Source organism: Astatotilapia calliptera, chromosome 3, assembly GCF_900246225.1.
Source record: "Astatotilapia calliptera chromosome 3, fAstCal1.2, whole genome shotgun sequence".
Taxonomy (NCBI): domain Eukaryota; kingdom Metazoa; phylum Chordata; class Actinopteri; order Cichliformes; family Cichlidae; genus Astatotilapia; species Astatotilapia calliptera.
In genome coordinates this window covers 2303114-2374404 of record NC_039304.1, presented here as the reverse complement: position 1 = coordinate 2374404, position 71291 = coordinate 2303114, and the positions used below count along the sequence as shown (strand labels likewise).

General features: G+C 42.9%; 4 protein-coding genes across 5 annotated transcripts in view; 1 reads left to right on the top strand and 3 right to left on the bottom strand.

The window, feature by feature from the left end:
• The window catches only part of LOC113016447 (uncharacterized), a 40129-nt gene extending 34504 nt beyond the window's left edge, over positions 1–5625 (bottom strand). Inside the window, exon 1 of the mRNA XM_026159282.1 lies at positions 5260–5625. Within this exon, the coding sequence (XP_026015067.1) occupies positions 5260–5296 (37 nt within the window). The 5' untranslated portion in view covers positions 5297–5625. The remainder of the gene's footprint in view (positions 1–5259) is intronic.
• A 14611-nt stretch (positions 5626–20236) lies between these two features.
• Positions 20237–21169, top strand: LOC113011643 (C-X-C chemokine receptor type 2-like). Its single transcript, XM_026151235.1, has one exon. It carries the CDS (start codon positions 20237–20239, stop codon positions 21167–21169), a length of 933 nt encoding a protein of 310 aa, XP_026007020.1.
• A 4412-nt stretch (positions 21170–25581) lies between these two features.
• Positions 25582–27356, bottom strand: LOC113011633 (methylglutaconyl-CoA hydratase, mitochondrial-like). 2 transcript variants are annotated; one of them, XM_026151221.1, is made up of 2 exons: positions 27337–27356; positions 25582–26844 (listed from the first exon to the last, which is right to left on the bottom strand). In XM_026151221.1, the coding sequence occupies exon 2, from the start codon at positions 26645–26647 to the stop codon at positions 25955–25957; it is 693 nt and encodes a 230-aa protein (XP_026007006.1). In that variant the 5' UTR covers positions 26648–26844; positions 27337–27356; the 3' UTR covers positions 25582–25954. The 2 variants fall into 2 exon arrangements, with proteins under 2 accessions (XP_026007006.1, XP_026006997.1); XM_026151212.1 differs by lacking the exon at positions 27337–27356 and having other exon boundaries at positions 25582–26556; positions 26606–26663.
• Positions 26748–47565, bottom strand: LOC113011420 (uncharacterized). The gene is made up of 5 exons (XM_026150999.1): positions 47520–47565; positions 30614–30955; positions 30340–30438; positions 27358–27663; positions 26748–26836 (listed from the first exon to the last, which is right to left on the bottom strand). Exons 1-5 carry the CDS (start codon positions 47554–47556, stop codon positions 26748–26750), a joined length of 873 nt encoding a protein of 290 aa, XP_026006784.1. The 5' UTR covers positions 47557–47565.
• Positions 47566–71291: the final 23726 nt, after the last annotated feature.

Below are 71291 nucleotides of genomic sequence, written 5' to 3'. Positions count from 1 at the left end.
ACATATATAGATCATATATATAGATCATATATATAGATCACATATATAGATCATATATATAGATCATATATATAGATCATATATAGATCATATATATAGATCACATATATAGATCATATATATAGATCACATATATAGATCATATATATAGATCACATATATAGATCACATATATAGATCATATATATAGATCACATATATAGATCACATATATAGATCATATATATAGATCATATATATAGATCACATATATAGATCATATATATAGATCATATATATAGATCACATATATAGATCATATATATAGATCACATATATAGATCATATATATAGATCATATATATAGATCATATATATAGATCACATATATAGATCATATATATAGATCATATATATAGATCATATATATAGATCACATATATAGATCATATATAGATCATATATAAGATCACATATATAGATCATATATAGATCAATATATAGATCATATATATAGATCACATATATAGATCATATATATAGATCATATATATAGATCATATATATAGATCACATATATAGATCATATATATAGATCATATATATAGATCACATATATAGATCATATATATAGATCACATATATAGATCATATATATAGATCATATATATAGATCATATATATAGATCACATATATAGATCACATATATAGATCAAATATATAGATCACATATATAGATCATATATATAGATCACATATATAGATCATATATATAGATCATATATATAGATCATATATAGATCAAATATATAGATCACATATATAGATCATATATATAGATCACATATATAGATCATATATATAGATCACATATATAGATCACATATATAGATCATATATATAGATCATATATATAGATCACCTATATAGATCATATATATAGATCACATATATAGATCACATATATAGATCACATATATAGATCATATATAGATCACATATATAGATCATATATATAGATCACATATATAGATCATATATATAGATCACATATATAGATCACATATATAGATCACATATATAGATCATATATATAGATCATATATAGATCATATATATAGATCACATATATAGATCATATATATAGATCATATATAGATCACATAGATAGATCATATATATAGATCACATATATAGATCACATATATAGATCATATATATAGATCACATATATAGATCACATATATAGATCACATATATAGATCACATATATAGATCATATATATAGATCATATATAGATCATATATATAGATCACATATATAGATCATATATATAGATCACATATATAGATCATATATATAGATCATATATATAGATCATATATATAGATCATATATATAGATCACATATATAGATCATATATATAGATCATATATATAGATCACATATATAGATCATATATATAGATCACATATATAGATCACATATATAGATCACATATATAGATCATATATATAGATCACATATATAGATCATATATATAGATCACATATATAGATCACATATATAGATCACATATATAGATCATATATATAGATCATATATATAGATCACATATATAGATCACATATATAGATCACATATATAGATCATATATATAGATCACATATATAGATCATATATATAGATCACATATATAGATCACATATATAGATCACATATATAGATCATATATATAGATCACATATATAGATCATATATATAGATCATATATATAGATCACATATATAGATCACATATAATAGATCATATATATAGATCACATATATAGATCATATATATAGATCACATATATAGATCATATATATAGATCATATATATAGATCATATATATAGATCACATATATAGATCACATATATAGATCATATATATAGATCACATATATAGATCATATATATAGATCACATATATAGATCATATATATAGATCATATATATAGATCATATATATAGATCACATATATAGATCATATATATAGATCATATATATAGATCATATATATAGATCACATATATAGATCATATATATAGATCATATATATAGATCACATATATAGATCACATATATAGATCATATATATAGATCACATATATAGATCACATATATAGATCATATATATAGATCACATATATAGATCATATATATAGATCATATATATAGATCACATATATAGATCACATATATAGATCATATATATAGATCATATATATAGATCACATATATAGATCACATATATAGATCATATATATAGATCACATATATAGATCATATATATAGATCACATATATAGATCATATATATAGATCATATATATAGATCATATATATAGATCACATATATAGATCATATATATAGATCACATATATAGATCATATATATAGATCATATATATAGTGATCTGTGTGTAAATAATTGTTGAGAATACATTTTTAAAACTCAAATGAAGCTGGGACTCAAACAGCAGAACATTTTTATACCACATTTGTCTTTTTTAGTTCCTTGGATATAATGGTAACTTTAAAAATTACATTTATTAATATTATTATTATCATCATCATCATCATCATCATCATCATAACAACTGAAAAAGCTTCTCGGATGAGAGGTGAAACGTCTTAAAGTAAACTTAAAGAAGTCCAGAGTTTTTCTTTCCAAGCTCCTTAGACTACGATGACTGAGAACCTTCACAGACATTCCTGATTATTATTATTTGCTTTCGTTTATGTATTTATGCCTTTAAATGTTTTTATTCAATTGTTCACCTGGTTTACTAAGTTGTATTTGACATTTCTGTTCAGCTGGAGCTTACAGACAGATTTACATTTCCAAATATCACCGTGTTTACTTCCGGTTTGTTGTCACCGTTGATCAGGTGCACAGTGCTGTGTTTAGTGCGGAGAAACGGAGCTCAGAGGGCTGAATGAGCTCGGCTCAGACCGGAAACAGCGCAGACACGAGGCTACGTTAGCATGGTTAGCTAGCTCTGCCAAGTGTCCAATCTGTGGCTACAAAGTCCAAAGTCTGTTAGTCTTAGGGTTGCCAACTCCCTGAAAAATAAATAAGGGACACCTCGTGGCCAGGGCCGGGCAACCTAGTTGTCTTCACCCTTCCCAGTGTGGTAGCTCTTTTTTGTGTGTGTGAAATTATTTTTTAACCATTTGACTTGAATTTGATTTAAGCAGATGCATATTCTTTGTGATATGAACTCATGTGAAACAAATGATCATTTAGCCATTTATTTTTAGCTCAAAATGACAACATTAACACATAAAACAGGTCTCTTTCTTAAACAGAAGCCTGTCATGCTTAACTTTTGAGAATATAAGTAAATCTTTCTTTAAAAGAACTCTGTCCTGCTTAACTTAAAATTATATAAATTAATAGAAAGCAATAGAACGAAAAATATTCTTGTAACAGCGCACATATAGTGCATTTAGTACAATTGGCTTCAGTTGAGGTATTATTTCAGCTTTTCTAATGCTAATCAGCTGCTCCTGTTTGTAAACCCGCTTGTTCCCATGATTACGCATCTTAACTCATCATCATTATTAATCTATGTATTACTTTTATGTATTAGTCATGTATTTGTTGTAATCATCTATCCTTGCAGTTGTTTATTACACAAAATAAATGATATTATCACACTTCTGGCCACATAGCGCTGATATTCACTGCACATGCCCATATTAACCTTAACCAGAGGGTTTAAACAACAAACCAGTGTTTACATACCATATCTGCTTCTGCCGTGGCCTGGTGGACAAAAAAATGGTTAAGGGTTCCCCGAGCTTTCATGCCCCTCATGTTCTTCATGTGCCCACCACTAGAAGCATGCCTATGGAAAAAGTGCGCCGGCACACAGTGCAGTGCGCTTTATAGGTGTTATGGTGACCTTTTCCAGCCAGGTGTTTCCCTTTTCCCAGTCCTTCCTGTACTTTTGCAGCCTTTTTTTCTTTCTCTGAGGGGAACAAACATTGCTGCTCTAATGCTGGGCTCACACTGTGCGATTTTTGGCATATTTTGAGACGATTTTTGAGTCGTGCGACCGATTTGGTGATCGGCCCGATTTTGGCCTTCATCGTGCGTCGTGTAGTATACGTGGGGTAACGAGAAGCGATTAACACCTCGAGCAGCTCCCGATCATCAATCGCTCGTGAGCCGCTCACACTGCTCATGCGCAAACACGTAAACGTCGGTGAAAAAGATGGAGCAGCACGGCTGTGCAGCGTGTGATCTGGACACAAGCGATGGAGGCACAACTTGTGGAACTTTGGAAAGCTCATCCGAGCCTTTTCCATGTGGCATCACAAAATTATCACGACCACAACAACCGTGAAAATAGTTGGATCTACATCGCTGCTCATTCACAGCCTGATCAATGTTTTTCATTAGCAATTTAGCAAAGTTGATGGTGGTGGTGTGTGTCTGTGTGAGTGAAAGACCGAGAGAGCGAGCGACAGATTTTCTGTTATAACCTTCATTTTATGGAGGCACAGTGTGAGCACTCAGGTCGCATCAGAGCATCGGGCGGTATAGTGTGAGACCTGCATCGTGACCTACCAACTTCTAACCCCTGCGAGTCAATCGTGCAGTTTGAGCAGGAGCTGAATAACGCGACTGAAAAAATCGCACAGTGTCTGCCCAGCTTTAGGTGTACTGTCGTCCGAGACTTGCACCGCAGTGTCGGCGTTTGTTTCCCTGTTGGCCATGCTTCTTGTTGTGGTCATCTGTTGTCTTCCGGTATTTTCTCCGCAAGCGACCTTTCCTCGACCAATGAGATGAGCGGTAATCTGAATTGTCATACTCGAATTGTCATAAGTGTGCTGTCAGCTCAATGGTCACAAAGCAGGAGAGGGGCTGGGAATTATGTTTTCAAACAAAGCGTTAATTCCATTAACATTTATAGACTACTTTTGATTCTCACTGTATTACAGGACAAAGTGCGTCCCTTATTAGCTCAATACGGGACGTGTTCTTTTGTTTCTAAATACGGGACGATTCCGTTTTTTAAGGGACGGTTGGCAACCCTAGTTAGTCTGGTCTGTTTCTAACCTTCTCTCATACTTTTACTATTAAAGCCTCGTCATTAAATCTGTATTTCCAACACTGTGTGAATTTCCATGACGTCAGAGGCGCGAGCTGCACCTGAGTGTAGCACTTCCGCTCACAGAGGACTGTCTGCGGAGCTGCTGCAGGTTAAACAGAGACTTTCTTACCGTTCATGAGGAGCAGGAACACCACCAGCGTCTTCATCCTCCTTTAAAAACAACTCAAACCGACACAAAGTCCCGTTAAATCCTCTGCTGACCCAACGAACCCACAGCTGGACACACCTGCAGCTCCAAACACGCCCACGCACAAAGGTTACTTTCTGTTTAACAGGAAGTCTCCGTGTGTCGCAGATATCAGATAATAAAATGTGAAGTAGATTTGAAATAAAACGTATAAATGCGCCACATGAACACAAACAGCTGGATCACTGTGGTCTGACAGGCCTGTTAAAGAAAGTCTGAGGCTCAGTGATGTTTGTGGGAATAGTTCATGGAGCTGTGATCACCTTCATGCAGGAAGTGAACTTTGTTATGGTGAAATTATAAAAGCGTTTCTATTTAAAATATGTTTTATAAAAATAAAACATTATTAAATTATGATTTAAAGCTTCAGCCTTTAAAGTGGTGAGAGAGTTAAACTGAACACATCCTGTTAAAATCTGATTCATGAGGCAGTAATAAGATCTGCAACAGATTAATAACATAATCTGAGTTATGGAAGAGCCTCAATAAATTAAGAGTAATATCATCAATTTTTTTCATTAAACTTAAGTCATAACTTTTATTAATTTGGGATCTGACATAACCTGATATAGATGCTCATGTACTGATGAGAAAAGAAGGAAAATGTGACTTTTTAATTGTCTATGTTGAATCCATCAAAATTTACTCTGATAAACATTTAAGTAGTAACAATGGGAGATGTTGACATCAGTGGGAATCTGTTTTGTGAGTTTTGTTTATTTTACTTTTATTTTTTAATCAGTAAAAAAAACATAATAAAAACTATGAAATTGTAGTCATGCTTTTATGAATGTGATGTGATTACTGGTAGATCCTGTGTTTGTGTATTACAGCCTGAGCAGCCATTGAACCAGCAGCACACGCTTCATTCCAGCTTAAATGCGAAGTCAGATTTCCAGCTGGGAAAACCAGAGAAGCTCCACCTGGACTTCAAGATGGTGACAGCGTAGTAAAACCTTAAAGAAGGACCTTTGTTGGTTCTTGGAAGATGTTTCTGCTCTCATGTGATACCTGGAGAGTCTCAGGTGTGTGACTCCTGGAGGGGCCGTCACTTTGGAGGTGGTGCTGAGGGTTATTGACAGACTACTGGTCATGTGACTCATCACATAACCAACATGTGAAACATGGCGTGGGTCATTACCATCACAGGTGTGACTTGCCTCAGCCTATCATGTGACCTGCTGAGGTCACCTGATTGTGAGTGGGTGTTGAGGCGTCTGGGAAAGATCTCAGACTGCATTGTAGGTGGCAGACAGTTGGTGTCATAAGCCCCGCCTCTGTTCAAAGATGGCCGTTCACAGTGAACATAGATGCTTCTTTCACTCCTCCTTCAAACCATCTGTCTTCTCTGTCCAAAATGTGAACATTGGCATGCTTGAAAGAGTGACCTTTGACCTTTAGATGCAGATGGACAGCCGAGTCTTGTCCTGTGGAGGTGGCTCTTCTATGCTGTGCGTTTATGAAGTGGCTGTTTGGTCTCTCCAATGTATACTGTGAAAAAATTCCACAGAAAAACGGAAAATGTCCTGGTAATTTTCTGCTGGTACATTTTTGTTATATTTAAGTTGACGGACTTTTCTGTAAATGATAAAGCAGAACATTCTCACCTTCACAGGATATTTTCTGTATCATTAACTTATATTTTCCGTTAATAGAAAAATTGAAAGTTCTGTTTATATTACTATTTCTAAGCACTTCTTTTCACTGTCATTAAATATAGTTCTCTATATCTTTAAACTTACATTTCTATGCAATTACAACCTAATACACCATTTGATACATTTAATACACCATTAATAATACACCACTAGCACTTTATATAGCCTCTGTAGAAACTATCTACACCCTCACTTATCTTAACTGCACTACTGTATAGCTCTGTGTAAATAATCATTCTGTACATTCAATAATCTTTAATCCTACAACTGTTTACAACTTGCATAGTTCCCATTTCTGTATAGCTGTATATCTCAGATTCTGTAAAGTTATTTATTTCATATTCTGTATAGTTTTTCATATTTATATCCTGTTCATATCCTGTACATAGCTTGTACTCACTACAGCCTGTACATACTTATAGTTAGAATATTCACAACATACTTCATACCGTGTACATTATAACATAATAGACCCATTTCTGTAATATACTTACATATCTATACTATTGCTAATATATATTGTAATATATCTATATCACTAAAGCACTTCTGGATGGATGCAAACTGCATTTCGTTGCCCTGTACCTGTGCATGTGCAATGACAATAAAGTTGAATTCTATTCTATTCTATTCTAAAACTTTTTAAATTAATCTGTGCTTAGTACACAACAACATTGGTACAATTAATGTTAAATATTCTTTTATTGGTAAATGGCCTGCATTTGATAGCGCTTTAGTTAGTCCCTATGGACCCCAAAGCACTTTACACTACATTCAGTCATCCACCCATTCACACATAGGTGATGGCAGCTACGTTGTAGCCACAGCTGCCCTGGGGCGCACTGACAGAGGCGAGGCTGCTGGACACTGGCGCCACTCTCTGACCACCACCAGTAGGCAAACATGGGGTCATTATCTTGCCCAAGCATATTTGGCAGGTAGACTGGAGGAGCCTGGGATCGAACCGCCGACCTTCCGGTGAGTAGGTGACCCGCTCTACCAAACACCTGACAAACAAAAAATGTAATATTTAATGATATTGTCACGGCTGCTGTTGTGAGGAAGGACCCAAAAAGCAGGCCCTTGCTGTGATGCACGGGAGCTTTATTGTGGACAGTGGAAATAACAAAAGCGAGGATAGAACTAAGCATAAACATAAACTGGGGAAACTAATAACAAACCAAACACGAAATCATAACTCACGGAATAACGCACAGGGAAAAACATATGCAGGTGACACAGGGGATGATGAGCGGAGAATGGAGAGCTGGAATGAAGGGCAGAAAGACGCAGAGAGATGTGGAGAACACTGATTTGCACTGAGTTACACAGACGACGCAACGAGGAACACAGGCAGACACACACTATAAATACACACAAGGTAATGAGGGAATGACACACAGGAGGGGAGCACGGTTGAACCTAATTCACAAGACGAGACACGGACCTACAAAGTAAAACAGGAAACACACAGACTGTTTTACAACACAAGCTCGGGGACACGAACAGAACACAGAGAGGAAGAACAAAGGTAGGAATAATAACACACCGAACACAAGATGATACCAAACATGAAACACAAAACGCTGGGTCAAAATGAGCCAGGACCATGACAGATATGTTCACATTTAATAATATCCAGATCACCTCTAAGTTAGAATCACAGCCTTGTGGTTGTTTTGCCTCAGCCAAACAGCTAAGGTGTGGTTTACATCCATGTCTGTCCACTTATGATACAGTATAGAGATTGAAAATGTGACGTCATTCTGGAGTAAAACTGCAAAGGATTGTGGGTACGCGTGGCAAGCGGTACTAGTGCACCCAGGCTTTCACATGAAAACAGTCACACAGCGATAAAAAGAAACACAAAAAATGGCAAGAAGCTGTTGTATTATTAACTGCAACAGCCGGTTGCATGTCAGCCACGGGAAGCCGACGGGTAATGAGATCGGTTGTTATCGGATTACGTCGTGGAAGAGAAATTGTTCAAGCCGTGTTTCCGAAGTAACAAAGAGGCGATGGATGGCCTGGATTGCAGCCATTCAAAGAACAAATACAACGTTTCAGAACACTGCAGCTCACAGGTTAGTCTGCTCCAAGCATTTACACACAGGTCAGTCTTCTGTTGTAGTTAATACGTCATTTATCATAACATAATTGTTGATGTAGTTTACAAATAAGTCTTATATTTATTTGAATTGAATTCGTTGCTATGCTGCTTTGTTCGCTGTGGCTTTGCAGGCTAATGTTTGTTGTGTTTTGTAGGAAAAGCAGCCTACAAAATGCTGGAATGCGATCCAGACTGGGCCCCTCTATCAACCTGGTCGTACCGAGTTTAAAGCTGCTTCCACAGCCGGATTTGATCGGTTAAGAGAGAGCGAGATATCAAAACAGCCTCGAAACGTCCCGCATATAAGTGCCCAAGGGTTGTATTGAAGCAAGCAAGTGATGAATAACTGTTTTCCAGTATGTTGTTTTGCAGTGTTGTTGGTTGGGTTTTTTTTGCATTGTTGATTTGTTTTTCACCGAAGCAGCTAATAAAGAACAATGGAAAACAACTTTGCCTCTTTGTTGTAAGACTATAATAGAATGAAACAATAATGCCAGTTATAAATAAAGACAATAAATTGAATGGATTACAAAATACTCATTTTATTTCTATTAGATCTGAAAATGTTGTGTAGTACTACAACCTGAAATGATAAATAGATTGCGTTGTTCTGTACAGGAGATAAAAGAAAAAGAATTTAACAACAGCTGTGAATAGTTCAAATCACCAAAGTAAACTGGAGCTGGGCTTGTTGCAGGGATCTGAAGTTACTAAACATCTTGTGAGTGTATGAACTCACACTTAGGACCATATAATAATAAATATGTGCGTGATGAAAGTCGGGCAGCACGCTAACGTCCTTACTCCACTCTGTATGCTCATATGGGTCTCACCCTTTCACTCCTTTGATTTTTTCCTCGTCCTTTTTTTTTGCCTTTTCGTCACGTCTTTGTACGGAGCTGCCGTGTTCTCCGTCGTTTTGTACATAACTGTTTTTGGGGCAAATAAAATGCAAGTAGGGTTTAAAATCTCAGAATTAATGATTACCGGTGCTGGAAATACTAGCGCTTGATGCAGTGTTTTGATTTTGTTGCCACAGGTACCCACAAAGCAATGCGTGAAAGTCACGTGGTCTGTCAATCTCTATACACATGTAGTCAGTTATAGCCAAACACCTTTGATTACTGAATTTACATTTACTTTATCAATGAAGTGAATGCAATTCACATTTGTGTGAACATTTGTCTGACCAGCTCTGTTGACTGTTTAAGTGGTGCTACATGAATAAAGCTGAACAGACCTAAAGAAGGAGTTCCTGAAATGTGGGTTTATTAGAACAGGACGGATGGACGAGCACAGCCCTCTCAGCACAGGGCTGACAGGACTTTTCCACATATGATAAATAAAACACAAATGGATTAATACTGTTCCAAACTTATAGATAAAAGTGCGTTTACTGGACTTGTTTTGTAGCTCTTGCTTTTCAAAGACAGTGAGGAGCAAAGTACAATTAGAAGAGTTTGTTCTGATGAAGAGTTAAATGTAAACAGCAGCGTAGTGAATAAAGATCTGTGTCCACGAATCCTCAGCAGTGACAACACTTAAACATCATAGTTCAAAATCCTCAGTGCACACCTTTTCCTCCGCTGTGTTCAAATGCTCTCAGCTGTTAAAGTAGAGGAAAAAGTTTGACATATTTCACGACCACTAAATATTAGAGAAGCCCCTGAAAACCAGCTCACGGTTACTTCCCAAGCAAAAACCCACAGAGCCTAAATCACAACAAATAAGACAATAATAAGACAAATGACTACAAAGTGACACCAGAGGCTGGAGAAGAGCAAGCATAAAGTGACACGTTGTGTGTGCACACACAATCCTTGTTCACTTGTTCTCAGTTGTTCAGTTGCTACAGGAACTGCAGCAGTCGGGTTACCGTGTCGCTGTGTTGCTCCTCCATCTCAGCCATTGAGACTAGTCGCAATTTATTCTGAGGAAAAACAGAGGAACAAAAAGATGTTTTAAAAAGTTTGTTTTTTGTTGCTGTTGTTTATGTTTAAGGTAGAAAAATGAATAAATATACAAAGAATCAGGGCTGTGCGATACGACGATATTAAAACATCTGTTGTTTCATATTATACGCTATTGTTTGTTTCGTGGTGTTACAAAATAAACTGTTTACAGCAATATTTTTTCATGGTTGTGATGGTCACTGTAGTGGTGAATTAATTTCTAAAGTTCTCTCTTTCTCTTGAATTGAATTGAATTGAATTGAATTGAATGAATGCTTTATTGGCCATATGCAGGTTGCCCCCCCCCCCCCCCCCCCCCCCCCCCCGACTTACACACACAACAACAAAGACATCACAAGGGAATACAGTCGGAGATCGGCAGCGTTGGGAGAATAACACTGAAAAAATTGCACAACAATGGGAAAAGTACAAGAGGAAAAAAAGAGACCTCTTCTCACGCTGGGCACCTATGGGAGGACAGCATGAGAACAGGAAACAAAAAAACTCCTCTGCACAGAGAGCACATTAATGTCCACATCACAACATTAGAGCACATGACAAGCCACAGGGGATGGATAGGGTGGTGGGGGGTAATTCGAAGGAACAAAGCAGTCGTCCTGCACCATGCTACCATTTCAGCGCGGCACGCAGACCCGCTGCCTTCCCCCGCAGGAACAAGCATCGAAGGCGTTTGGAAGGGAGGGGGATGAGTGAGTGCTTATCAGTGTAAGTGTGTGTGTGTGCGTGTCCAGAGTTCAGCGGAGACAGTGTCCTTCGCCCTATCAGGCAAAGTAAACAGTCTGCCAGCCGATCCAGGTGTCCTTCATGGGATGGGAAGAATAGTCATCACACAGTCGTTATCAGGGAGTTGTTTTGGTGGGCTCCAGCCTTGGGCCTGAGCAGCTGGCGCCGTGGTGTCCGAATGTAGAATATTGTTGATTTCTCCTTTGTGAGCAGCTCGAATTTTAGCACTCGGACACTGGTCTCTCCACCTCCCGTTGAAGAGCTGCGAGCCTCCTCATGATGGTATCAAACTTCTGTTCCATGGTGTTGTCAGTCTTTTGATTCTGAGACCTCACAACTGCAGTGATCCGTTCCGCGATGTTTTCCAACTGTCGCTCAAGGGTCTCATTTTGAGCAGGCCTCTCTCTGATGTATCCCCCCATACGCTCAACGGTGTTGTTTTGAGCCTTCACAGCAGCTGTAAGCATCTCCAAGGTGTTGACCATATTACGTTCGTTGTGAGAGGTCGCGCCTCGTCCCGGCGCTTCGAATTCAGCGGGCAGCCTTGTGGGGGTTTGAACAGCCGGTTCCGCTCTCTTATTTCTCTGATAAACCAGGGCTAGGCCAACGCCGATCAGCATGAACCCTGTTATCATGGTTCCGAATAGGTAGATATCTTCAGCGTCCTCGATCGACAGTCCCGCCAGGCACACGGTCCTCCAGGTCTGCCACCCGTCCATCGTGTAACCGGCAGGGAAAGTCCCTCCAGGGCACTCAGGCTCTCCCGAGCCCAGACTTCGTTGAGAAAAGGGTGTCAATAGCACTCAGAGACCAGTTGATCTTATATTTAAAATAACCACATTAAGACGGACGAGCGACTGTTTTTACGCGTACTTTCGTTACCAACAATGACGGTAAACCCAGCGTGTGGCTCCACCATCCGTTTGTTTAGTTTCCACATAAACCTTTCACAATACAGCTCAAGATCCTGTTGAGACTTTTCAAAATAAACTGAAATCATATGCATTATTCTTAAAAATCAAATTTCAGAATATGCATCAAAGAAATGACCTCAAATAAAAACATCACCTATAAATAGCGCTTACAGTCACCACGTGGATGAAGGCACAGAGAATACCAGCATGGCCAGTGACGATGAGGCAGAACCAGTTAGCTCCAAACAGAAGGACCAGTCAAAACAAGTCGAGGACCGTATTCCTAAACGAGGGGCTACCTCTGTAGCATGGACATGGTTTGGTTATGAAAAGCCTGACATGTACCAGAAAACTGTACTATACAAATTATGCTGCAAACCTCTGCCCACCACTACTCAAACACTCAAACCTACACAAGAATCAGATGTAAGAGTTTGGAGAGAGTTTATGGCTGAGAAGCAAAAAAGAGCCGTCAGGTGCTCAAAATAAACCTTAGACTCAAACGTTAGAACAGGCTTTTCCTCGCAGCACGCCGTGTAATAAATACTCACAAAGAAAACGGCGTGTCTAAAAGTGTATAGTTTCATGCATCGGTCAAAACACCCGACTCCAGGTACACGACGCCCAGCTGGAAACACTTCACACAAGTCGAGTTGCCTGAGATTCACAGAATTTACAGAAAATGCACTATTTTGTGATATATATCGTTATCAGGAGAGAAATGTCTTATATCAGGATTTTGGTGATTTTGGTGATATCACACAGCCCTACAAAGGATTATAATACACGTAGAGCTGCAGACACATAACAGCATTCTGTTGCAACACCAGCAGTTTATAATTAAAGTTACATACATACCTTGAAAAACTAAATCAATCACAACATTAATCAGCACTTTGTTCCTCTAACAGGAACTCAGGTCCCTCCTCTTCCTCCTGTAGATGCTTCACTTCCTTCCACGTCCACTTCACTGAGGTCTGGGATCACAGATTTATGGTTAAAGTAACAGGAAGTTAATGCACCATGGTCACAGAAGATATAAACACTTCACTCTGAGACTCCAGATCATGTGATCTGATCCTAATGCTGGAGAAAAATGCCCACAAGACTCACACATGTCAGCACATTGTTGGAGGGAACTAGTGATGAAAGTGTGATTGTGTTTGTGCTGCTCACACTTTACTGGAACACACTCAGCTGTGAGCTGTGCTCAGATTTAGTGTCAGTAACAGAAAATATTGGAGAAAATCAGTGAAACAACACGACTGACATGACAGCAGGAAGAAGTGAGGCCTTAAAAACGGAGCTAACAGATCATCACTGGGATGAAGTGTGTGCTGACGTTCCTGATCAGGCACACAGTGTCTCTGAAATCCATCCTTATAATCACATCATAAACTCTGTCCTGTTAGGAAATGTTGCTTAAAGACGAGGAGAAAGAAAAGCTGTGGATGACTAAAGGTCTGCAGACGACACGCAGGAAGAAAAATCCACTTTAGAAGCAGTTTTTACTGCAGAGCAGCAGAGACAGTGAAGGCAGCAGGATCCCTCCTTCATCAATGTTCACAAATATCAGAGAAACGATCTGTCAAACAATGTGATCTGTTTATTGATCAATAGAAATGATTGGACGAACAGCAGTGTGGTTGGAGGAGAAACTACAACTGATGCGGTGATGGAGACGGTTGGAGGAACAAGAGAAGCCGTTGAAAATGATGAGTGTTGTTGTTTTTCTATTGATCTACAGAAAGCTTTGATCCCATCGATCACAGTCAGTTATTGACCACAGTGGAGAAGTGTGGGACCAGCTGTTTGGAAAACAGACGACAATGTGAGCAGATTAACGACACTGTGTCAGGATTTAGAGAGGTCACATGTGCTGGCCCGGGACCTCTGATTGGTCCACAGCTTTTTCTGCTTTATATTCATGATGTTTGTGATGTTGCTGGTTTGTTCACATGTGTTGTTTCTGCAGATGATCCAAATTGATTTTGTGTGCAATATTTATTTCACTCAGGAAATAAATATCTGATCAATATCAGTTCAAAGAGCACAAACCAAACCCTGTGGTTCAGAACAATCAATTACTCACGGTGACACAGAGTGGCAAATCCACAGTGTTAAAAAGCTTCACCAAGCTTGTCACATGTTTACTCCATGTTTCTATCTAATGGAAGGCCCAACACGTCCGTCCCATCCACCAGGTTTCATTTGTATTATAGTTCTTCTGGATTCAGACCAGCACAAGAAGGGCCCTGGACTCACTGGAGCTTTTTTATTTCATTTCCTGTTTTATTTTTTCTGACAAACTGTGAAAATATGTTCATTCAATCTCTGTCTATAATTTCATCATTAAAACTTAACCTGGCAAAAATCTCAGGTTCACATAAATCTGAGCCACAACACTTATGATCCCTGCACAAGCTTATTTCTAACCCTCCAAAAGCAGTGTTCAAATCCCTGCAAGCAGATCTGTGGGATGAAGTACAGCCAGCCAATCACAGGACAGGAAGTGATCAGCTGACACAGTATTTTGAAGGTTGAGCTGTCAGGGTGAGGCTGCTTCATGCAGGTGTGAAACTATGAGGAAGCTGAACGCCTCCTCTTTCCTCAGCAGTGATCTGTGGCAGTCTGCCATCATGGCTGCACACACTAATGCCGTGTCCGAATTCAGGGGAAGGATGCTCCCAAGGACACTACCTACATCACGTCCTGGCAAAAATCTCAGGTTCACATAAATCTGAGCTGCACCCCTTATGATCCCTGCACAAGCTTATTTCTAATCCTTCGAAAGGACACTACCTACGGGTAGATAGTGTCCTTAGTAGTAGTGTCCTTCAACAGACAGGTTGTCAGGAAGTGAGCGGCTGTGGACAGCCTTTTTTTTAATAGAAACTTTATTGAACAAACAGTAAGTATACAACATAACAGGTGGGCTGTGGATAGCTTTCTAGCCTTCGTTCAAGTCTGCCCTTACTTCCTCTACTTTGTTTTTCCAGTGGCTAACGCCATAGCGTGAAAACTTCAAAATGGACCCAGAAATGTCGCTCCGTTTTCTTGTACATTTTTAATTCTTGATGAGCTAGAAAAACCTTATCAACGTTACCCGCATGTTTTGTACCTTAGGCTCATCAGAGACAATCATATCCAGGTAAAATAATTTCCTTTAATCTACACGCATTTAGGAGTTACAGTGGACCCCGTTTCACGAAAAATTCAAGTTACGAAGGCACTGAACGGTAATATTTCTGCCCGTGTTACGGCAACCTGCCCTAGTAATGAAATCCGCTGTCTCTGGTTGGCTGAGCCTACAATGTGCCCACAATGCCTTACTTACGAAAGACCCTCAGGAAGGGATTAATTTCGTAAATCGGGGTTCCACTGTACCTAGCTAATCACATGGATAATTGAATTCCAGATTAACTGGCGTTGCAGATCAACTGGCATTGGTCGAACAGATGTGTGGTAGACTTGCTTTTCAGGAGCCGCTGCGACAAAACAGGAAATAAACACCAAATATTCCATGTATGATATTTGTAAAGGTTTCCTCAAACACACTCCATCAGTCTTGTGGCTCTTGAACAACAAAACGTTTAAAAACGTTGCGAGTTTACCTGGTGATATTCCCATGCAGGAGGCGATCGCGAAAAAGCAAACAATTAACACCACGCCGACGCTGTTCACAGGACAGCAAGAGTAAACGATCGGGAGAATCTTGTCTTCGTTATCGTTCCCCTCGCACGTTTTATTTCTCCGATTTCAGCGTTTTTGCTGCAAAACTAAAGCGTGCAGTTTACTTTGTGTGCACTCAAATGGAGTCGAGTCAACTAGCGCCACCTGTGGCCATAGACTACAGGCAGATTAACTCTTGAAACACATCTGCACCACGTTTGAATTTGTTTCATGCACAATATATTTGGAACTTTCTATTTTTCTGTTTTTGTGTCTTGCAAATAAAACTTTAAAGTAAATGAAATTGTATTATATATTTCTTTCTGGCCTACATCAGTAAGAAATGCCAAATTATATACACAAAGTTATAGAAATCCCCACTCATTCATGATGATTTCAGTATTTCTTCCCATGGCAAAGAAATACGTCTGGAACAAATATATGACACATTCATGTTTCACTAGTGTTGTAACATCACATCCTGTAAGCAGAGTCTGCCTGTGTCTTTTCTCTGGAAATGAGCATTTCCAGCCAATATAAGTAATTCATGGCTGGAGAGAGTTGGTAGTCATATACAGTCTGTATAAGTGTGGTTAAGATAATAAACATTTGTAAGGAGATGATTAGTAATAAACAGAGCCAGTGAGAGTGAGTGGAAGAAAGTGAGTGACTCAAGTGTGTCAGTTGGTTTGTCATCTGTTTTTGAGTGTGGGGGAGAGCTAGAACTTTTAAAGCTAAGTTGGGAATATTTATAATGTAATTTCCAAAACGTGCATATGATCTTCAAGTTGTAGTAGATCTGCTATCACACAGTAGCTGTTCTTAATGTGAGCGTGCTCCAGTGGAGCAGCTACACCAGTACAACAGGTCAGCTGTAAAACTGAAGAACGATGACAGAGACAGAGACAGTCCCCGAACCCTCAGGTGTACTTCACCTCAGCCATCACAGGCATGCAGGCCCACACACTGTGATTGGATGGTTGGGACACATGCAGACTCTGATTGGCTGTTCTCTTTTTGGAGCTGAAAAAGAAGTCTCATAGTAAAAACAAAACAAAACAGGAGTGACAGAAAGAAATGGGGAAAATATTTTGACAACTGTTATTTTTCATTTGTTCCATCACTTATACAAAAATCTTTTCTTACAGAGAGGAGACATTTAAAAAAATCATAAATCTGATATATATCGCACACTCATGCCTTGTTTAGGACGACAAAGCATCGTATCCACATAGTGTTTTTAACACAACAACAATCCAGCTTTATTATCTGTCACATACAGGATCACACAGAGTACAACATGCAGTGAAATGTTCTTGTGTCCGTGCTGTGGACAGGCTGCAGACGTAGCCGAGCCATTCCAGGGCCTTTTGGTTTGTAGCATGAAGGGTCTAGCCAGGACCCTTACTGGATACTGGATGGGAATCGAACTTGCGACTCCCGCTCCAAGGATGTGTAGTCTTACCACTGCACATCTTTTTTGTTTTTTAAACAAACATTCTGTTTGTGTGTTTTCTCAAACAGGAGACATTAAGATGTTTATGGTTTTCAGAAAATCAGCTGCAGCTATCCAGATAAGAACGGACACATGAAGATGAGGTCACTGTGAAAACACACAAACATAAAAGAAAATCATGTGCACACCTTTGATGGAGATTGATCAAAAAGTGAGCAGCCTGTTGTGCAGCATCAGCGTGTTTCCATGAATGAACCACATTCTGTGGATGTTGGCTGTGCTGGACATCAGGAAACCAGAAACAGGAACCTTATAAATGCTATTTGGCCTCCCATGAAGCTTCCAGAGAAACCTCTAAACCTTCACTTTAAAATGCTCCGCTGCATCTGAAACGTCCCCCATCACACAGGCTCCACCCACCTGGCACAAACCGAGAGATAAACCAAACCACAGCATTTTTTCAGGCATTATTTTAACCCTAAAAACCTGTTTGTGATCAACCAGGCATCACAGTTGTTTGGTGTGTGTGTGTGTGTGTGTGTGTGTGTGTGTGTGTGTGTGTGATCAGGACGTCAGCGACAGCCTGAAAAACAAGGCAACAGAAAACAGTGATTAGCACTGACCACGTGTTTGTGCAGCAGTGTGCTTGACAGCAAGGAGCCGTGACCGTCACACAAACTGTGCTATCAGCTGAAGGTTCACAGTGTGAGATGTTCAAATATGTGATAAACAGGATAAAGTGTAACACGATCCAGCTACAGTCTCACAGCCTCCCTCTGCCTCGTGTTTGTGCTAGCACAGCTTCTGTTTAGAGGCTTAGAGGTGAAAGGTCAGAGAGCGAGCTGCTGCTAATGTTAAAGCTCCCAGTTTCAGCATCGCTGCAAACAAGTTATTATAGAAGGATCACCTTCAATCTGCAGCACAAAGATGCTAATCAGCTTCATCTGCGTGTGCCAGCTGAGACTGTGTGAAGCTTGCAGGGAGATGTGTGTGAAACCCACCAGAGTGTGGACCCTCAGTCTGACACAGCAGAGTCACAGCAGGCCTACTGTCAGCAGCAGTGTTTGTGCCGCTGTGACACGTTTGATGCGTAACATTCACTTGTAAATAAACGTGACTTCTCACAATTGCAGTTCACACCTTTGTGACTTTTTCTGCAGCACATACATTGCTAGGGTGTGGTGTTCACACCATAAATAAAGCCTCATCCACAGTGTGATGTGTGGACAGCACGCCTTTGCTCAGAGTCATATTATGAATTTGTTCACATGCAGGGTTTATGTCGTGTGAGCAATGGCCTCATGTTGATTTACTTATAGAAACATAATAAATTATTGTCATAAATAAAAGAAATACTTTACCATTTCCTAGATGGCAGCAGTATGAACCCGAGTGAGTGGGGTTAGCAGCAATACGAATCAAGTCAGATCCTACTGGACCTCCTGTAGTCTACTATGACCTTCATCCACTTTAACCCCACAAATTTGTGACAAAGATGTTGTTATGATCTCTCTCTCCAGCTGTGTGTCCTCCCAGTTAGTTTGGTTTGGAGTTCCTCACAGTTTAGATTTTGTATGTTGTAACTTAGCAATATTTTTGTAACTTAGTTTTGCCGTTTGGTTCCTCAGTCTTACCCGATTCACACATATGGCAGAAACAGGAAATGTGTTTGCAAAGCTGTTGCTATCTGCACGAATTCTACTTGGTATAATACAAAAAGCGACGTCACAGAGAAATCAGGGTTTATTGTGCTTTTGTTCTCTTTGCTGTTTTTCTTGTGTCCTTTTTGGATTTTCAATAGTCTGCTGCACACAGGTGAGTAGGTAAGCAGGGCCTTGTCACCTGTCTTCTTTTTACTCCTCCTGGCATCACCAAATGCCCACCTAAGCCATGATAGTGTTGATGTGTGTTAGAATTTGGGGTCCATCAAAATCAGCATCTTGGTTTTGTGTCTTTTTGAGGGTTAGACAAACAATTAGACTTGGGGCCAGATGTACTAAACTGCTCAATCTATGTCTCACGTATTGTCAAAGCTCATGCAGCTGAATTTGTGTAGGTTCACCAGTAAAACGGGTGTTAGAGCACAGCTCATGCGATCACATTGAAAACAGTGTGTGCTGTTCATGGTCCTAAAATTGTTTGATCAGCATCTATCAGAAACTTCAAAGCAAATGAAAACATCAAAATGAAAAAGGAGCTGCGATGTCTTGTGCCTGACTTCCAGTCAAGTCTTGATCATTTTCAGGATAAGATCCGAAGTTGGTGTTGTCATCCCTTTATTTTTGTGCATACACTTCCTGTTTGTTTGATTTTTGTTTTTTGTATATTTACTTTTGGCTAAACCGTTGCTTTTATTGCTATGGTTAAAATATCATTGTTTTCTGTCCACAGCCATGTCATTTGTCTTTGAAGATGATTTCTTTCGGAACAATTATTCCTATGATTACAACGAATCGAGAGAATCATTCTCTCCAGATCCAGATACCTTAGAATGTGGATATGAACCTTTGGAACCTACAGCAGTTGTGATCCTGTGCGTCATCTTCACAGTCATCTCTGTATTGGCCATATTCGGAAACCTGCTGGTAGGATGGGTGATCAGAACCAGCCAAGAAATTTTGGCTCCATCAGATGTGTACCTGTTCCAACTGACCATAGCAGATGGACTGCTGGCTTTAACGCTTCAGTTCTGTGTTGCAGCACTAACTCGAGGATGGCTCTTAGGAGACTTCCTTTGCCAACTCCTCCAAATCGTCATGGATGCGAACTTCTACACCAGCATCATCTTCCTCACCTGCATTAGCATTGATCGTTACCTTGTGATTGTGCGCGCCAGGGAGACACTCAAGAGTCACCAAAAGATGTGCAGCAGGATCCTCTGCACAGTGGTGTGGGTTCTCGGTTGTGCCCTTGCTCTGCCTACTCTTTCCATTCGCTTTGACATCTCTACCGCATGGAGGCTCACGATTCAGGGGTTCATTCGTGTTTTTGGCTTTTTGGTCCCTGCGATTGTCATGATCTCCTGCTACAGCATCACTGTTTCACGGCTGCTGCTCACTCACGGTTTCCAAAAGCACCGAGCCATGCGGGTGATCGTAACCATCGTGGTTGCGTTTCTGCTCCTCTGGACACCATACCAGATAACCATGGTGATAGACATACTGCTGAGGGCTGATTTGGTACAGCATGACTGTGATACGAGGAGGTCGTTAAACACAGCCTTGGTTGCAACCCACTGCCTGGCTCTGCTGCACAGCTGCATCAACCCATTCCTCTACGTCGCTGCAGAAGAAAAGCTCAGGAAGAAGATGAAGCTGCTTTTTTAGAGAAAAGACAGACGGGCAAGTATGTGACGCTCAAAATTCAGGAGGTCAACATGTCAGTAGATTGATCTGAAGGTCATAGTGATAATAATGCTATTTAAACTATGTTTCTTACTGCCGTTGTTTGTACTGATAACAAATAGCAAATATTGGGAATGATTATATAAAGTCTCTAAATATTTCACACTTGACCTCTGACCTCACTTTTACATTTCACATCAGTCTTTCTTTCAAGTTGACCCCAAAATCTGTTATTTTTACACATACTTTAAAATTTAAAGTATGTGTAAAAAGAAGAAAGACAAGGAAATGGACATACACAAAATACAACGCTATCCCCTTAAAAGTAAATGTTGCCCAGGGAGTGAGCTGCCTTGGCTTAAGTTTGGGCTCCCTGAGTGCTTCTTGCTTATTACTGTCATCATCACTAGTTGTAGTTGTACAAACTATCCAGCAGATGGCAATGAAGACCAAGAAGTTGTATAGACAAATACGTGACATTAAAAAAATTGAGAAAAAACAAGATTTAAGTGTTTATCATGCAGAATTTTCAGAAACAAATAAGTAATTCGCACACGCAGTCAACTTCCAGATAAACTTTGTTACTAGCCATTGGCTATGTTGAACCCGGCAGAGTCCCAAATGATCATTATTTGAACTTAAAGACTTGACACCTGTCCTAAATGTGTTTTCAGGCAGAGGATGAACAGAGGTACTGCATAAAGGGTCACTGTGTGATAAATCATCACACCAAGTCAATTTACTTAAATGCAGAGCTGATAATGAGCACAGCAAAGTGTACTTAAATAATTTTGTGAGTTTAATTCTTCATTGACTTTAGTTTTGTTTGTTTTTCCGATTCAATGCACACTGTTAGAAAATACTTGTAACAGGCTCTGCAGGCATTTGCTGTCAATTTTAAAGCGACGTTGATAAAATGTTGTATTAATAATTTTGATGTGTGTTTTTTCTGTTTTGTTTTTGGTATATTAATTAAAGGTTCATTTAATTAACATGTTATAGAGCAAGTTATTACATGTTAAATCTAAAACCGTACCCAGACGTAGAAAATGGTGTCAGTAGAGAAAGTAGTTCTAGGAAGTAAGTGCATCGCTTTTGTTTATATGCCATGTATGTGCTTAGAGTAGAGAAGTGAAGCAGACATGAAATGTGGGCGTTAAATCATCGTTGTGTCTTTGATTTTCTTTGTTCTTTTCTTTTTGAGTAATCCAGATCAGTCTTTAGATCTGTTATATTTTGCCATTTTGATTTTGCAACTGTTTATTTGTGTATAACCTCTGTCTTTGTGTGTAATAAAATGAAGTAGGTCTATTGAAAGAACTGGTATCGTTTCTGTTTCTGTGAATTCTGATATTTCTGCATTGACTGGTCTGTACATGAGCTCCAAGTCAACAGTACATCCATGCTGTTGTGACCAAATGGCCCCAAAGTCACGTCTGTATTTGTGGTTTTATGGTCTTTATGGTAATCTTAAAGGTAGTCTGAAAAAATGCATCTAAGAAAGCTTTTAAATTATTTAGACACCTTTGCTCTGAGTCATTTTACGAGTACAGCATGAATGCAAACAATATATTCAATAAAAGTGTGGGTTTAATGTACATGTACAAGCCACATGTTCAAGATCCACAAAGTTTATTTTCCAGAGCAATGTCATGGAATCCTTTTTATTCAGGAAAGTGATCGTGATTTTTTATTTTACTCCCCCCCCAGCAAATCACCGGGCTTCGGTGTGCCTATTTGCTGCTGCTGGGTCTTATGTAGTTACAATGAATTAAATGAATAATAAATAAAATTTTATGTTCTTTATAGAATTTAATGTAATGTCTCTGGCTGGAGTAGCCAGCACTCATAGAGATCATTAAACACCCGTTTTTAATTAGCCTGAAGGAGAACTCAAGGCTTAACACTGATAATAACTGATAGCTGCCCTGATATCGGTTATCGCTATATGAGGTTTTAGGTTTTGTCGAGCCAACTACCTCAAAGGAAGCTGGGCTGTGTTGAACTTCCTTCACAGTAGAAATATAACATAGAAAATAATGCAGCTTCCAAATTTTGGGGGACGTCCATAAAAATTCACATCTAATGTAAACACAGAAATAGTAAAACATGAGCAGCGATTAAGGATCAAAGTTGAAAGGAATTAAACATCATGTTATGTTAATTATGTTGAGATTGGCTGTTATGGATGTAATGCAATGAGGTGTTATTACTGACAGCTTGTTGATGCTGATTCATCTGTCAAAGTATTATTGTATAGTTTGTGTTGTTTATGTTGTTATTAATGTCCATATAGAACATGTATAATGTCTATATGTAAATTGTAATAGTAATTCATATTTTATACTATACAAGGCAAACACATATCCAGTCATTAGTTTTGTTTATTAAACCCAAATACACAAGTGGATCAAGTATAGTGCTGCTGCTGTTAGTTGAAGAAAAACATTTCATTACTTCTGGAAAACTGATTTGTTTCCAAACCGTTCTGTTGCTGACTGACCAGGAAAAGTGGTGCTGAGAAGTGGCAAAAAGCAGGACTGATATATTGTTGTTTGACCCATGGAGAGTATAAAACACAGACATAGTCACAGTAATATCTCCCACTGGATTGGGAATCCACATTTTAAACTCTGAATTGTGGCGTTTTGGTCATCACTGTGTCATGTGGTATTTCTTGAAGCCATAAGTTACCTCATATCGATGAAAGGCTCGAGATGAAAGCAGAAAGCTCTATTCATAAACTGTATCAGTGAAACATACAGAGACACATATATATTTGTTTTAAGTAATCGTCTAAATACTAGAATTTCAGTCCTGAGATGGTCTGTAAAACACAGATATTAGTAACATTAGCTTGATGAATTCAGGGTTTGTTTGGTATCCTGGATGTTCAGGTTTTTTAGTGATGATTTACAGAAGAAAAGTTGCATTTCCAGTAAACTATCAAGGGTCACGTGGGATGGGTGGGTGATCAAAAGTTACATAATATGAAAGGTCTAATTTTTATCAACAGTTTGATGCCACCCCTCATCTTGTAGTGATGATTTTTTCTGGGTAAAAAGAAAACAAAAAATGTGTTAAAACAATCTAATCAGTGGCTGAAATTACTGATGAGACAGAGGGTTCCAGATAGCTATTTTCACCTTTTTTCTAAGAAAAACACTGCAATTCTTAAAGCATCGCTGTAAATACAACTATTTATTGCCCACCAGTACAATAACACACACAGAAAGCTCTCGTGTTCATCAGCTTTTCACAGTCATTTCTGTAAATATTTGAATATTTGTGAATATTTGACAATGTTTGTAGTCTGGCCTCTCTACGCCACTGCAATGGATTTTAAAAAACAATCAAGTTTGTGATTCCAAGTGCATCTTTTATGTAAGGGGTTTAACTTAACTATTGCATTAACTCAGTGGGTTTAATATATATTTGTTTTTATTTGTATCATATTTGCTTTTATTTTTTATTTTTTAGCGGGGGCAGATTATTTAACCTTTATATTTTACAGCTCAGTGTATATCAACCCACTAGTCACTTCATTAGGCATGGCTATTCAGCTGCCACACAGCCACACAGTTTTTCAGCCCTGTGTGGTTGTTGGTCCGGATGGTCATGTCACGCGTTTTTATCCTTGTATTTTAGCTCATTTTAATCTTTCAATCTTGCAAACATGGATGTTTTTGGAAAGATGTTATGAAATATTTTAGGGTTTCAAATGGAAATAAATTTTTGTACCAAACTCTCTGTTCTTAGATAATTTTTGAAGACTAAGACTATGGTGACACCAAAACAGACCAAACTGTTTGAAGAGTACGGCCATCACCACCATCAGAATCACCGTCACTGAAGATATAAATACTGAAGCTCAATAAAAATACTAAAATGCCTTTAGTTGATTCAGTTGCCTTAGCTCATTGTAGAGCAATCTCCAACTTTCCTCTTATTTTGGAAGAGTAGTTGTGGTAGATGAGGTCAGGATCTGGAGTGCATACTGACCACTGCTGAAGGTTACGAATGATCTAATTGCCTCTGATAATGGACTCATCTCTGTGGTTGTCCTATAAGAACTCCGAAGCTTTTATTTTGGTATTTCCGTTGATCCGTACAATAAATTTGCATATTAGCCTAAACATTTAGGTTTAACATTTAACATTTAGCATTTAGATTTAACATTTAGATTTAGATTTAAATATAATATTTAGATTTAACATTTAGATTTAGATTTAAATATAATATTTAGATTTAATATTTAACATTTAGATTTAATATTTAGATTTAATATTTAACATTTGATGAAAAGTTACAAATATTTTACTAAATGTTGTAAAAAATTACTCGAAAAAATATGTTTTTGTAAGGTTTTGAGCTAAATGTGGAAAAATGTTGCCGTTAATTTCAGCATGTTTCACTTTACAAACGGCGCCCCATAAGCAGGACACATTTAACTTAGCTGGGTTAGTTTGCTTTGTTTCTCCAAATCTTAATGTGATTAGTTGTAAATTCTTTACTTTACAATTTAAAGCGCCTTGTGGTGACTGCTGTCATAAATTGTCACTATATAAATAAACGTGAATAGAATTAACAAAGTCAGAAAGTGCTTTAGCCTGAAACACCAGCCACAACGACCCCTAAGGTCCAGCTGTCAACTATGATTTAAGGGCTAATGTGTTGACGAGTTTAGTCTGACCCATAATTTATGTTGGAAGCAGTGGAACAGCAGCAGAGCTGAAGGCAGAACTGATCGATTCTGGAACGATGACTTCATTCCCCTTTGTACTGAGGCTGCCTCTTCTCCTTGAAAGCAGACAAGCCTTCCAAACGGTCTTTGGTTGGTATCACCTGGGAATAACAAGCCTCTTCTATTGCCAGACCTGTAGATAAATCCACCTCTATCCCCTGGTTAATTGCCAACTTTGCCATCCTTATTGCAATTGGGCCCTGGGGGTTAATCTCCCGTGCAAGCTCCAGAGCCCTCAAGTAGGCAGCATCTCCACTGTTATTCTGCTCCACAGAATGACTGACAAGACCCATTTGTTGCGCCTGTGTTCCATCAACCACTCGTGCAGCAAAGATGAGCTCCTTGGCAAGAGAGACGCCAATCACCCTAGGGAGACGTTGTGTACCACCTGCTCCAGGAATAATTGCAAGTTTAGTCTCAACTAGTCCCATTTTGGCAGTATTGGAGGAAATTCTGATGTCACAAGCAAGGGCCATTTCCAAGCCTCCTCCTAAGGCAGCACCATCAATTGCAGCAATTGTTGGTACTGGCAGGTTTCCTAGCTCTGTAATAAGGGCTCGTGCTTTGGATACAAATGGTCCCACTTCGCTCTGGTGCATCTTGGCCCTCTCCTTCAGATCTGCACCTGCACAAAATATACCAGGAACCAAACTACATAAAATTACACTGCGCACTTTTTTATTCTTCTTGATGTCCTCCACAGCTTCAAACATCATTTTCACAAGATTTTTGTTTATGGCATTTTTAGCTTTTGGTCGATTTATTCCAACGACGACAATACCGCTGTCTTCTCCGTCCAGGTATCTAATGTGCAGGTCATCCTTTGAGTCGGAGCTGTAGTATCGCGTAACAGCACCGTGACCATTCAGGCGAGGACAAAGCACAGACTCCGCCCCTTCCTCCACCTGACACACTGAAAGGACAACAAACACAACATGAGCTGTACAAAGTGTGATTGGTGTTCACAGAGCAGCATCATGTGACTCTTGTTCTGCACTAAATGAAGCGATGGAGTGGCGCCTCCTTCAGGCAGAGAAACAGCTCATGGAGAGAAATAATTATTAGAGCAAAATCAAGAGTGGAGCTGCAAATAAGGCCGAGAGGAACGCTGCAGAAAACTGTTCATGTGTGAATTCATCACTTCATAGATTTCTTTGAGCACTAAAATCAGAGCTGCTTCTATTTCTAATATGACAGCTGTACATTAGAGCTAGAACACTTTTCCTCCCAAACCCAAATGTTTTGGCTGGAAATCAAATAAAAACCAAAACAGCCACAAACATCAGACATGCTAACACTGTAACATTATTGGATGGAGCCACTGAGACTGAACTGCCATCATGAGTATGTCAGCTGTATCCACAACACCGACCTCTGACATTTGACCTGTATCTACAGCACTGACCTCTGACTTTCAGCTCCACTTGTTTCTTCATCAGGATGTTTCCCTCCCTGCTGTAGACGGTGCAGGTGTAGGTGGAGTTGTCTCCGTCTGTGGGGTATTTCAGGGTCAGACTGATGTCTCCAGGTTCCAGTAAGTTTCTCTTCATCTTCGTTAGACCGTTGTATTTATCGTCCTGTTCTTCAGGTCGGTCAGAGCCGTTCTCATACACGTGGACCTTCCTGTTGTTTGCATCCTTCCACTCCACTTTAGCATCTTTAGGCAGACAAACTGTGGTTTCGCAGATCAGCTGGACAGACTCCACCCCTGAATCCACCTCCACCCAGGGGACTGAGAGGACAACAAAGCACAACATGAGCTGTAGTAACATTTTTTAATAATCATCTGATGGCCTCCTTACAGTAAACCTACCTCTGTACTGCGCCTCAGTGCTGCATTTGATACACCAGAAAGCATTGACAGTAAAGTAATTATGCTGCTGCTGTGGTTTCTGTCATATCCATCTCATAGATTCATGAGGATTCTTCCTCAGTTACAAACGTTAGTCATGGAGTTCCAAAAGGTTCTGTACTGGGACCAGTTCTATTCAAATTATAAATCTTTCTCTTATAATATAAGAAAACAATGTAAACATTTTCACTGATATGCAGATGAAACCCATCCATCCATCTTCATCCGCTTTATCCGAGGCTGGGTCACGCGGGCAGCAGCCTAAGCAAAGAGGCCCAGACCCCCCTCTCCCCAGCCACCTCCTCCAGCTTATCCGGGGGAACACCAAGGCGTTCCCAGGCCAGCCGAGAGATATAATCTCTCCAGCGTGTCCTGGGTCTGCCCCGGGGCCTCCTCCCGGTGGGACATGCCCGGAACACCTCACCCAGGAGGCGCCCAGGAGACATCCTTGTCAGATGCCCGAACCACCTCAGCTGGCTCCTTTCGATGTGGAGGAGCAGCGGCTCTACTCTGAGCCCCTCCCGGATGGCCGAACTTCTCACCCTATCTCTAAGGGAGAGGCCAGCCACCCTTCGGAGGAAGCTCATTTCCGCCGCCTGTATCCGCGATCTCGTTCTTTCGGTCACTACCCACAGCTTGTGGCCATAGGTGAGGGTAGGGATGTAGATCCACCGGTAAATTGAGAGCTTCGCTTCACTCAGGTCCCTCTTCACCACGACGGACCGGTGCAGCGTCCGCATTACTGCAGCTGCAGCCCCAATCCGTCTGTCGATCTCCGGCTCCCTTCTCCCATCACTCGCGAACAAGACCCCGAGATACTTGAACTCCTCCACTTGGGGCAGGAACTCATCCCCGACCCGGAGTAGGCACTCCACCCTTTTCCGGCTGAGAACCATGGCCTCAGATTTGGAGGTGCTGATCCTCATTCCCGCTGCTTCATACTCGGCTGCGAACCGTTCCAGTGCGAGCTGGAGGCCCTCACCTGATGAAGCCAACAGAACCACATCATCTGCAAAAATCAGAGATGAGATTCTGAGGCCACCAAAGCGAAAGCCCTCCGCCACTTGGCTGCGCCTAGAAATCCTGTCCATAAAAATTATGAACAGAACCGGAGACAAAGGGCAGCCCTGGCGGAGCCCATCACGCACCGGGAACGAGTCCGACTTATTGCCGGCAATGCGAACCGAACCAAGCTCTTACAACGGTTGTATAGGGATCGAATGGCCCGTAACAATGGGCCAGACACCCCATACTCCCGCAGCCTTCAAGAACTCAGGGCAGACCTCATCAACAGCTGGGTAGCAGATGAAACCCAGCTTTATTAATCTATGAGAAAAGATAAGAGTTAAACTACCAGCATGTCTTAAAGTCAACAACCTTGATGACCTCCAGTTTTTTTTTAAATTCATACATAATTGATACATAATAATTCTTCTACTCGACCATTAAAACCTGAGAAACAGGGGGATCAATGACTGATACAAAAGGAGGAACATTTACTGTCAGCACATGTTTCCATGGCTGTATCCCAATTCAGGGTCTGCAGCCTTAAAGGCCACATTTTAAGGCCGATTACGTCACATTGACGTGACGAAGGCTGTCCCAATTCAAAGGCTGCTCGAAATGCGGCCCTCAAATTTATCCTTCATTTCCCTGAACTTCAAGGATGTGGCGGTGTAGACTTCGTGGCCCAACATATCCCAGAATGCATAGCGCGGCGATGGGTGTGGATAATTTTGCCGGGAAAAAAAAAAAACGGCGGATGAGGGGTGCCCGAAGAGTAAACTTTAAGTACTGAATATTATGTCACTTATTTATGTGCAAATGTTTAATAACGAAGAACATTAAAACATTACTGTTGGCCACATGTCGGCAAAGTTATGTGACATTAGTGACGTTTGTACTAACTTGGTTTTAAAGCCTTTGCTTTAAAATATATGCCGTTCAATAGCTGAGCTTAATCTTACAGAGAATGATCAAAGCTCATGTAGAAAGAAACAAACAAATGAACAAAAGATTTTCTCCTTCATTTCTGTCAAACAAAGCTGTATGAAACGTTTCCAGCTGTTAGTATCATGGTTGCTAGGCAACCTGGGCAGCACAACGGAGGCTAGACCGTCCCATTTCACAAGCCTCGCACTTCTGGCCTTAGCGGTCTTTGAGTACGCGGCCCTTGAGGATCGTTGAGGCTGCGTACTTTAAGGCTGCAGACCCTGAATTGGGATACAGCCCATGTCAGCCTGCTGTTTACCACCACAGAAGAAGAACAGCTTGTACACATACAGCCTCTGTGTCAGATCAATGCAGTGAAGCACACACACTGTTTAGTAAAGTCATGTTGTGGAGCTGTTTCACTGATCAATGACTGAGTCTGAAGGAGGTTTTCTGACTTCTGGAACAAACCTGGAAGTTTCTCTTCAGCTCTCTGTATCAGCTGTTTGTAACTCTCAACTCTTTCAGCTTCTGGAACAAGTTTGTGTGAGCCACAGTCAAGGAGCCACCAGAGGACACCTGCTGACCATCGGCATTATGGGTAGTGTAGGAGGAGACACTCACCTGACATGAAATAGTGACAGAAATGAAATAAAAGACCTCCAGAAACCACAAGAAGAATCAGGAGAACCAGGAGAGCTTTGGCCCAAGATGGGAACCGTTCTGTGGAGAAACACAAAGAACAACATGACCTTTGACCTCTGACTGAATGTAATGATATATTTTACTGAATATACCTCAAGCCAAGATACTTGTAGTCAACATGTGTTTTCAGCAGTAAAATAATAAAGTTTTATCTGAATGATAAAACCGAGTGATCCGAGTGTTTGTTGCTGACCTTTGACCTGCACCTGTACATCGCCCAGTTTCATGTAGCCATATCCAAGGTCTGTGATGGAGCAGGTGTAGGTGGCGCTGTCAGACAGTTGGAGGTTGGTCAGGTTCAGGCTGAGCTCTCCAGTTTCCAGAGCGTCAGTCTTCATGGATGTTCGGCCGCTGTAACGCTGGTTTTGATCTTTCAGTTCGTCTCCTTGAAGCTGACGCTGGTGGACGGTTGGAGGACTGAGGTCGGAGCGACTCCACACCACTGTGGGGTCAGTCAGAGCGAAAGTGTTATACTGACAGGGCAGGATGAACGAGTCCCCCTCATACAGCTCCACAGCTGAGGCATGCTGGGAAACTGAGGACACACAGACAGAGACTCCATGAGTCACTTTGAAGTAAAGATACACCAGGTAGATATTTGTGTTTTTCTTTCCTTTACTTTCTGTACAGTCTCTCACTTCTTATTTTTTATTTTTAGATTCTTTACTTTTTTGTGAATCTGCATGCTCCATGCATGTGTAACAGGTGTATTAAAAAGACCATTTGTATTTCACCAAAGATCCATCCTGTGGTGTTATTTTCATTTGTCAGTCTTGTTTATGGACATGCATATGTATATATATTTATTTTCTGTATTTATATTTTGGGAGCTTTTATTTTCTTTGTGTGACCTTTGACGTCCCACAGAGTCACTTCCTGTTCCGGTTACAGAGCGATTAAACACAGTTAAAGTAATTGAAGTCATTCAAATATTGTTTGTTCCTAGGGATGGGTACCGGTGTCCGGTGCCATGATGGCACCAGTTCTGACATAAACGGTAGTAACCAGACCGAAAAGCAGCGCACATTTCGGTGCTTTATTTCGGTGCTTTTTTTTCCTGAGCTGTGATACACTTCTAGCCAATCATTTTACGTTTCCGAGGATAGTAGGCGGGCCCAGGTACGTACGTTCTTTTAGAGCAGAGCTACAGATTAAAAATGTCCAAGGCGAAGCGGTCAAAAGTCTGGCTGTACTTCACAGCAAAATATGCAAACTCAGCAGCCTGCAACAAGTGCTTTAAGCTGATACTGTGATACTGTCAAAGGAGGTAACACCTCAAATCTGATGAAACACCTGGCGACGCATAGCGTTTTTTTTAAAAGCCGAGAAATGCGCCGTATTTGATAGCTTGCTGCGAGACCTCACACTGAGCACATCTACTGCGGGTGGGTTGCCTGTTATCGGACCTGGAGTTAGCAACATCCCCCAAAAACCCGAAGAGGAGAGTCCTGGCCCCTAGCCCTGCCAGTGTAGCAGAAATGATGAGGATGATGATGGCAGCAGCAGCCGTTCTTCTCTGCGTGAGTAGCTTAATGTTGTTCGCGTGTAATTTACGTTGAGTAGGCTAACCACGTTATTACATTAATGCAGTAAGGTGAACTAGCAAACATCATCATAGCTACATGCGGCTGTCTTCTTGTTTGATGGCAGATACTCCCTTCACCCTGGCCAAAAAGGCTAAAATGACCAAAGAAAAAGTGGAAAACAGTTAAACATGAGAGGTTTTTGGATAAAGTTTGTGTTTTTTCCATTGTTTAAGCACTGCTTCCAGCCAAGAGTGATGCCATATATGCCCCATAGCTGCAGAAAAGGCTAACATTGTTATCTTTTTACAAAAAAAACGCTGAACATGAGAGGTTTTTGGACCAATTTTGTGTTCTCCATTCTTTAAGCACCGGTTTGAGCACCGCCACCGTTTCAAAAGTACCGATTCGGATAAAACCTAAACGATACCCATCCCTATTTGTTCCACTTGTGCATTTTGTCTCACACTGTTACTATATGGTCACGATGCAGTGCATTTTAATTTGTTATATATGTTTATATGTATATTTCATTATTTTAGCAGCTTGATTTATAATGAGGTTTGTTGTGATGTCACACCTCAGTCGGCTAGAGGCCCTGCTGGGGAGAGGTGTGCATGCAGACGTCCAGTCATATGAAGTTGCTGCACTGAATTTGTTTTTATTTGAACAGTTTTGAGAGGATAAACCTGCCTCAGCTGGCAAAGCGAGAGTCAACTCGTCTCATCATTCGCATAACAAAACACAGAGAACACAGCAATCACAGTGTCAGGCCAGACCACCTACACCTGTCACTGTGCTGCTGGAACACTCACCCAGTGAGGGACAGTAAAGGATATTTCTATTCTTCTCTTTTTTAAGTTCTTTTTTTTAATTGTAAAGGTTTAATAAATATTCAAGTGTTGATTTTCTCTGTTTCTGCACTTTGGATGTTTTGGAATAACCTTCCTCTCCATATTAGACAGGCTACATCAGTGCAAGTCTTTATTAAAAAGCTATTTTTATTCCCCCGCTTTTAATTCTGTGGGTAACTGATATTATTATTATTATTATTTTTATTATTCATTCATTCATTTCTTTCTTTTTTTTATTTTTTTTTATTGCTATGTCTGATTTTATTACTATGTGCATACAGTGTTGGGGAGTAACTGAATACATGTACCGCCGTTACGTATTTAAAATACAAAATATGAGTAACTGTATTCCGTTACAGTTACCGTTTAAAAATGTGGTATTTAGAATACAGTTACTTTGTTGAAATAAATGGATTACACTGCGGTACTTTCCTGTTTCATATTGTGGCGGGTCAGGACTGTTTGGGTTTTGTTTGACAGCTACGTTCTGTTGTTCCAGGTGGCGGCGTTATGGTTGCCATGGTTACAGGGTGACGCTCTCTCTCTGCGTGTTTCCTGGGTGAGAGAGGCCTTTCTGTTGTTGTTGTGCTAAGCTAACAGGCAGAATGTTACAGGCATAGCTCTAAAGAATGTAGCATCATGGGCAGTGTAGTCCGTGCTGCAGGGAGAATGGACTGCCATACCCGTTATGTGTCTGTGAGCGCGAGGAGGGAGAAAAAGGAAAAGTAGAGCTGTCATCGAGCAGAAACGGGAGCTGGAAGCATGTAAATATAATAATAACTACTGCAGCCAAGAAGAGAGCCTGACGAGCCCAGTTGTAAGTAAGCTATTAAGACTCGACTGTACGCTGTGTTCGTGTTTTCCTCCAAAAACAACAAGTTCCATTGGAGCAGCCTTTCAACACCTCTCTCTGTCTCTCGCAAGCAAAGTTGACCCACACAACAAAGTAAAGCTAGTTTGAGCCCGACACGAACCCGACATATTAGCCAGAGGTCCCTTTACTATGGTTCGGAGCCGCGGACCTTCAGTAACAGTAATAAATCACAGCAATAGGACATTCATGTAGTTGTAAAAGCATGATAATATATTAAGTAATCCAAAGTATTCAGAATACGTTCCAGAATACATTTTGGGGCATGCATTCTGTATTCTGTAATGGAATACATTTTAAAAATAACCTTCCCTACACTGTGTGCATATTAGTATTGTACAGCACTTTGGTCTACCAGGTGTGTTTTTAAAGTGCTATATAAATAAATAAATGATGATGATGATGATGATGATGATGATTTTAGCATTTACGTGTTGAAAAAAGCCAAAAAACAATCAAACATATTGAAACTCATTGTTTTTGTTTTTTAAAGCTTCTTGAAGATGGCCTGTTGTGCCATGTCAACAACCTCATTCAGGTTTGTAACTGAGGTCCGTGTGTGGGAAAACCCTGAATCACTGAGTTCATCATGAGTACTCAGTTATAATATCAGTGCAGGCACGGGTGAGATAACCAGGTCCTGCTGTTATAAGTGTAAGTGTCACAGAAATGGCTTATGTATAAAGAAGTTTAATAGATGGCTCCAGCAGTTAAAATGTTCCTGCTTGTACATTTCTGTGGACAATATTGTAAAGGTGTGTTTATCTTGTCACAAAGAACAAGTTTTGTTACACCGCTATTGTTGGATGATTGTTGGTATTTGTGTTGCCCTCATGTCTCACACTGCTCTGATCAGCCAGTATTTTTTTAGAAACAGCAGCATGTGACATCACGTAATGGCGGAGCTTCAGTTCATCCTTTGTCTTTTTTTTTTTTTTTTTTTTTTTTATAGGACAGGGGGAAAGAATGAAAGAAAGAGGGGGAGAGAAAGAAAGAAAACCAAAGGGGAGAAGAGACGGTGAGAAGGGGGGGAAGAGAGAATAAAAAATAAAAAATAAAACAAACAACAAAAAAAACTCCTGGGTCACCTGTATGGAGAAAAAAAACAAACAAACAGAGGAGACAGCAAACAACAAAGAGCAACATAATAATAGGGAAAAAAAAGCACCATCACAATAAACTAGCTAGTCATAGATATCAATAGTTACTAAATAATAGACGATATTGTTCAGCACGCAAGATAGACAGCGCACAGTGTGCTTTGAGGCAGCAGCCAAGAAAGCTTTAGTCCGCGTCTGTGAATACCCATGTGTACACCTGTGTGCATGCTTGCATTCCAAAGGTTTCTCCATGTAATGATCTGCTAGGGAGTGTGGGGAGCCACAGCCCTGTCCTTTATGGTATCAAGCGGGTATGGAGGAGATCAAAACTCCAGACATCCAGAGGCCCCCAGAACACAAGAGACCAAGGAAGACCAACAGAGGGGCAGCTGCGCCACTGTCCCAGTAAGAGCTGAGGAGAGTCCCAGATGAGGGGTCATTCAGCAGCCGCGGAGCAGAAGCCAGGGGGAGTTGCAGTGATGCGCCCGTGGGCTCCGCCGGCAGCCAGCCGTGCCTGAGTGACCGAGCCCCAGGCCGAGAGGCCGGGGGCACCCCACCTCCGAAATGGCCCGAGCGAGCCCCAATAAGCGGCCGCCAAGGAGTGAGCCGGTGTGTACCCGGACGCCCACCCCCAGATACAAAGAACCACCAACGCACCGACACCTGAGGGAGTCCGCCACCGGCAGGGGAAGTGGTGGTGGGTGGAGATAGGCCTCCAAACCTTGGAAGGCCCGAGATGTCCCCAGAGAGGTGGCGTTTGATACCCAACCTGACATATAGACACAAACATACAGGCACACACAGACACAAACATCCATTCCCACCCTCATGCTCTCATGTGCACTTCACACTCAACCGACGTGGAGACAGACATAAAGAGACGCTGTATACGCGATCACACTCCCCAAGCGTACTCTACCAACCGGGTCTAGGTACCCTTGCCCCTGGAGGGGGGAACTGCACCCAGACCCAGGTGGTGTTACCCTTTTCCCTGCGGTGGGGAGAGGCAGACCGCCCCGACTCCGCAGCAGCAGGAAGGCCCCACACCCCAGACCGCAGCCGGACGGCCAACTCCTCCTAGCCCCCCCCCCGCTCCAGCAGGCCGCAGAGAACGGGGGTGAGAGAAGACTCCAAACCTCCCTCCACCCGCTCATAGTAGTGTTGATGCATGTGTGTTCTAAGGTGCAATTAAAACCCAGGAGGGCATGGAGCTACCTGCCAGAGAGCAGCAGGTAAGCGCATAGTCCCTCCTGTTGGCCCTCAATGTCTACATGTATTTAAAATTGAGAGGTGGGCAACGACGCCAGGGGTGAGGTGTACACCCTGATGGTAACTTGGACTCCGTGTATTGTGCCCACCCCCAAGATCCTATATGTATGTGTAATGAGGGTGTGAGTAATGTGAATGTCTAAGTTGTGGGATAAAATTGAGGCAGAGGCAGCCAGAAGGGGACGGGGGGGGGGGGGGGGGGGTAGCCTCCTCTGCATCCTGGTGACATACCCCTACTCCAAGGCCCTGCATGTGTGGGTGGTTGTGGTGGAACGGGAGGAGGGAGGCAGCTGGAGATGGGGAGGGAAGGAAGGGAGGGGCAGTGACCCCTCCCTGGGGCCAGCTCCCCCGCTGACCCCAGTAGGCACTCCCACACTCCGCGACCAGCCAGGGAAAAGGGGGCCCAGGCCCATCCAGACCGGGGCCCAGCGCAGCAGCGCCCCCCTGCCCCACGGAGCCCGGGACAGTCCACCCAGCCCCACCACAGAGAAAACTGCACCCACCCCACCATCCACTCGTCTTCCAGACTACATGAGACAATAGACGCCCAGGCTGAGATCTTCCTCCACCTCTCCTGTATCTCCCCCTCCTGCAGAGAGTTCCTGAGGGGAGGAAAGCTCCTGCAAGGTGTAACAATCTCCCCCACCGGTTGAAGAGCCCCACAGGCGACTCGACACACCAGCGGCACCCTGCGCCAGGGATGGGCTCCCGTGCACCCACCCGCCCACAACCCCGGCAACACATAAACCAGGACCCAAGGCCCCGAGGCCCAGCCAGGGCCCCGGCCCAGAGATGGAGTGCCCCCAGACCCTCACGCCCATCCCGGACCCACCCAGGGGCAGACAGGCTACCAGGTCAGTAACCCACGTCCATCATCACAGACCCTCCCCTAGCCCCGCTGCACGTAGCCACGAGGAAATAGTCAGAAAAGAGCCCCCAACCGGACATGACCGCTACCCCGGGTTGAGCCCCCCAAGGAAGATGCCTCCGGGGAACCCCCCGACGCCCTAAGCCTGTCCCTGCCCCCACACCAATCACAACATTGAAGGCGGGACCAAACTATGACCCCCCACCCCCACTAGGTGATGGAGCCGATCAAAGGAGCCCAGAGCAACTGATCTGATGTGGTGGCCGAGGCTGTATCAAGACTAATGTAATCTAATAGATTATTTCTATATTGGTTAGAATTAAGATTGTTTTTATTTTTCCAGTTCATGAGGACAGTTTTCTTGGCTATGCATAGGGCAGTGAAAACCATGTGGGCTATATTGTTTTCTGAAGTGACATTATCTAAGCTGCCCAACAAACATAGTTAAGTCCTCTTTGTTTCTTGTGGGTCGGCTCACTTTGATTGTGTTAAGCAGTTAGTTTGGAGTGAAGTTGTTTGAGTTCAGTTCTGATCAGCTGACCTCTCTGAGGCCCCGTGTCACTTACTGTTGGATATTTGTGCATTTCTGGCTCAATAAAAGACACTTTTTCCCAAAATGGCCGCTGTGTTCTCACGTCTGAGCGGCTCGCTCCATCACACTCGCTCACGCCCCAAAACATGAATGTGATATAAGCGTGCCCTGAAAGCTGAATACAGCTCCATACAGCAGTGTGGAGAATATGACAATGAGCTCAGACAGTCAAAGATTCTTTTCTATGGATGGTTTTCAGGAGACGTTTGGTCCCTGCAGGACCAGCACGTTGTAGCACCTCACAAGTGTAGATACTGTAGGTGCAGTGAATGTTTAAATCAGGGGTCCCCAATCCCAGTCCACGAGGGCCGGTGTCCCTGCAGGTTTTAGATATCACCCTGGGTCAACACAGCTGAATCACATGATTAGTTCATTACCAGGCCTCTGGAGAACTACAAGACTGATGTTGACTGTATCCCAATTCAGGGTCTGCAGCCTTAAAGTACGCATTTCAAGGCCGATTACGTCACAGCGGCGCGCCGAAGGCTGTCCCAATTCAAAGGCTGCTCGAAATGCGGCCCTGAAATGCGGATGAGGGGCGCCCGAAGAGTAAACTTTAAGTACTGAATATTATGTCACTTATTTATGTGCAAATGTTTAATAACGAAGAACATTAAAACATTACTGTTGGCCACATGTCGGCAAAGTTATGTGACATTAGTGACGTTTGTACTAACTTGGTTTTAAAGCCTTTGCTTTAAAATATACGCCGTTCAATAGCTGAGCTTAATCTTACAGAGAATGATCAAAGCTCATGTAGAAACAAAAACAAATGAACAAAAGATTTTCTCCTTCATTTCTGTCACACAAAGCTGTATGACACGTTTCCAGCTGTTAGTATCATGGTTGCTAGGCAACCTGGGCAGCGCAACGGAGGCTAGACCGTCCCATTTCACAAGCCTCGCACTTCCGGCCTTAGCGGTCTATAAGTACGCGGCCCTTGAGGATCGTTGAGGCTGCGTACTTTGAGGCTGCGTATTTTAAGGCTGCAGACCCTGAATTGGGATACAGCCGTTGAGAAGGTAATTTATCCATTTAAATCAGCTGTGACGGATCAAGGACACATCTAAAACCTGCAGGGACACCGGCCCTCATGGACTGGGATTGGGGACCCCTGCTTTAAATTGCACTGATTAGAATATACTGGACATTCAATGCTAAGATTCAGCACACTGTTTTAGAGGCTGGGATTTGGTGAATTCTTTATTCATCATAAATGATGAATCCTTTGATCATGATTTATGTCCAGTTGAGAATGAATCTGTGCACTCACATATTAAATGAACTGAAAACAGTAGTGTGATCTTCCTATAAGGAATGTGTCATGATCCTGGGTCGTTGACCCAGCGTTTTGTGTTTCTTTTTGGGTTCATCTTGTGTTTGGTGTTTATTCTGATTCTGTATTAATTCTTTGGGTTGGTTGTCGTGTTTATTATCCCTACCTGTGTCTCCCCTCTGTGCTCCGTTCAGGTCCCTGTGTTTTTGTTGCAAAACAGTCTGGGTGTTTCCGGTTTTATTTTGTAGGTCTGCCTCTCGTTATGCCCATTAGTTCCAGCTGTGTCCCCTCCTGTGTGCCATGTCTGATTACCTGGTGTGTGTATTTATACACTCAACAAAAATATAAACGCAACACCTTTGTTACTGCTCCCATTCCCCATGGGATGGACGTAGAGACCTAAAATTCATTCCAGATACACAATATAACCATCCCTCCCAAACAGTGGTCATAAATCAGTCCAAATGTGTGGTAGTGGGCACATCTGCTATATTGAGATAATCCATCCCACCTCACAGGTGTGCCACATCAGGATGCTGATCTGACATCATGAGTAGTGCACAGGTGTACCTCAGACTGCCCACAACAAAAGGCCACCCTGGAATGTGCAGTTTTGTCTCACAGCAAAATGCCACAGATGCCACAAGCAATGAGGGAGCGTGCAATTGGCATGCTGACAGCAGGAATGTCAACCAGATCTGTCGCCCGTACATTGAATGTTCATTTCTCAACCATAAGCCGTCTCCACAGGCGTTTCAGAGAATATGGCAGCACATCCAACCGGCCTCACAACCGCAGACCTCGTGTAACCACACCAGCCCAGGACCTCCACATCCAGCAGGTTCACCTCCAAGATCGTCTGAGACCAGCCACCCAGACAGCTGCTGGAACAATTGGTTTGCACAACCAAACAATTTCTGCACAAACTGTCAGAAACCGTCTCAGGGACGCTCAACTGCATGCCCGTCGTCCTCATCGGGGTCTTGACCTGACTCCAGCTCGTCGCCGTAACAGACTTGTGTGGGCAAATGCTCACATTCGATGGCGTCTGGCACGTTGGAGAGGTGTGCGCTTCACGGATGAATCATGGTTCACATTGTTCAGGGCAGATGGCAGCTGAGAATGTCCCAGTTCTTGCATGGCCAGCATACTCACCGGACATGTCACCCATTGAGCATGTTCGGGATGTGCTTGACCGGCGTATACGACAGCGTGTACCAGTTCCCACGAATATCCAACAACCTCGCACAGCCATTGAAGTGGAGTGGACCAACATTCCACAGGCCACAATTGACAATCTGATAGACTCCATGCGACGATGTGTTGCACTGCATGAGGCAAATGGTGGTCACACCAGATACTGACCGGTTCTGGGTCCCCAGACCCCCAATAGCGCAAAAAACTGCACATTCCAGGGTCGCCTTTTGTTGTGGGCAGTCTGAGGTACACCTGTGCACTACTCATGATGTCAGATCAGCATCCTGATGTGGCACACCTGTGAGGTGGGATGGATTATCTCAATATAGCAGATGTGCCCACTACCACACATTTGGACTGATTTGTGACCACTGTTTGGGAGGGATGGTTATATTGTATATCTGGAATGAATTTTAGGTCTCTACGTCCATCCCATGGGGAATGGGAGCAGTAACAAAGGTGTTGCGTTTATATTTTTGTTGAGTGTAGTTCTTGTGGCGTAGTCTGTGTTTCTCTGTGAACCTCCCATGTAGTCTGCACTGTTCCATGTTTCTTCGTGTCTCTCTGCTCCTCGCTTCATGTCCTCCATTTTGCATTAGTTTTCACAGTTTAGGTTTATGTTCGGTTCTGCCCACACCTTGGTTTTGTGCACTGTAAATAAAACCCACTTGCACCTCCGCCATTGTCTGCTATTGGATCCTCCTTTCTCCTTTTTCCTCCACACGACTGCCGCCCCAGCCGTGACAGAATGAGAGAACTGACAGCTGTTATTTTAATCAGCCTGTCTCAGTTGTTTTAACTGTAAGTATCATAAAGTAATGTGGTAACATCTGGACTGACGAGTTTACTGTCAGCATTTTAATCGCTAGTTTAAAGGCTGTGGGCTGCAGCCGTTGCTCTAACACTATAAGTGCAACAGGCCTCAGTGCTGGTTCTAACAGTCTGAGCTGCTTCCAGCTTTATTTGTGAAGAGCACAGCAGCTTACAAAACACATAGCTAGCTCGTACAGCTGCGACGTAAAACTTTCATAAACTAAGATGACCTTAAAATAACGGGGCTACGTGCGGTGATGCTAGCGTTAGCCATGTTACCTTCAACAGGTGGTCAGACTGCATAAACAGGCACACAGTCAAAGGTTGAGCTCTCTGTTTCGCTGCAGGGTCCCTTCATTCTTCACATTTCCGTGTCGAGCCGAGTGTAAATCCTGAGGCTGAACGGCCTTTGCACAAGCACACACACTTCTTAGCAGGGCGAAGCTATGAGAAGAAAAATCCAGGCTGGCAGCCTGTGTCTGTCCAACCCAGTGACTTTCTACAGTCATTCGTCCAACCAATCAGAGAGCTCCTTACATCCCACGGTGTGGCTAATTTGCATTGCAGCAGGATTTTTAAAATGAAGTAGCTAATCCAAATGTTAATCCCTGAGCAAACAGGAACGGGAAATGGATTTTGATATGAGGAGTGGAATCACCATTTTAAAAAGCATTTTGAAAATCAGTTTATTAAAGTGGAATTCAAAAATGAATTTACAAATGCAGAATTTATTCTACAATTCATTATTTAAACACAGAATACTTTATTTCAATGCGCACGACTCTTGTGGTCCTCCATAAAGGAGTCCCTCTTGCAGCAGATATGTATATTAAAATCACCAGAAATATGAACACGGTTATAATTTTAAAAAAGAGAAGCTGGGAAATCTGCAAATCCGGAAATAAAAGACTTATTGTATTTGGGTGGCTGATAAATCACAGCACAGAGAGTCACAGGGGGGCCAGTCAGGTCAAATAATTGAGCCTCGACGCAAGAGAAAGTAGGAGTAGGCAGTCGCTGAAGTTTAAGTTTATTTTTGAAAACTGTGGCTTGGCCTCCAACCTTCCCTGGAAGTCTCAGTGAGCTGGGAAAAAAAACAGTCAGGGGGAAGGAGTTCAGAGAAGGAGAAAAGTTCACCGGGGTGAATCCAAGGTTTGGTCAGGAGCAAAACATCCAGCTGCAGGGTGAGGAAAAGATCATTTAGGATGAAGGTTTTATTCGCCAGTGATCTTGAGTTAAACAATGCCATCCGGCTCTTAGCCACGTCATCCCTGACAGAGGCGCGTCTCAGCTTGCTTAGGAGTCTCAGAGGTTCCAATCCAGGTCCGAAGCGGCGAATACACAACTGGAAAGGTCGGATAAAAATGAAGTCCAATAGGGCAGATCCAGCAATGGCTGAGCAGTTAAAGGATGGCCGGCCATGGGAGGTGAATGGAAATCACAGAGGAGTTAGCCACAGCATGTGCCTTAAATAAGGCTTTAAGGGAGACCCGAATAGTCTAAATAGTCTAAACAAAAAGTCTAAATAAAAAGTATGGAAAGAGATGAGGATTGGAGTGGGTAGAGGTGAGCTGCTGTTTCTTTTGATCACCAGTTTTCTCCTGTTTTGAGTTAGTTAGGGAGGTCAGACTGTCTCGGTTTTGGGTCACTGCTCTTGCCGTCGACCGGCCAGTCAGCTGAGCAGTTTTGCATTCTTTTTCTAACTTTAATGCTGTTTTCGTTGTTGTTTTTCACCGTCTACTCAGTATATTTGTATTATTTTCTTTTTCCTAATTTTTGTGATTTTGTTTCCGACACTCGACATGACCCCAAGGCTCACCTACACCAGTGACTCCCTCATCTAGCTGCGGCTGCAGCCTGAACATTGATGGCTTTTCACCACTTCTTCGTCTGGACAGGCGGCGGCGTGTGTCTGTATTTAAACAACAGCTGGTCCTCTACAGTCACTGTGAGGGAGAAACTGTACACCACAGACATCAAGCTTCTGGCTGTTTCCCTGCGCCTCTACTACCTCACCCGAGAATTCCCACAGCTTTTCATCATCTTGGTTTACATCAACCCCAGAGCTGATGCAGCTAAAGCCACAGAGTACTTCACCAACAATCTGTACAAACTGGAACAATTATCACCGGACTCTCCCAAGTTCATCCTGGGAGATTTAAACCACTGTTCCCCTGACAAGTCACTTAAAGTCTGGTCTGCTGGGGCGGCAGCATCTCTGCCGGGACAGGAAGAGACTGAACAGGCTGATCCGCAGGGCCAGCTCAGTTCTAGGATGCCCTCTGGACCCAGTGGAGGTGGTGAGTGACAGGAGAATGGTGGCTAAGCAGTCATCCCTGTTGGACAACATCTCCCACCCCATGCAGGAGACTCTGACAGCACTGAGCAGCTCCTTCAGTGGCTGCAGCACCCACAGTGTGGGACGGAGAGATTTCACAGGTCTTTCCTCCCCACTGATGTCAGACTCCACAACAAAGACTTTAACTGAATGTGTAAAGCGCTTTGGGGTCCTTAGGGACTAGTAAAGCACTATACAAATACAGGCCATTTACCATTTACCACACAAACCCACACATGTGCAAAGTTGTATTTTTACTTAGTTGTATAAAGCATTTGTATTCTATTTTTATCCCATTGTATATTTTATTTTATTCTATTGTATATAGTATTTTAGTTTATTCTTTTCTATTCTGTACAGTTGTGCACAGTATATTATTCTTATTGTATTCCAGTGTTCTCTAATTTTTGCTATATAACTTTTGCACTGTCCACTTTCTGCTGTGACAAAACAAATTTCCCACATGTGGGACTAATAAAGGTTATCTTATCTTATCTTATCTTATCTTATCTTATCTTATCTTATCTTATCTTATCTTATCTTATCTTATCTTATCTTATAGGATACCAACAGTATGTTACATGCAGCACACGTGAGGGGAAGACTCTGGATAAAAGCTATGGCTCTGTACCAGATGCATTTAAAGCCCTACCCCTCCCTCCTCTCAGCTCAGCAGACCACCACACCATCCTGCTGGCCCCTGCTTACACTCAAGTCATCAAGAGGATTAAAAAGGCCACCAAAGACATCATAGAGTGGACAGCGGAAAGTATCCTCACACTACAAGGAGGATTTTCTTCACCGGCTCTGCTCTGGATAAAAAGGACGTCAACAGGGCCATAAAAACTGCTAAACTGGAGTACAAAAACACAGCGGGAAAAAATTTAACAAAAGGGGACCTCCACTCAGCCTGGCAGGGCCTCAAACCATGGCCTCTGTGAATACTGCAGTCACCACCCCCAGGAAGAGAGCAGCAACCCCTCCTCCCTCCCTGACAACCTCAATGCTTTCTACACCAGGGGCCTGTTCTTCGTACGTCGCTTACTACATCCAAGATCAAATGACACATCCAAGACCAAACCATCGCGCTAACCGTGAGCTCGCTAATCCAGTTCCCCGAACACGCCTGCTGTTGACGATTAGTACAGCTGGACGCAGTAATGTGACATCACTGGGTGTCGTAAAAGGGGCTACGCATCGATAGTAGAAACATTGATCGGCAACCCGCTGATTGGTCGGCGAAAATGTCGAAGGGGCGTGCTCGGTATTTTCCGGCAGCAGAGCAAGAACTCATGAGTGAGGGATTTCAGGAGTTTCAGAGTTTAATTAAAACGCAAGAGAACACTGCAAAGGCTGCAGAAGCAAGGAGAGAGGGCTGGCAGAAAGTTGCTGACAAATCCAACTCGTAGGTAATTTAATAATAATAATAATAATGGATTGGGTTCATATAGCGCTTTCCAAGGCACCCAAAGCGCTTTACGATACCACTATTCATTCACTCCCACATTCACACACTGGTGGAGGCAGCTACGGTTGTAGCCAGGCTGCCATATCGCGCCATCGGCCCCTCTGGCCAACACCAGTAGGCGGTAGGGTAGATCTATCATATGACACTATATTGTCCAATATCATATGGCATTATATTATATTATAATATGTTATATTATATCCCCTTTCACATTAGAGCCACAACAGGACCCACAAGAACATGGGAACAAGTAAAAGTGGAATACAGGAGTATTCTACAGAATGGTAATATTTATCTCTTAGATTGCTTTTCGTCTCTTGGCAAGGTAATACTGGCCTGTAATACTCTGTTAGTTTGTTCATAACAGCAACCAAGAAAAGGGCAGAGGAAAAAAAGACAGGTGGTGGTCCTGCACCCCCTCGTCAACAAGTTGGTTAAGTAAATAATACCCTCACGGGAATGTCGATATCTCTCAATGAGCACACTGTCGCGCTGAGCTAAAGGATCCTGTCTGTCCCGCAATATACGCTGGATTCTGAGGACTCTCCTTATCAATCTTGCACCTTCCGCAATGGGTGGCTCGCATATACGGACAGGACATGGCTGCGACAGGCTTCCCAAATCCACCTTCGCTTTTATAGCCGCGGTCTCTCATCTTGATTACACGAAGTAATTTACAATTACTACTCTGAAATATGAATTACATCTGTAATAATCACATACATGTAATAGAATGTTAATAGTTCATTTCCCTTTTTTAGGAAATGACCTGTATGTATCTGTGTGAAATCAATAAAAGGATCAAGTGCTGCATTATCTTTAGTTACATTGATGTTATTTATTTATGGTGAAACAGTGGTGGAATATCGCTGTTGCTTTCGTATAAATGAAGCGGACATACCTGCGTGGCCGCGATCTAATCCTGTTTACATAAAGTAAGCCTGCTCCCGAGCAGGTTTACGCTTACGGCTCTGTTGCTATGACAGCAAGTCCCGGATGAGCTTCGGGGAACCGAACGATCCAGGATCACGCAAAATCGTCAACAATCTAATCCAGCTAACTTACTTAGCGAGGTACGAAGAACAGGCCCCTGGTGTGAGACGGACAACATGGCCCAGCTTGAGGAGTCCAGATCCTCACTCGAACCTGGCAGCTCTGCACTCACCTTCAGGACTGAGGACGTGGTGAGAGCCCTCAGGACGACCAGGGAGAGGGTCAACATCAGCAGTCGAGTTCTGAGGCACTGTGCAGGGCAACTAGGAAGTGTGTTCCAGACTCCATTTCAACACTTAGTTGACAGTCACACCGTCCCCAACTGTGGAAACACTCCACAGTCACCCCCATCCCCAAAAGAAACTACCCAAAGTCTCTGAATGATCTTCGTCCTGTGGCCCTCAGCTCCCTGGTGATGAAGGCCATGGAGAAGATCATAAAACAGCAAATCGTAAGAGCAACTGACCCCCTGATGGACCCACTCCAGTTTGCTTATCGTGCACGCAGAGGTGTTTTCCACCACAAAGTTACCACCATGCAAACTAACGTTTTTACTGGAATCAGGGATGGACTGATAATCTGGTACACCATGCATTTTACTGGTGGCTGCTACACAGCCGGCCCTACAAGAACGAAAAGCAGCCCATTTGTTTATTTTCATTACTGACACTGGCTTGTCCAATCAAAGCTCTTAGTGCAACTGGCCCCTCCCCCTCACTCACTTACTAACCAGGCCCCACAGTCACAGCAGGCTGCTGCACCAGCTGGGGACAAGTGAGGAATACAAGTAAGAAGGGGCAGATTGAAGGACTGAGGTAAAATGAATGGCTACTTTCACCATGACCACTGCTAACAGATAACGTGTAGTTAACTGCATAATGTTGCCCCGAGGCAACAATGCAAAAAGAGCCGTTTTATAAAAAAGAAACTAAATATGAATCTTTAAACAACTACAAATACACCTCAGATATTCTTGTACATACACAATCTTTTAAAAATATTGTTTTTTAAACATGCATAAAAATGATATTGGTCTTAGGTCCAATCCTCTGCTGCTCCTTATTTCACTCAACACTGAGAGGTTTCACGTAACAAAATAAGTCAATAACTGTAAGGTACAGGGTCATGACATAAAGAGTTAAACGTGACACACTATCTGTTGGCAGCTCCGCCCCGACCACAACCATCCACAAAGCACCACAATCCTACAATCCTGAACGTGTGTTGTAAGGTTTTTGTACCATATGGTCCATGGGTGACGTTCCAGTCACCTGAATACTTATAATACCTGTTATGTTGGACTTGGGTTTTAGATTTTTTGGGAGATAGATGAACCAAATATTTCTGGATTCATAAGCTCTTTATTCCGAGGGGTCACCCTGTGTGGTTTTTGATGCAGCCTAACAGAAAGGACACTCAGTACACCACTCATCTAAAACTGCAGCCATTTGTAATTTTTGAAACTTAGTCATCTGTCAATTATTGTAAAATGCTTTTGTCTGATTAATGATAAATAATAAATCTTCAAAAGTGAAGAATCTCAGGTGTTTCAGAATAACTGCTTTCTGTTTTGGAACTTTCAGTATTTTAAAGTTGAACTAAAACCCAACTAAACCCATTATTGTATTTGCATGTTTACGAGTTTTAAAGAAAAGATTTTTCTTAAATGCAAAAATATGTAATTAATCTCAAGTACAGTCATAGTCAAATATAACAAAGCATGAAACATGAATCTTTACTCTGTAAATGTAAAGTCGCTCTTACTTCTCTGTTATTTCTGTCTTGGACAGAAGCCTCTCTCGACTCTCACAGAGCACACATCATTACATTTGTATTTTGTAGCAATGAATTAAAATCATCACATAAACACCACACGGTCAGATTATCTGCCTTAAACTGTGGTGTGAGTGCAGATTGATCTGCATTCAGTTTCTTACCATTTATGAGGAGCAGGATCACCAGCAACGTCTTCATCCTCCTGTAAAAAGCTCAAACAAACACAAAGTCCTTTAAATCTGCTGCTGACTGAACAAAGAAACAAACACTCAGCAGTTTCTTTCCAGCTGAAAGTACACAAGGAAAGTTCACTTTTGTTTTTAAGAGGAAGTCAGTCATGTGACATGAAACTGCCCACTGTGACAAACACTCTTTACAGCCCACAACTTCCACCTCAGTGCTGACACAAGGCTCATCAGCAGACTGGCATGTATTAAATGTCATTTGAATAAAGAACAATAAAAAAGTGTTGCCATGCTTAAAAAGCGTAAGTTTAATAACCCAAAGCTCCAGCTTGTCTCTATGTTTGTGATATATTATCTATGTAAGTGTAGGCTCATCAGTGCCCTCACTGATAACACAGAGTTGACTGTGTTTAATAAATAATGTGTCAGAATTATTTCAGAGTTTAGTCTAAGATTAGTTTTAAGTTTTGTAATTTAAGCTGGACTGTTTGAAACAACACTGCTGGGGTATTTTTGCACCACCTTTTCAGAGCAGGTAGAAACTCGTGATGGTCCTGGGAGGTCAGGTTTGTTCTCCTTCTTTCCTTCCTCTGCTTCCTCTCTGTGTCTCCTTCCCTCTCTCTTTCCTCTCGGGTGGCTGGCTTGATCTCCAGTTTTCCTGGGCTCTGGCTGTTTGTCATCAGCTCATTCACTCAGTGGAATTTAAAGACTAACAGGCACCTCCACTCTCTAACAGACTGTTGCCCTGTCAGTGGTGGTAATTGCCGTCCAGTGTTTTCCTCCCTGTTTGTTCCTCAGGAATTTTCTCACCTGTTTTCTTTTGTGTTCTGACAGCTGGAAATACGTTCATGTGGAAGAACTCATGGTGAGTCCTGCAAATCCTGCTCACCTGAGTCTTTGAGCTAGTTTGAGCTTCTGCTGAAGAGAGAAAAGCCTACCTGTGACTCACCTGCCTGCCCACTCTCCACAGCTCTTCTCAGTTCATCTCCTGCCAGGTTACGCTGGTGGATGATTGGAGGACTAAGGTCGTGGCAGCTCCACACCAAAGTGGGACATGCAGGTACAGAAGAGTCCTGACAGGTCAGCAGGACAGACTCCACCCCCTCATACACCTCCAGAGCCGAGGCATGCTGGGAAAGTGAGGACACAGAGACAGAAACATGAACCAGCTGTGTATGAGTCTAAAGCTGAACTGCAGTAAATTTTGAACAATGAAGCTGTGCAGGTTTTCTGGTCCAAGATATCAAATCTAAGTTTAAGAACAGAAGATTTCACTTTAGATTAAGGACAGTATGCAGCTGATGTTTTATATCTAAAGGTCTCTGAGTTTTAGATTTAATAATAATAATAATAATAATAATGGATTGCATTTATATAGCGCTCTCTAGGCACCCAAAGCACTTTATAATTCCACTATTCATTCACTCTCACATTCACACACTGGTGGAGGAAAGCTATAGTTGTAGCCACAGCTGCCCTGGGGCAGACTGACAGAAGCGAGGCTGCCATATCGCACCATCGGCCCCTCTGGCCATCGCCATAAGAAGCTCTCATGGCTCCATGTGTCACATAAATCCAAATCAGATCAGATCACAGCATCCAGAGATCACTGAAGTCTGAAACCAAGACAAAGACCACAAAGATAGATCTTCCTTCTGAAGCTGCTTTGCTAAATTTCCTTCTGAGCCTGTTTTGTTTCATCCAGTCAACATGGCACAGATCATTTCTACTCACTACAGTTAAAGTTTGGAGGCAGGTTCTCAGTTTCATCCATGAGGTCTGGACTCTTCTCACTGAGCAGTTTCCTGTTTCATGGCAATAAAAACTCAAATTAGGTTCAGACGACAAACATTTGACATTTTAATTAGTTTTGATCCGTCAGCCACACGTCGTCTACTCCAGATACACAGGAAGTGTTACCGGGCAGGCTTTTTAAATATAAGAATAAATTTATCTACATGTTAGCTGTGGCTGGTATCTCACAACATAACACAACCAAATCCAGCCCACAGCATCATATTATTTTACATCAGTTGGTTTCCTGTTTCCATTATTGTCAACATTATTATTGTGTCACTGAGGCGCCGTGACAGTGGCAGCCTGTTGCAGAAGCTCCTGTTTCTGCTTGTTCTTCATAGTTTCGATCAATATTGTCGTTTTAATGTTTCACTTTATAAACGTACTTATTCCTCAGTCATGTGTCCATGTTTGTGTGTGAGTGACTCTGTGTTACATACACTCAGGACCAGCTGCTTGCATGCTCCCAAACATGGCTGCTGCCTGGAGTTAGACCTCCTGAGGAGATGTGGTGGAGTGAGAGTGTGTTAGAAAAACTCTCGTATGAAGTGAGACACACAGAGTAACAGGTCATACATGTTTATTTACTGTGATGGAAGTAAAGGCAAACACAGTGAGCGTCTATGTGAGTGCTCGCCGGGGCATTTCTGCTACTCTTATTATGTATGAATTAGGATTTTTTTTAAATGTACTATTATGTCTATGTTTAATATATTTTTGGACAACAGATGGAAATTAGCCGTGGCTGTGGTGTTCACACACAGGAGTACTGTCCTGTTGTAGTATTAGTGAGTGTTAATAACCTGCTGCAGGTAAACTATCCCCATGGATCCCCACACTGCTCTACATGAACGTCTCCACTAATGGGAAAACAGGCATCTGCACACATGTGCTTCACTAACTACACGGAGTATTGATGTATAATAACTCTTCTTCTTTGAACACTTAACTTACAGCTTGTGATCATTTCCAGTCTGTCTCTGCATCTAATCTGGCAGCTGGATAGTTAAAGGAAACCAGTGTGTTACATCCCCCAGGAGGATGTTGGTTTTCTTCTTTCAACTAACTGCTTATGTTTTGTCTAGGCTCCACCTCCTCTGTCCTGATTGGATGCTGCTCACAGAATCCAGCTAATTGTCAATCAGCAGAGTTACCTAAGGCCTGTGGAGCTGTGTTTCTGGGCCCTCTGGCCATTTTAATTGCCATATCTGTGCAGGCTTGCATGCCTTTTGACTCATATGTGCATTTTTGTGTTTTCATGTTCAGACTGCCTGTAGGAGAAAGCTGCCTTTTGTTTTGACACCCTGTTTTCTCCTGTTTATGTGTTGTTAGGTAGGTTATGGTTATAGGTTGTATATTTTGTTTTCTCTAGAGTTGGGGAAGTTTCTTTTATTTTCATATCTGGGATGTTTTGTTTGTTATGTTGGCCTTGGCTCTTCCTGAAGTTAACCCTCAGTCTGAACCAGAATTTCAACACGAGCATGAAATAAACCTTTTAAAATTACCATCTGGGCTCCTCCTTCACTACTTACCTTTATGTTAGTCCCTTCAAACCCCCTAGACTAGCCAGGGGATGTAACAAGTGTTATCCTTGGAGCTGCTCTAACTACACCAGCTTTATTACTCTGCTCACTGCTTTGTATCTGCTGTAAGAAAAGTTACAGCTGGGTACGGTTCATGGTGCCACATGGAAGTTTCCTCAGTAAAGTTCAAGCTGAACAAACATCATTTACTGAACAATAATAGCTGTGTGAGTCTCCCACAGAAAGTAAGCTCTCTCTCTCTCTCTCTCTCTCTCTCTCTCTCTCTCTCTCTCTCTCTCTCTCTCTCTCTCTTTTAAGTCCCGCCCCTGAAACACAGGGTGAGGTTGACTCACTCACACGGAGGAGAGAAAGAGCATCAAGAGACAGAGGCAGGTAGAAAGTGTTGAGCCAGCACAGGAGCACAGAGAGATCATGACAGGCTGGTAGCTCGGTGTAGGCATCTGATGGTGCTCAGTCAGATGCTTGTTTTGCTCCTTGGTTTTCTGAAGGTCTGCCTGATGGACCTCCATAATCACTGACACTGACAAAGGTGATGCTGAGCCAAGGGAACAGAAATATCGCCTTTAGGAGGTGGAGGTGGTGGTGGAGGTACTGCTTTCAATTCTACATAATTAAAGTCTCCAGCCACTGTCACAACCCACTCTGCTTTGACATTCAGCTGTTCATCATGCAGTACAGCTCCTGCAGTGCTAACTTAGCATTAGCCTGTGTGCTATATAAACAGCTTTGAGCAGACAGGCAGAAACCCCCATGGCGTGTAGACCGCTCTGCATTTTACTGACAGATACTCCAAACCTGTGAGCAATGTGTTCACATCAGCACCTTATCTGTATGTAGACACACACACCTGCAGCTTTACAGGACACACACCTGTCCACTCGAACACTGGAGCACCTCTCTGACTCCACAGCTGTGTGGGGAGTATTGTGATCCAGCCAGCTCTGTTTTGGCTCTCAGAGGAGGCGGACGCACTTTTTCTCCTCTCCCTTATCTTTCCTGCTAGTTCTTATGTCTTTGTCTAGTCTCGTATCTTTTTTGTATTACTTTCCCTGGAACAGTCTCTCACAGTCTGTGTCTAAAACCTAAAAAAGAATTAAGAATTTGATCAACTGGTCTCTGAATGCTATTGACACTCTTTAACAAGAAGTCTGGGCTCGGGAGAGCCCGAGTGCCCTGGAGGGACTTTCCCTGCTGGATACACGATGGACGGGTGGCAGAGGATCGTGTGCCTGGCGGGACTGTTGATCGAGGACGCTGAAGATATCTACCTATTCGGAACCATGATAACAGGGTTCTTGCTGATCGGAGCTGGCTTGGCCCTGACTTATCAGAGAATTAAGAAAGCGGAACCGGCTGTTCAACCCCCCACAAGGCTGCCCGCTGGGATTGAAACGACAGGTGCGACTTCTCAGAAAGGGCTCACTGAAGGCAGCATGGTTAAGAGCTTGGAGGCGCTTACGACTGCAGTGAATGCTCAGAATAACACCTCTGAGCGTATGTATGTTGGATTACATCAGGAAAGAATCAACTCAGAACAGCACCTCTGGGCGGAGCTGGATTACACCCCGGATCAGTTGGCTGCGGTCGTGAGGTCTCAGAATCTGCTATGTGAGCAAAAAGAGTGACAAGACCACAGAATCGACGGCTGATAACATCACGGAGAAGCTTGCAGCTATTAACGGGAGACTGAGAGACCAGTGTCGGTGTCGGAGTGTTAAAAACAGCTTGAAATTCTCATGAGTTGTTTGTAAAAGAACAATCACCATCATAACCCGGCTACCCCTTCGGCGCCAGCTGTGGGCTCAAGGCCGGAGCTCAAGGCTGGAGCTGAACAACAACTCCCTGATAACGACTGTGTTGAGTCTGTTCCTTCCCATTCCCTACAAGGCCACCTGGGTTGGCTGGAAGACTGTTTACTTAGCCTGGCAGGGCGACGGACACTGTCTCAGCTGAGCTATGGACACGCACACACATACATATACTGATACTGATAAGCACTCACTGACGCATCACCCTCCCTACCCTGGATCCAACGCCACCTCCAACGCTTACCTCCCCCATGATGTGGACATCGGGTCAGCTGGAGGCGCAGTCGAAGATTGCAGCGGCCCCAGATCAAATGTGCACACTGGGACTCTTTCCCATGTTGCTTGTCTGTGTTTATTGTGTTATGGTGTGTTGATATCTGTGCATTCCTGTATTATCCTTCTGTGTTGCACATTTCAATGTTTTTTTTTCCTCGCTACCTGGCCTGACCTGTCTCCCCAATGTGATGTTTGTATTGTATGTACGGCCGGCAAGGTCTGTCATCTTGGTTGTGGGCAAAAGACCTGCAACTGACAAATAAAGGCTATCTCATCTCATCTCTCTGTGATTATTGTTAGACACCTGTCCGTCCTGTAGACATCTCATCTGCATCATGTCCATTATGTTGGTGAGTGACTTGGTGAGTTTGTGAGGACGAGACTCAGTAAAGCTGGTTTGTGTTAGCATGTAGCTTCTGTTAAGATTTAGAAATTGATGAGGAGAGTACAAACAACCATGGTCCAGAAGAGCTTGGTCAAACAATTGACTTTAATGAATACACGCGTGGGGGGACCAGCGCCGTTCGCAGACAGCGCTGATCTCCGACTAATCAAAGCATAAGCAGATATTATATACCATCAGGGTTTGAATTTAATGACAACCCTTCAACGTCACAGATACAATATATGCATAGGTCAGATCAAAACCACAATGACTTTTAACACAGTTTAAAAAGAACATTGTCTCTGTCTCTCATGGCAGATGTTTCCTGTCAACCTTTTGACTGCCGCTTCTCCGAAACCACAGACCATGCTCTGCAGTGAGATAGCACTTCTGCACGCCCGCAGTTGCAAGAAAACATGATTAACCTCTCATCTATAAATGAGTGTATCTACTTTGTGTGTGTGTGTGTGTGTCACGACCTCACTTGGCACTCTGTGTCACCTCTCACCTACTAACACTCGCAGTCAAACAGAGGCCACTCTCAAATGTGTTAGCAGTTTACGAAAACTATATGTGTAAAATATTGAATAAATGTTTTAATCAAGAACCTCTACTAGAAGCTTAATAAAAGAATATAAAAGTATAAAAGATAATAATGAACAACCTGGTTATTCAAATAGCATCATCCCAACAGCTCCTCAGAATAACCTGCACTTAGACTCTGCTTTTAGTTTCACTTTTGCAAAAGGCACGCTCTGCAAACCTGCAGTTCCTGTCTACTTTGCACAGAGTGTCCTCAGAATCAACAGAATCAGCACATACACACTTAAGATTATAACAAGCATTCAAAAGCATTTAAGATTATAGATTCAACTCAACAGTTTAAAGTGGTTATAACTGCACCTGTAATAAACTGGGTGCCAATATGTTTAAACATCTTACTACAATATCAATGCTGTAGATTATATTATTAATGCAATGGTAATGATGATGATTATTAACAATAGCAGCAAAATAATTTCCCTGATCTCCACACTTCACACGTGTGCCGGCCTCCTCAAAGGTGAAATGGTGATGGCTTTTCTTGTTGCTCTATCTCTGGTGGTATAAAGTGGACGCAGCAGGAAACTGCAGCAGCTCCGACAGTAATTCAAGTGTTTATTCAGGGCTGCTGTGGCTCATTAAAAACTCATTAAAAACTCTGATATTAAAAAGAAATGAAGGTCTTTAAATGTCTCATGTTTCCCCCAAATCATTGAATGGAAGCGTTTTGAGACTGGAAGGAAAAATGAAGCCAAGAACAATTATTATTAATAGTAATGATGATTATTATTCTTATTGTTATTTTATTATTATAAAAAAAACAAAAAAAACTTTTTCACTTGAAATTTATTGGTGAAAACTTGAATGAATTTTCCTGACCAATGAAATAGTGACATGTTCCCCATCCAAATCAATCAAAATAATAGCTCTTAAAGTGTTAGATCATAGAAAATCTCCAGGGCCAGACTTGCTAGATCCTTACTCCTTGAAACTGGCAGCTGATTTTGTGGCAGAGCCTCTCACAACACTTTTCAACCTCACACTCGATATGAATGAAATTCCCTCAGTATGGAAATCATCTTTTGTTGTCCCTCTGTTAAAGGGGGCGACCCAGCAGTGTTAACTAATTACAGACCAAAATCTAAACTATCTGTGCAGGCCAAAGTACATGAAGCTCCTTTGTTTGAGCAGTTAAAGGGGTTTTTAGACACCAATTCCATTTTATCTGAATATCAATCAGGCTTTAGGAAAGATCCCTGGAACTCTTTTGAGGAAATGAAAGTATTTTAAGCACACCTTATAGTCTGAAAAAATGCGGCACTTAAGTTATTGTGCTTAAAGTGCTTCACTGAGCTTAAATTTAAAATATCTCAAGATACATAAAATAAAAAGAAAGTCAAAATTAAAAATACCTGGAAGGCTTTGAACTGAACATCTAAATAAATGCACATCTTACCTTGGGCACAGGCATCAGAGGTCCCTCCCTGACTATCTCTGAATGTAACAATAATAAGTCAGGAAGTGTACTTCTAAAATGTCTTTGTTTCCTCTGTAAAGTGTGCATTTTTTGGTGGTTATTTTGAGGAGCTGTCTGGATGAGGCTATTTGAATAACCAGGATATTCATTACTTTCTTTTATTCATTGATAATATTAATATTAAGCTTTGAGTAGTGGCATTTAATTAAAGTATTTATTCAATATATTACATATATAATTTTAGTAGATTGTTACACATATGAGAGTGGCCTCTGTCTGGTTGTGAGCTTTAGTAGGTGAGGTGAGAGGTGAAACAAAGTGCAATTGAGGTCGGGAGACATATACACACACATCTTAGGTAGACTTATATTCTAGGTAAGATTTCAGACATATTTTTCTTGCAACTGCATTTTGAGTCTGCAGAACTGACAGTTTTTGTTGCAGAGCATGCCCTGAGGTTTTGGAGAAGTGAGAGCGAGACGGGCTACAGGAAAGGCACCTGGCATGGAGATGGAGGCGACGTTCTTTTCACTGTGTCAAAAGTTGTCACCAGAACATTTGTGGTTTTGCAACTTATGCATGTATTGTATCTGCTTGGCGCATGAGGGGGCGTCATAAACAATACCCTGATGGTATAAAAACAACTGATTGTGTATTGTTCGAGTGAGATCGATGCTGTCTGCGTACAGTGTTCATCTCCCACACGTGTGTTCATTAAAATCATCGTTTGACCGACTCTCCTGGACCAGTGTTGTGATTTTGAATCCCTCCTCTATCTCTCCTCAATATTTGAACCCTTAACAGTTTAGACCACGATATGGGCACAATGTGTGTCTGTTGTTGACCACACAGAGACTTTCAGAGTTGCAAAGACTTCTCTTTCTTTTTTTTCGTTCGAATGGCTGGTCTATGATTTTTTTGGCAGAACACTGGTGGAATGTGCAGGTGTCGCTGTGCGCAATTAGATTATTGTGGGAATTCCCTACGTCATTTTCCCTTTCTGTGCGTCTGTGCAGAGACACCCGCATGATACACAAATCGAGCAAACAGCAGCAGCACGGAGTCGGTGGTGGAACACTTTAGCGGTGCGTTCAGCTACTCTAAGCAGCACCTTCATGGTTGGTTTAGGTCATGATGGGGGTATAATGTTGTCTGCTGTTGGCCACACAGAGACTTTCAAAGTTGAGGAGATTTTTTGTTTTTATTCGAACGGCTGGTCTCAACTGTAAGTTGTGTTAGCGCTACTTTAGCATCTAGCTAGCCCTGCTGAAGAGCAGCGAGCATAAAGGGAGGAACGTTTTTGAAGTGTCAGCTAATTTCAAATGCAGCGTTTCTATCAGCTCAACAAACATCAGCAAACACACAAACTGTTTGTGTGCAGTTTGTCTCACAGTGTGTTGCAGCCAAAGGTCCAGCTGCTGTATTTCACAGGGAGAGAAAGAAAGAAAAGAAAAGCTGCTGTAGGAGAGGAACCCAAGCTTTGGCATCGCTCTGAAAACTATCGCTGATCCTTTTACTCGCTGGCTTTCAAATCAAAGCTGGAATGAAATTTGTGGCGTTTGCAGGATCGAATCAATCACACAGGATCAGGAGAGAAGACAGCAGAGCAGCTGATTTTACACCTGAAGATAAAACTGTAATGTTAGAAACATGAAGATATTACACACACAATACAGACTGCAGCTCAGACAGCTGCTGGACAGATGTGTGTGTGTGTGTGTGTGTGTGTGTGTGTGTGTGTGTGTGTGTGTGTGTGTGTGTGTGTGTGTGAGTACTGTAACTCCTTTATTTCACACAGACAGCTTCAGCATTTGTTCTGCTTTCTCTGCTTTTATTTGAATGTAACAGAAAAACACGACTAGAATTTACACAAACGTGTTTACAGGCTGACTTTAATGTGTTTCTGCACATGCTTGTCCTCTGGTCATGTGATCATGTGGTTTGTAGGAACGCTCCTCTTCCTCAGAGGATCCACCTGTGCTTCCTCTCCTCTCTCCTCCACCTGTTACAGTGAGGGAACGTCCTCCATGATGGAGGAGCTGCTGGAAAGTGCTGAGAGTTTCCTCCAGAGTGAGACCTCTGTCACAGTTCAGAGGATCTACGGCAGCAGAGACCTTCATGGACACTAAAAGTCTCAAACACACAACAACAACATCACACTGACTCCACTCTGACATCACTGATCAATAATCAAAGAACACACAGATCAAACTGATTGATCAGCCATCAGAGGAGTCGGATCAATGGAGCTGCTTCTGTTCCTGATGTCCCCTGTTTGATCCTGGACCTGAACTCTCCCTGCAGAGGAGACACAAGACAGTCAGAGACACACACACACACACACACACACACACACACACACACACACACACACACACACACACACACACACACACACACACACACACACACACGCAAGCACAAACCTTTAACTTTGAGCTGCACAGTTTTGAATCTAACCCGTCCGTTCCTCCTGACATCACATTCATATCTCCCACTGTTTCTCTCTGTGGGGTGTTTCAGGGTCAGACTGAGGTCTCCAGTTTTCAGCAGGTCTTCATTCATCTTCGTTCGGTCTCTGTAAACCTGGTCCTGTTTGTGAGGCTGGTCAGAGCCGTTCTTGTACACGTGGACCATGTTGTATTCAGGGTCATAGCGTTCCCACTCCACTCTAACATCTTCAGGCAGGTTTTGTGATGTTTTGAAGGGCAGCTGGACAGACTCCGCCCCCTCCTCCACCTCCACCTGACGCACTGAGAGGACAACAAACACAACATGAGCTGTACAAAGTGTGATTGGTGTTCAGAGCAGCATCATGTGACTCTTGTTCTGCACTAAATGAAGCGATGGAGTGGCGCCTCCTTCAGGCAGAGAAACAGCTCATGGAGAGAAATAATTATTAGAGCAAAAACAAGAGTGGAGCTGCAAATAAGGCCGAGAGGAACGCTGCAGAAAACTGTTCATGTGTGAATTCATCACTTCATAGATTTCTTTGAGCACTAAAATCAGAGCTGCTTCTATTTCTAATATGACAGCTGTACATTAGAGCTGCAACACTTTAAATGTGAGCCATAAAAACATGATACTCTACAAGTGCATTCAGCTCTGACACTGTCACATCATGAAGGAGACGTGGAAATCACTTTGTTACACAAATCAAAGTCAAATCAATTCTATTGATGGAATATTGTGTGATCAATAGACTGATCAGTTTCTAATCTGTCATCGATCAGCTGGAAATCCAGCATGTCAAACAGACAGGCAGCAGATTAGGACCAAACACAAACACAGTGAGACTTTTTCTTCACAGCAGTTGCAGGTAAACTGCAGCAACAATGCGACTCAGACAGTTTCTCTGTAACTGCAGGGCTTCCTGCGCTGCTGTTAGTCAGACACGGATCAACAGGTTGTGGATAGAAAGCAGATTCCTTCAGCAGAGGATCCATATCACACGTGAAGCATGTCGTCGGGAAACAATCAGTGAAAATGGGACACTTTGAGCCTCAAACTCTGAACATGACCTGCTGCAGACCAGCTGATGTGTTCAGTTACCATGGTGAGGAATTTCACAATAAAGGAGGCGTGCGCTCTGTCTTTTCCCGGCCCGACGCTCTGGGACATTTTAGACAAGTTTCCTGGCAGAATACGATCCCGTCCGGAGGCCGACACCATCCTTATCCACATGGGCACCAACCGGACTCCAAACAGCGCTCCCACTTCCTCAAACTGGACTTTGTGTGTCTTTGTGAGGCTGTGAAACAAGCCCACCGTAGTGTTTGTATCTGCGGCCCCACTCCCACCTGTGGCCGTGGGGCGTTTGGGCGGCTGCTCAGCCTCCACACCTGGCTCTCCTCCTACAGTTTCTCTGCTGCCTCCATCCACCTTGGTTCACTTTGCTCTTCTTAATGTTGGAGCTCTGAATAGTCAGGCTTTTATTCTGAAGGATTCTACAACTTCCCATCAGCTTGATTTGATGTTTTGAACAGAAACAGGATGAAACCTGGAGAGGACTGTCTAGTCTGTGAACTCTGACCCCACATATGATTGTTTCAGTCAGCCCAGAGAAAGTGGCTGGGTGGGTGGAGCTTTGGCTTCAAATGCTCCCCTATTAAGGTGGATGAAGGGTGTAGTTTGGAGGTGCTGCTTGTTAAAGTGTGAAACAGCTCCTATCTGTGCAGGTATCTCCGCCCTCCTAAGACTCCATCAGAGTTGGAGCTGAACTCTCAGATGTTTCCTGCTCCATGGTTCTTATGTGTGATCACATGATCTGAGCTGCTGATTTTAAGATCCATGTTGATGATCTTACTGACTCATTTGAGTTCCTCAGTACAGTAAATTCATTGGTTTCAAACAGCGTGTTGTTGGCCTACATATAACTGTGGGCTTCAGTATGAACTCCAGGCTTTGAGCTGATGTGTTTCTCTCTGATCATTGATGGATTCTGTTTGAGATCATTTTTCCAAGTGATCAGGCAAAAGCAGCTGTGTCAGTACGCTGACGCTCTTTTCATGAGGAAGCAGGAGAAACATGTTCATCAGTGTTTCTACCACCACTGGTGTTCCTCCTCCCTCACACACACAAACACTCTGAATGATCTGAACCTCCTTTGTACATCCACTTTAGATTCAACTGCACCTTTAAGATCAGGACTAAACGTGGTGCTCGCTCGCTGCCCTGGATCCACAAAGACATTCACAGTCTGAAAAGACAAAGCCGGAGGGCAGAAAGGAGACGGAAGAAGGTGAATCTTTAGCTCCGTCATCAAGAGATGAAAGCATGAACGACTGATTTCAATGAACAGGTGAAGGAGGCGAGGGCCGGCTATTTCTCTCCTTTAATTCATTCTAATAAGCACAGCCCAGAGCTCTTTGGAGCTCAGTGGAGCTCAGTGGAGCGTCTTTGAAATCCTGCAAGTTTTCATCAGATTACGGCATCGAGTGAGGAACGTCTTCACTTTCTAAACTTTCTGAAGGATCAAATGAATGAGAGGAAATCCAAAACAGCAGCTCCTGATTCTTTTCTTGATGTCCCCGACCCCAGCCACCATATCTGATCTTCTTTTGTGCCAGTCTCTGTGGAGGAGCTTTGAAGGACTGTGGCACAACTGAAACGCTCATCAAGCTGTGTAGACATGATTCCTCCAAAGTTCCTGAGTGAAGTTTGGGATGTCCCTGCCCCTCGGCTGCTTCCAATAATGAACACTTGTCTGTCCTCTGGCTGTGTCCCAGAATACTTAAAGACAGCCTGTGTGCAAGCACTCATCAAAGATCCAGCCTCCATCCTTCTGACTACAACAATCACAGCTCAAAGTTTCCTTTTAGAGCAGAACTTTTGGAGAACACTGTCTGTCTGAAGCTTCTTGAAGCGTCACGTCCATGCTAGAACTCCACTTTGACTCTGACTGTGGATCCTGCTGAAGCTTCTCCAAATAGTGGAGAAATGAAGACAAGATCAGCAGAGCCAGCTCAACAATGTCTGCAGGTGCTAACAGGTCAATCTTTGAGACGCTGAATGTTCCCAGTTTCCTGCTGTGAAACTAGAAGTGATGACTATTATTGTAACAGCACTGCAGCTGGAACTGCTGACGGGGCTGGAGATGAACTGGATTCTGATTTCAGGGACAGTTTTGGCTTTCAGTCATCATCAAAACACTTTGTTTCATTCATGTTGCTCTGAAGCTTTCCTTTCTTCTCATTGACGTGTTCTGAACCAATCACAGCCCTTTCCTTTACAGCACTCTGCTTTCACCCCTCCCTGAAAGCCCAAATTCACTCTCAGTTTAGTTCAGCTGGAGCTGAGATGACACAGAGAGCCTTTGGTCCATGAGATCTATCTAGGAGACATCAGTAACATCAGCTTTGTGTCAGCCGTCCTGTAGAACGCTTACATACAGCTGCTTCTGTCTCTGATCTCTGAGTATCTCTCAGCTTCAGCTGGGACTCCACCCAGGTGTTGGTTGGTTGACATGTGACAACATCCAAATGACTGGATCAAAGTGTTTGAATGATCTCAGCAACTTTAAAACTATTGATATTTATACATTTACATTGATTTGGACTAAACTAACAAAACTATTGATTTGATCCAAACTCAAATCATGCCGGAGGCTTTTATTTTGAAGTTAGGATCATTTTAATGGTCTTCTTAGTCTGTTCATTTAAACACACAGTTGCTCCGCCTGACATTTTTGGCTTTTAGATCAAAACATCAAAGAATTTATTTTATTTGAATGAACTGAAAATAGATTCAAACTAAAAGCTTTTAGAGAATAAACTCCTGCATGACCTCTGACCTTTGACCTGTATCTGCAGCACTGACCTCTGACTTTCAGCTCCACTTGTTTCTTCAGCAGGATGTTTCCCTCCCTGCTGTAGACGGTGCAGGTGTAGGTCCAGTTGTCTCCATCTGTGGGGTGTTTCAGGGTCAGACTGAGGTCTCCAGTTTTCAGCAGGTCTTCATTCATCTTCGTTCGGTCTCTGAAAACCTGGTGCTGTTCTTCAGGCTGGTCAGAGCCGTTCTCATACACATGGACCTTTGCATTGTTATCCATCCACTCCACTTTAGCATCTTCAGGCAGGTGAAGTGTGGTGTTTAAGGGCAGCTGGACAAACTCCACCCCTGAATCCACCTCCACCTGGGGGACTGAGAGGACAACAAAGCACAACATGAGCTTGGATGGAGACATTTGTGTTGACTCTAACAGGCTGAATGCTGCTGCTTCACTGGGAGCTCACTGTTAGATAGAAAGTGGTCAGTGTGACATCACATGCTAACCTCAACATCAGACATGCTAACACTGTAACATTATTGGATGGAGCCCAGTGAGACTGAAACACCATCACGAGTCTGACCTCTGACCTTTGACCTGTATCTACAGCACTGACCTCTGACTTTCAGCTGCACTTCTTTCTTCAGCAGGACGTTTCCCTTTCTGCTGTAGACGGTGCAGGTGTAGGTGTAGTTGTCATCATCTGTGGGCTGTTTCAGGGTCAGACTGAGGTCTCCAGTTTTCAGCAGGTCTTCATTCATCTTCGTTCGGTCTCTGAAAACCTGGTGCTGTTCTTCAGGCTGGTCAGAGCCGTTCTTATACACGTGGACCTTCCTGTTGTAGTAACTTCTATAATTGTCCATCCACTCCACTTTAGCATCTTCAGGCAGGTAATGTGTGGTTTTGAAGGGCAGCTGGACAGACTCCACCCCAGATGCCACCTCCACCTGGGGGACTGAGAGGACAACAAAGCACAACATGAGCTTGGATGGAGACATTTGTGTTGACTCTAACAGGCTGAATGCTGCTGCTTCACTGGGAGCTCACTGTTAGATAGAAAGTGGTCAGTGTGAAGAGGAGACGCAGCAGAAAGATGAAGACTGACAGGAAGAAAGCAGTGAACAGACTGTTGGAGCTGCTGTTAGTGGGACAGGACTTTATTCAGTCTCTGAGGACCAGATTTGACTTGATGAAGCAGAGAAACACAGTCTGAGTGTTTCTGTCACACTCACTTCATCACACAGCTCAGTTTGACAACATGTGGAAGAATTTGATAGAAGCCTTCCTTTAGTAAAAGCACCAAGAAAACACCATGAAAACACCTCACTACACACAAAACTGCAGTACTGGCAAATTGTACATAAAGTATGAAAAGTCAAAGTACTTATTGTGCAGAAAAATGTTCCCATCAGTGTCTGTGGATCAATATTACTGCTGCACATGTTTAAGGCTGAGCTCATTTCAAATCCTTTCTATTGTGTTGAATCTGCAGTAATGCATCATATTCTATAAAATCATATGTTTGTAGTGGCTGTCCTGTGAGGACCACGTCTCTCTAAACAAACAGCTGTTAATGAGCTCACAAACACAGGCCTACAGCTGGATTTGAAAAAGTCCATTCAATAGAAAATCAACAGTCACAGCTGGATTCAAAGGCTTGAGCTCTGTGTGACATGGTTACCTGTCAGCATCTACAGGGGGATTCAAATATGAAGGAAACATGAAGCTGGTGCATTAGAAAAACTGCTGCTTTCAAGTGCAGAGCAACAAACTGTTTGAACTGATCCAACTTTATTAACACAGACAAAGATTTGTGCATCAGCTGCTGTTTGCTGCTATAGATATAATCCAGCTGATGTGGAGAACTACATGTGACACTGTGATGCAGCCGTGAATCTGACTGATTTCTTTCCATTTTCAAAGGTTGATGCATCAGTTAAAGTCCTTAAAAAGCTCAGAAATAAAGAGAAAGGTTGGTTAAAGCAAAGAGAGGCACTGGCAGCCTTTAAGACACTAAACAAGAGAAACAGGTCAGAGAACATCAGACTGAATAAGTGGAATAAAGTGAAACAGAACTAACGCTCCCTAAGAATGGAGCTGTCAGAGGAAGAGAGCAGCAAACTGAAAGTCTCTGTTAGCTGCAGAGCTCTGAAACTTCACACAGCTTTGGATGATAACATGGAGAAAGGATGTGGAGATGTTCACACTTCTGCTAGAAATCATCTTCTAGTTATTGTGACTCAGATATGACTGATTATAGATGAGGACCAAAGAAGGTTGTTACTGAGATTTGAGCTGACTTAGCTTAGCCTGTGTTTCAGCCACATGCTAAACAAACACATGTTCAGAAACTAGAAGATGTTACCTTTCAGATGAAGTCTCACACATGAACTTTGCTCCTACAGTTCATCTGCTGAAGCTTTTACATTTGGCTGGAAATCAAAGAAAAACCAAAACAGCCACAAACATCAGACATGCTAACACTGTAACATTATTGGATGGAGCCACTGAGACTGAACCACCATCATGAGTCTGACCTCTGACCTTGGACCTGGATCTACAGCACTGACCTCTGACTTTCAGATTCACTTGTTTCCTCAGCAGGATGTTTCCCTCCCTGTTGTAGACGGTGCAGGTGTAGGTGGAGTTGTCTCCATCTGTGGGGTGTTTCAGGGTCAGACTGAGGTCTCCAGGTTCCAGTAAGTTTCTCTTCATCTTTGTTCGGTTCTTGTATTTATCGTCCTGTTCTTCAGGCTGGTCAGAGCCGTTCTCATACATGTGGACCTTCCTGTTGTTTGTGTTCTTCCACTCCACTTTAGCATCTCTACGCAGACAAACTGTGGTTTTGCAGATCAGCTGGACAGACTCCACCCCTGAATCCACCTCCACCTTATAAACTGAAAGGACAACAAAGCACAACATGAGCTGTAGTGAAGGTTAGTAATGGTCTTCTTATGACCTGTTACAGAGGACTTATTTCTGTGCTTGTCCTGTTAGACCTCAGAGTAGACCACAACATTTTACTACAAACACTAGAACACACCAGAGTTATTAAAGGAAATTTACTACAGTGATTTGAATCACATCTGATAGATTCCAGTTTGTTCATGTAAATGAGGAGTTTCCTTCACAAACAAAAACTATTCATAGATGTGTATGATTGCTCTCCAAATGATACACATTCGATTTTCATGATTAATACCTGTCAAATCATTTACAGGCACGTTTTAAAGACACAAGGCCTGGATCAACTCTAATTTACTGCTTCTAAATTCATCACATTGATCCAGGACCTGTACATAACTAGAACTAACACACACATATTAGTGTTTTTCAAATGAGGTCAGTGACCATTGTGTGATTGCTACAGTCAGACAATATATATATATATATATATATAATACACACACACCTATATCTACGTACGTGTGTGTGTGTGTGTGTGTGTGTAACTAGACTTTATGCATATTATGTAAGGTGTGGCTATATAAATGTATGTACAACTCTGTATATATGTTTATGGACAGGCATGCAATGTAGTGACAAGGATTGACAAGAACTAATATTGCATATGAGAAATATTGCCCTGCCCATACCTTACATAGGCTATTTTGAATTAGATGTGCATCTGTGTGGTAAAGAGATTACCCGGCGAGGTGTGCTGGTTGTAAGGGATCCCCCACAGGTAACAATGTCAGCACCTGGGGTTTTAGGAATGAATGTTATTAGGGAATGTTATCGCGAGTTGTTCGCACAACATGGTTCTTCCCTTTTTAATTGCCCCCCAGTGGCTCAGACCCCTATTTTAATACAACAAGCTCTCCAGCAGTGCCATCAGATCCAGGCCCCCCCCCAGAACGCTCAAGTCGGGTAAAGGTCAAGGGAGGTAGAGTTTGCCGCGTCCCCGGCGGTACCATAAAAATTGTGGCAGCTACATGTTCACAACATCTGGCAGCAGAGGCTCTGTTTGAGCCGCTCGGTTGTGGTTTACCTGCCGGCTTGTTGGCATCCCCTGGTCTTCTTTGTGTTAACAGAGGCACAGTTTATATCCCAATTGTTAACATTGATGTGCAGGATGTAGTACTGTCTCCTCGTACTATGATCGGCACCCTGAGCTATGCTCATCTGGTTAGCTCCCCCCAGGGTCTCCAAGAGGAGGGTATGGCAGCTACCGTATCCTCACAGACTGCAGTTAGTCCAGTGCAAGATAAAATTGCTGCTATTGACTTATCCACTCTTACTGCACAGGAGCAAGGTCATGTGAGGTCATTACTATACAAGTATAGTGGCGTCTTTTCCGATCACGACGGGGATATAGGCTGTACTAACTTGATTTCTCATGATATTCCCCTAGTGGAAGACACCCCGGTGCAGCAGAGGTACAGGCGTATTCCCCCCTCAGAATATGAGGCCGTAAAAGCTCACATTCAACAACTTCTTGAGGCCCAGGTAATTAGGGAAAGCAGTAGCCCCTTTGCTTCACCCATTGTGTTGGTAAGAAAAAAAGATGGAAGCCTTCGCTTGTGTGTGGACTACTGGGCTTTAAACAGTAAGACCCGCAAGGATGCTTTCCCCCTGCCACGTATTGACGAGTCACTCGACGCTTTATGCGGTGCCCGCTGGTTTTCCACTTTGGACCTTGCCGCAGGTTATAACCAAGTCCCTGTTACAGAAAAAGACAAAATGAAGACTGCATTCTGCACTCCTTTTGGGTTGTTTGAGTGGAATAGGATGCCCTTTGGGTTGTGTAATGCCCCAAGTACATTTCAGAGATTAATGGAGAGGATCTTTGGAGACCAACACTGTCAGTCATTGTTGCTTTATTTAGATGATGTTATTGTGTTTTCTTCTACAGTAGAGGAACATGTGAGTCGCTTGGATGTTGTCCTGGGACGGTTGCAGCAAGAGGGTCTCAAGGCTAACTTGGAAAAGTGTTCCTTTTTCCAATCTGAGGTGAGCTACTTGGGTCATGTTGTGTCGAGGGATGGTGTGTCTACCGACCCTAATCAGAATCAGAATCAGAATCATGTTTATTGGCCAAGTATATGTGCAGACACATTCAGGGAATTTGGTTCCGGTAGATCGTGGCTCTCAAGCACGGCAATGTAAATCACACACACACACACACACACACACACATACACACACACAAACACACACACACACACACACACACACACACACACACACATGTCTATATATACACATTACACATACATACACAAAGCTGTGTAAATCAACTATAAATAACTAATCTAAACTTATATACATAAAATACAGAAATGGATGAGGTGGAATGAATACTACAAAATGTACATAAGGTGCAGCTGCAGTCTGGCAGTGGGAGCAGTGTGACAGGTCAACTGTTAAGAAGGGAGATGGCGAGGGGAAAGAAACTGTTCCTGTGTTGGGTGGTCCTGGTCTGCGGGCTTCTGTACCGTCTGCCAGAGGGCAGCAGATCAAAAAGTCTGTGTCCAGGGTGTGAGGGGTCTGTGATGATTTTCCCTGCCCGTTTCCTGGTTCTTGAGAGGTACAGATCCTGGATGGAGGGCAGGAGGGTGCCGATGATCCTTTCTGCTGCCCGTACAGTCCGCTGCAGTCTGCTCCTGTCCTGTTTAGTGGCTGCTCCATACCAGACTGTGATGGAGGAGCACAGGACAGACTCAATGACCGCAGTGTAGAACTGGATCAGCAGCTCCTGTGGAAGACTGTACTTCCCCAGTTGTCTCAGGAAGTACATCCTCTGCTGGGTCTTTTTGAGGATGGAGTTGATGTTGGTCTCCCACTTCTGGTCCTGGGAGATGGTTGTACCCAGGAACTTGAAGGTCTTCACAGTTGACACAGGGCTGTCTGATATGGTGAGGGGGAGCAGAGTTGAGGGATGTCTCCTGAAGTCCACTGTCATCTCTACAGTCTTAAGAGTGTTCAGCTCCAGATTGTGCTGACTGCACCAGAGTACCAGCCACTCAACTTCCTGCTGGTATGCAGACTCATCACCATCTTGAATGAGGCCAATGACAGTGGTGTCATCTGCAAACTTTAGGAGTTTGACAGCCGAGTTCTTGGAGGTGCAGTCGTTAGTGTAGAGGGAGAACAGTAGTGGTGAGAGGACACATCCTTGAGGGGCACCAATACTGAGGGACCAAGTTTCAGAGGTGCTCTCCCCCAGCCTCACTTGTTGCTTTCTGTCTGTCAGGAAGCTGGTGATCCACTGACAGGTAGCTGGTGACACACTGAGCTGGGAGAGTTTGGAGGAAAGAAGTTCAGGCACAATGGTGTTAAAAGCCGAACTAAAGTCCACAAACAGGACCCTGGCATAAGTTCCCAGGCGGTCAAGGTGTTGCAGGATGTAATGCAGCCCCATGTTCACTGCATCATCCACCGACCTGTTTGCCCGGTAGGCAAACTGCAGAGGGTCCAGCTGGTGGCCTGTAATGTCTTTCAGATAGGCTAACACCAGTGGTTCGAAGGATTTCATGACCACAGACGTCAAGGCGACAGGTCTGTAGTCATTCAGTCCTGTGATGGTGGGTTTCTTGGGGACAGGGATGATGGTGGAGCGTTTGAAGCAGGAGGGAACTTCACACAGCTCCAGGGATCTGTTGAAGGTGCGAGTAAAGATGGGAGCCAGCTGTTCAGCACAGGTTTTGAGGCAGGAGGGTGAGACGCCGTCTGGTCCGGGGGCTTTCCTGGGCTTCTGTTTCTGGAATAGTCGGCTCACATCCTGAGTGTGTATTCTGAGTTTCAGGGAGGAGGAAAGGGGGGTGAGAGGTGTGGCGGAGGTCGTTGAGTCTGGATTGGAGAGGGTGGTGGTGGTCGTTGAGTCAATAATAAAATTGAAGCAGTGTCTAAGTGGCCCCGGCCTAACCATGTCTCTGAGTTGTGTTCCTTCTTAGGCTTTGCAAGCTACTATCGTCGTTTTGTTGAGGGATTCGCAAAATTGGCCGCCCCCCTACATCGCCTAGTTGCTGAGCTGACTGGTACCAAGTCCAGGAAACCTGCCATACAGGTTTTATCTGCAGCATGGACAGATGAATGTGAGAAGAGCTTTGAAGGGCTTAAACAGAGGTTGGTGTCTGCTCCAGTTTTGGCTTATGCTAATTTTTCTCTGCCGTTTATCTTAGAGGTGGATGCTAGCTATCAGGGCCTAAATGCAGTGCTCTCCCAAGAACAGGCAGGGAAGATCCGACCTATAGCATATGCCAGCCGTGGCCTTCGTCCTACAGAGCGTAATATGGAAAGCTATAGCTCTATGAATTTGGAGTTTCTGGCCTTGAAGTGGGCCATGACTGAAAAGTTCAGAGATTATCTGTTGGGGCAGAAGTATATACAGATAATAATCCCCTCAGTCATTTGTCCACAGCCAAGCTGGGCGCTACAGAACAGCGCTGGGCTGCACAGCTTGCTGCCTTTGATTTCACCATCAAGCATCGACCTGGTCGAAGTAATAAGAATGCAGATGCTCTCTCACGGCAAAATCCCGCTGAAGTTACTTCAGTTAATGAACTAGGCATAGTCTCTGGTACCCCTCTGCCTGCCCCTTTGCAACAGGTTTTTGGTGTGAAACCACTAACTGAGGCTGTTCAAGCCACTATCTCAGTCTTTCCAGGACATGCGCCGTCTGACCTTTGTGTTTTGCAGGAGGCTGACCCTATTATTCAGGAGTTTCTGAAGTTTTGGATACGGAGAAGGGGGCCTGATGCAACTGAACGTGGCCAAACCTCGAGGGAAGTCCTCGAATTGGTCAGGCAATGGCGTAGGTTAGTGGAGCAGGGTGGTGTGTTATATCGCAAGGTCTCTCATCCTAGGGGAGAAGAGATGCTGCAGGTGCTATTGCCCAAGTCACTGCAGGGTCAGGTTTTGCATCAGTTGCACCAGGAGCACGGACACCAGGGTGTAAAGAGAACCATAGACCTGGTTTCTCAGCGGTGTTACTGGCCGGGGATGTACCATGACATCCAACAGTGGTGCCAGGAGTGTGAGTGATGCCAACTAGCTAAAGATGTTCAAATCTATCCTAATGCTTACATGGGCCATTTGCTTGCATCCCGACCAAATCAGATCCTTGCAGTTGACTTTACTGTATTGGAGCCGTCACGTAATGGGGTTGAAAATGTTCTTGTTATGACAGATGTGTTCTCAAATATATACCCAGGCCATCCCAACCCATGATCAACGGGCATCGACAGTGGCAGAAGTGTTGGTGAAGGAGTGGTTCTGCAGATTTGGCGTGCCAGGGCGTATCCATTCCGATCAAGGTAGAAACTTTGAGAGTAATCTGGTTGAGCAGCTTTGCCAAATGTATGGTATTGAGAAGAGTCGCACTACCCCTTACCATCCAGCCGGTAATGGTCAATGTGAGCGGTTTAATCGCACTTTACACAATTTGCTGTGCACCCTCCCTACCTCTCGGAAAAGGGACTGGGCTTGTTATTTGCCACAAGTGATCTTTGCATATAACACCACAGTACATCAGTCTACAGGCGAGTCACCATTTGCTCTGATGTTTGGCCAAGATCCCCAGTTACCCGTTGACTTTTTGTTGGGTAGGATTCAGGAGCCTGTAGCTGGTAGCACCCATGACTGGGTTGTAGAGCACCAGACTCGACTACGTCATACATTTGAACATGCTAATAAACGCTTGGGGGCTGCAGCTAATTGGCGCAAGATACGTCACGACCAGCATGTGAGGGATGCTCCCCTGCATGAAGGTCAGTTGGTTTACCTTAAGGAGGTTGGGTTTAGAGGCCGTCATAAAATTCAGGATGTTTGGAGTTCGGTGGTGTATAAAGTGCTTAACACTGGGATTGCCAGGCTTCTACCGTTCTACCTTTAAAAGCCGGAGAGCAGTCAAGTCAAGAAGGCTTCTACCTTAGACCCCCGCGGAGTCATCATTTTGCGTTTCTACCTTTAAAAGCCGGAGAGCAGTCAAATGCTGGAAGTGGAAGCTAAATTGGCTAGTCATTCATATATATATTAGGTTGTTACCTAGGAATTCTGGAGGGAGGGGAGTGGGGGAGTGGAGTGTTTCGGTTTGCCATCTTAGGGAGAAATCAACACACACGTCCTTTGTTGCTGACATTTATTGATGAAACTAGAAAAAAAAACCAACCATTTGTACACATATTTACAAATAATAACAAAAATTGAGTGAGTACATTTCAACATTTTCAGCAATCACTCACAATCCTGGCACTGCCACGGTATCTGTCGTCTGCATTTACCACATGTGTACCTGTAGCAGTGAACACATCGCACAGTGGCCTGATTTTTTTTGCATCTGTGTTTGACCTGACACGTGGCCCTTTTTCCAGGGCTCGGTGTGGAGGGTTGTGTCCGAAGCAACTGTTCTTTTCTTTCCTTCTTCGCAGCTACATGAGAGCGAGCCAATTCTGTTGCAAGCGCCACCAGGAAGTCCACCCGTCTTTCCTTTGTCCCGGTGCATGCTTGATACAGCACATGTGCATTCAGTGCTGCCATGTCGATCATGTTATAAAACACGGCAACTGGCCAGCGCCGTGTTCCTTTGCGGACCGTGTACTCCCGAACCATCTGGTCCATCACATCCACGCCACACTTTGTTTTGTTGTAAAGGGTGACAGTGTTTGGCTTCCTTTTGGTAGTGTTATCGGTCTGAACCACGCTGTGCA

What these genes read in the sequence shown, in the direction of transcription:
- LOC113011420 (XM_026150999.1), bottom strand. Translation starts at nt 47,556, where the DNA reads ATGAAGACGTTGCTGGTGATCCTGCTCCTCATAAATG. An exon ending in TGTACAGGTGCAGGTCAAAG is followed by an intron (nt 30,439 to 30,613) that starts GTCAGCAACAAA and finishes GTTTCTCCACAG; the next exon opens with AACGGTTCCCATCTTGGGCC. An exon ending in AAACATCCTGATGAAGAAAC is followed by an intron (nt 26,837 to 27,357) that starts AAGTGGAGCTGA and finishes TCAGTGTGTCAG; the next exon opens with GTGGAGGAAGGGGCGGAGTC.
- LOC113011643 (XM_026151235.1), top strand. Translation starts at nt 20,237, where the DNA reads ATGTCATTTGTCTTTGAAGATGATTTCTTTCGGAACAATTATTCCTAT.
- LOC113011633 (XM_026151221.1), bottom strand. Translation starts at nt 26,647, where the DNA reads ATGATGTTTGAAGCTGTGGAGGACATCAAGAAGAATAAAAAAGTGCGC.